Here is a 67,500-nt window from a genome sequence, read left to right as displayed (position 1 = left end):
TGTGTACAGTACAGTACAGTATACATACCTAATGTACACAAACATTCTTTTGTACAGTTGGTGTGTGTGTTAGTAAATCCCACTTAGCAATTACACACTAATCTGACACTCAGATGTTCTCTGTCTCTGCATCCTGCAGATGAGACCAAAGACTGTGTGTGTGTGTGTGTGTGTGTGTGTGTGTGTGTGTGTGTGTGTGTGTGTGTGTGTGTGTGTGTGTGTGTGTGTGTGTGTGTGTGTGTGTGTGTGTGTGTGCCTTTCTTGTGTGGGTGTGGGTGTGGGTGTATTTGGGAGTGAATCAGATATGTGTGTAAGGCTGTGGGGGTGTATGAGCATGCATGTGTGTAGGTGTATTTGTGTGTGTGTGTGTGTGTGTGTGTGTGTGTGTGTGTGTGTGTGTGTGTGTTTGCATGATTATTTGTGCTTGTGTGGGAGGGGTGGTTTCTATGCGGGCTCCAAACACAGTGCAGACCCACGGCCAGGCCTCATGCATCTTTAAAGATGAGAGGGAGGCTTCTCTTTCTCACGACAGAGCGGAGGAGAGAGAGAGAGAGAGAGGAGAGGAGGGAAAAAGAGAAAGCACAGTAAAAACTCCTCACCACCCACTCTTAACAGATCTCACCCCCCCCCTCTCTCTCTCTCTCGCTCGTTCTCTCCTCTCCTCTCATCTCTCTGTTTCTGTGTCTTCTCTCTTGCGCTTGTGCGGGTATTCCCCTAATCTCAGAGTCCTCCCCATCCACTGCGCTCTCTCTCTGTGAACATCATCGGCGTAATGATCTGCTTCCAGGCATCTGAAGGAGAAGCATCTGTCTCTCCTTCTGTTGACCTCCACACTCCCCCTTCATCCTAACTCCCGTTATCTACCCCTGATTGTAGACTCTTATCCTCCTTTGTAAGAAACACGAGCTGAGGTGCCACATGTAGTGGTGAGAGGGAGGGAAAGAAACGCACATCAAGAGGAAAGCGTGGTTGGGAAATTGATCAAAATACTGTAGCCAGACTGATAAGAAACACACACTTTTCTATCAGTGTTATGTTCTTGGAAGACAGCTTTAGACGATTTTACTTCCTCTGAAGGCTTGCGTGAGTGTGTGTGTGTGTGTGTGTGTGTGTGTGTGTGTGTGTTTTGAGGTTTGCAAGTATTAGGCCTGCTGGGTGTTGTGCGTGGGATGGCAGATGCAGCTGGTACCCGGATTGGCCAGCTTCTCCATCACTCACAGTATGAAATCGTGTCATTGGCCTCTTAAACCATTTGTCCTCCCCTTCATGCTGAGCTCAATCTGCTTTACACACACATATACACACACACACAAACACACACACACACACACACACACACACACACACACACACACACACACACACACACACACACACACACACACCACACATACACACACCTATCTCTGCTGAATTCTCTGTTCCATAATGCCTATGTTGTATGTGGGAAGTACACCACATCTATCAGTGTGGTTATATGACTATGTATTGTGCCTTTGTATTTTGCAGTTGATAGGTGCAGACAGTTAATATCCTGTGTGTGTGTGTGTGTGTGTGTGTGTGTGTGTGTGTGTGTGTGTGTGTGTCTGTGTGTCTGTGTGTGTGCGTGTGCGTGTGCGTGTGCGTGCGTGCATGTGTGTGTATGTGTCTGTGTGCGTGTACAACCCAACTTGTTCTTATAATGCAGCTGCAGGATGCTGTGAAAGGAGTGGATACAGGCTGCTATGGAAATGTTTTGCTCCAGCCTCTGTCAAGATGCCCTGGGTACCAGCCTGGGATTGCTCCCACCTTGACAAACCTCAATGCTGGGCACGTTTTCGTTTACAGAAACCCCACACTGGCTGCGGCTGAAGGACGTCCTCTGGAGTGACTGATCTGTGGGAAGATTCTTGGGAGTGCCAGCCTCGCAAAGAGGCAACTCTGATGTTTCAAAGCCTTCTGAGGGAGACACGTGGGCCAGGTGATGTATTATTCATGGGAGGGGATTGTGTTCAGACCCGGTATGTGTAGTGTGTGTGTGTGTCTGTGTGCGTGTACAACCCAACTTGTTCTTATAATGCAGCTGCAGGATGCTGTGAAAGGAGTGGATACAGGCTGCTATGGAAATGTTTTGCTCCAGCCTCTGTCAAGATGCCCTGGGTACCAGCCTGGGATTGCTCCCACCTTGACAAACCTCAATGCTGGGCACGTTTTCGTTTACAGAAACCCCACACTGGCTGCGGCTGAAGGACGTCCTCTGGAGTGACTGATCTGTGGGAAGATTCTTGGGAGTGCCAGCCTCGCAAAGAGGCAACTCTGATGTTTCAAAGCCTTCTGAGGGAGACACGTGGGCCAGGTGATGTATTATTCATGGGAGGGGGATTGTGTTCAGACCGGTGCGTGTGTAGTGTGTGTGTGTTAGAGAGAGAGAGAGAGAGAGAGAGAGAGAGAGAGAGAGAGAGAGAGAGAAAGAGAAAGACTGCGTGTTTGGTGCATGTGTGTATACAGTAAGTGGTCGAGACATTTTTGAAAAATCTCTCAAAGAGCTCAAATCATACATCTGTCAATATTCATAACAACAAATAAAACCCAGCAGAGGTGAACAAGCACGAGAAGCACAAAACACAGACAGACAGAGAGAGAGAGAGAGAGAGAGAGAGAGAGAGAGCGAGAGAGAGAGAGAGAGAGAGAAGTACAGTGAGCAAAACAGCAAAAGAGACAGTGGAGTGAGAGTAGAACACAGCAGTGGAGAGATGAAGAGAAGAGCAGGCTAATAGCAGGCAGCAGCCTCCACACTGAAAATCAATAGTGGGGATCTAACGTCTCTCCGTCCACAGAGGATGAGTCAGGCCTCCAGGAGAATCAATACCGTGTGTAAGTGATTGCCATAATGGGAAGACGGCTCCAGTGGCAGGCAGTGCCGTGGGTGGGCGGTTGAGTGTAAGTGTGTAAGTGTGTGCGTGTTCATCTGGATATGTGCGTGTGTTTGTGTGTATGTGTGCATATGTGTGTGTGTGCGTGTACGTGTATGTGTGCGTGTGTGTGTGCGTGTCCGTGTATGTTTGCTTGTATGTGTGTGTGTGTGTGTGTGTGTACATGTCTGTGTCTCTGTGTGTCTGAGTGTGTGTGTGGTGTGTGTGTGTGTGTGTGTACATGTCTGTGTCTCTGTGTGTCTGAGTGTGTGTGTGGTGTGTGTGTGTGTGTGTGTATATGTGTGTGTGTGTGTGTGTGTGTGTGTGTGTGTGTGTGTGTGTGTGTGTGTGTGTGTGTGTGTGTGTTTATAAATCAGTTGTGGCCTGGGCTTTTCACCTTCCCCTCCCTCAGTGTATGATAACAGTAATTTAATTGAACTGACGGGATTTGGAGAGAGCGGAGGAGGACAGACACTCTATGAGTGCATGAGTGTGTGTGTGTGTGTGTAAGCTACGTAATGGCTGGGTAGGGTGGGATATGATCTGGAATAATTTCTTTTCAGCAGAGAGTGACACCCACCCACCCCCACCCACAAACACACACAAAGATGTAGTTAAACATACAGTCATTCATTTCCCAGGCTCATGTGAATATGGATGAGCCATTTCACTCTGTTTCATGACAGCAAATGCTCACAGTGGAGTATAACACATGAATAATGTTTGACAACTCTATGTCTAATGTTCAGTGAAATGTGCCACGCTGAACATACTATTTGCCTCGGGGTGCATTCAATTTGGCAAACATTTTTTCTTTGTTAAGGGCCGTTCACACCGGGAACGGTAACTATAATGATAACTATAACCATAACAATAAAAGCGTCCACATTGACCAACAATAAGCAAAGTGTTACAGTAATGAATGTGATGGCTGAAATGTGATAGGTTCTGATCTGTGGCATACAAAAATGCGCTATATAAATAAAAATGACTTGACTTGACTGAGTGGCTATTCGTTTTTTATCGTTCTCAAAATCGCTCTGAAAGTGATCTCCAATGATATTGTTCTTCAAATTGTTATCTTTATAGTTTATGTGTGAACGTTGTCATTCATATACCAAGAACGATATTTTTTTTAAAGCATTTTTTTTAATAGTACATCAAAACCCAGTTTGGCAAGTTTACTATATGATTGCAACTGGTTTTTAGGAAAACAAGGCTCTAGGTGGGGGCATTGACCTGCAATGACAAATTAGAGAAACAAAAAAGAATCCTGAAGGTTGCTATGTGTAGCGGTTGTTATTAAATGAGCATTATTAGTGTGACAGACGGCTATAATTCTGGCATAAATAGATTTTGTGTGTGTAAATGTGTGTGCGTGTGTGTGTGTGTGTGTGTGTGTGTGTGTGTGTGTGTGAGAGAGAGAGAGAGAGAGAGAGAGAGAGAGAGAGAGAGATGTGAGGATGTGTGGGGAGGAAGGGGTGGTGGCACACACGCGCGGTCCCTGGCTTCTGAGCCTGGTGTGAACAAACACGCTTTGGCTCGCGGCACTTCTCAGTGGACCAACCCAGACCACAACAGCCCCTGACCACACCGGGCCAACCCAAAACACCTCACACGTGTTCTTACAGGCGTCTCTTTATCAGGCAAAACCATAACACACCAACACACGTCTTTTCCCATACTAGCACATGCCCGTTTCCCCCACCCAAACCAAAACACACCGGCATAGACACTCTCTCAGAGCCAACATATAATAACATACACTCCCAAAACCGGCGCTGTCACATTTTCTCATTTTCTGGATTTTACACAAATCCATGCCTAATTACTGAGCTCTTCTGAGAACTGACTGGGCAATGGTTTAGTGCATGTGCATGTGCATGTGCATGTGCTCTATGCTCTCTCTCTCTCTCTCTCTCTCTCTCTCTCTCTCTCTCTCTCTCTCTGTGTGTGTGTGTGTGTATGTATGTGTGTGTGTGTGTGTGTGTGTGTGTGTGTGTGTGTGTGTGTGTGTGTGTGTGTGTGTGTGTAAGAGTATATGTGTGTTTGTAAGTGTGTGTGCTTGTGAGCGCATGTGTGTGTGTGCGTGTGTATGTGTGTGTGTGTGTGTGTGTGTATGTGCGTGCGTGCATATATGTGTGTGGAGAGAGGGCGGGCTCAATGTGTACTCTCTCTTTCCTAGCCCTTGGATGGCAGAGTGCCATGCTGTGGAACTGAATGGCTGGTGTTCACAGGACGGCAGCATATGCTCAACTGTTGGACACACATATGGGCTGAAGAGAAGGAAAAAAGCACACACGTCACCCCTCTTAAAAAAAAAACAATACTATTCATTGTAAAATAAATAAACCAGTAGCCGTAGTGTTGTTTAAAATGAGGACATTTTACACTATAAATTGTGACAGTCCGCCAATGCATGGGTCATCCTTGCTGGTGATAGTTTGGAAAGATGAGAGAGAAGATTTCAGAGAAGATTTCTCTGGAGTGTGTACATTTCCATGTGCTTTTCTTATTAAAAAATACTTACTAGTATGAATAGGTTCAAGCACAGCATGTAGCGGATTACATTCCCTTTGGGAACCTGCAGTTAACCTTCTTTTAATTTTGGAGTATTAGGGGTCTATCGCCACACACACACACACACACACACACACACACACACACACACACACACACACAAAATACACACACACACTGCTTAAGGGTTGGGTGGAACAGCCACGTGTGTTTATGAGTTCAGTGAACCATGTACTCCACTCTGGAATGTGAAAAGCTTGTATCAGCACTTTACCGACAGGGAAAAAGGCCAAACAAAACACCCATCACCCCCCTACACATCCCCACCCCCCCAGGCTGCCCCAGTCGGCCAATCAGGACATTGTCCTGCCTGACAGGTCGTTCATCCACTGCCAACTCGGGGAGTGAAAGGCTTCATCAGCTGAATTACTAGAACTTATCTGTCCCAATCAATTAGGTCTTACAAGGAGAGGTGTGGACACACACACACACACACACACACACACACACACACACACACACACACACACACACACACACACACACACAAACAAACACATGCAAACATACACACTCTCACAAACACAAACACACCCACACATAGACACACATATTTAGACACAAACACACACCCACACACAAAAGTACAGGAGGGCACAAAATGGCAAACAAGAGCAAGCAGGCATGACCTATCTATACGCCGTAAACCATATTATGTTGTTCAGCCATAGGAAGCCAACTTATATTGTTCAGTCAGTCAATGGATATAATGATCCATTGCCAGAAGAAATATTGTTGGTAAAACTGTACATTTCAACTCATAGTGGATGAAATATGCTCCTAACTGCTGTAGTTTGTGTATAAAATACTGTGAATAATTTTTAAAATTGAGTTACAAATTTCATTCTCTATTTCATATGCATAGGCCATATGCCAGGGCCCACTTGAAAATTAGATAACAACCTCAATCTGTTCTTTCCCCTGATTAAGTAAAGGTCAAATTGTTTTAAAATAAATATGCACTTTTTAAAATGTGCTTGTATTCCAAAATCAAACTTACAGGTCTTAAGAGTGTGTCCATGAGAGGACCAGGCGGGGGTGATACATGCTACGTCACCGATTTTGATGAAACTTGGCCAGTTTGAAAGGTCCACCTAAAAACTCAAACTTTGAAACAACCCAGGGGGAGTTAGGCCCCCGTCCTTGTTTTAGGCCAAAAAACCTTGTTGACATCCCTCCTGCTGTCAGATTTAAACACAGCAATGTAACAATCTATGCCATCAAAGGTGCATCCAAGGTTAGTTTAAAACTGGAGTTACAAGGCGTAAGGTGTGACGGGTGTCAGTCCAGGACTGCACATGTCCACTATGTCACATGCTTTTTTGCGAATACCCAAAAAATAGCAATATTCAGACCTGAATATCTCCGATGAGCAACTCCTTTTTTCAAAACTCTTTCTGCACATGAAAGGGCAATCTGTGGACTTCATAAATCAAAAGAAAAATGCCCGGCCTTTTTGTTATTTTTTTCGTGGTAACCGCCTAATTAGTGTGATCCAGCCAGTGATTTCAAATACATATCTACTTCAATGATTGGTTGAAAAATAATGCTTAGGTCATTTATGGTGGACAAATGGAGATATATTATCATCAAGCATGTCTGCTGATCAAATCCAAGCTACATTTAATGTCCTGAGTGTAATATATTCCGTAAGGTAGCTCTAAATGACATCATGGGGTGACATACACCAGTATACCCGTAAGTCTAATTTTTACAAATGTGATATCTCCAACATATCTAAGGGCTAGAAACAGTCACATGGACTCAAATAATAACTTGTAAGATTTTGATAGTCAAAGGTCAAAGATCAAGGTCACCTTGTGACCTTATGTACATCCCATTGTGGTGAATAAACCTCTAAAAATCCCTGACATAATTTCAAATGTGATACATTCACACTGGCCCTTTCTGAAACCAATCCCTACCCACTCCCCTCAGTTAAGGTGTGCACTCAGGTGAGAATCACCCTTACAGATAAATCAAGTTCCCTATGTAAATGGGAAAATGTTGGAGTTCTTTTATCACTTTTGTGTGCTATAGGCTAGTTGGAACTGCTCACCTTAGTGAACTATGCTAAGCTATGCTAACAGTGAGTGCTTCAGACTGAGGTACTGCACACACACAGAGGAGAAGGGTATGTATCATCTTATCTAACTCTGGCAGAGACAGTAAGATAATTTCCCAAAGTGTTGGCGTGTTCTTTTAACACTTGGTTAGGAGTGCAAGTGGCTAGGGAGAGAGTGTAACTCACTTTAGAAAGGGCTTTTCACTCACAGATAACAAATTAATTTGAATTTGATGGTCAAAGGTCATAGTTCAAGGTCATTGTGACCTTACATTCTTGTGAGGAATGCCTATAGGAAGTTTTTTTTTCTTTCAAATTCGGCACACACGGTCACTTATACTCAAAGATGAACTGATTTGATTTGAGTGGTCAATGTTACGGTGACCTCTCAAAAAAACAGCATGGGTCTACTGTATTTTTACACCTTGAACACAATATCCTGGAAACACCTTGAGGGAGTTATTTCAAATTTAGCACAACTTAGGCCCTGTACATAGCCTAGAAATCTAGACGCACCCTAGCGGCGGCAAATTAATTTGCTCAGCCTGTACGTCTAGTATCGAACCATAGGAATTTCTATTGGCTTAACACCGTGGATGTTCTCCAATCACAGCTGTATTTCGTTAGAGAGTCTTAAAAGGCGGGCTTAACAGGATAACGACATCCTGCGACGGTGAACAACAAGGAAGGTGGCTATGGCTTAACGAAGAAGCGGTTGTTTGAATCGGCGTTGGCGTCAACTTTGGAGGAGTTGGACTTGTGCTTTTCTTTGAAAGTAGAGCAACACAATGCACTTAAGTCATTCCTTTCGAAGAAGGATGTATTTGCCGTTTTGCCGACGGATACGGATATGGTCGTAGCGCTGGCCTATTGCATGCCTAGGCAGTTTGACAGACAATTCTCTGCCCACCCCTTGGATTAAGCAGGTGAATGATTCGATTCCAGACATTTCAATGATATAGGATGGCCCGCCAGGCTACCCTGTACACACATACCCAGATATTTTATGTTTGGGTCTTTCGTCCACACGTAAACAGTGTTTTAGCCCACACAGATATTTTTTAAAAACCTTCTAAAGAGAATGCTGGTTTACTTGGATCTGTGGACATCCAAAATGGAGATTTTTACAAACAAGTATATAAGTATATACTGTATACTCTTTTGATCCTGTGAGGGAAATTTGGTCTCTGCATTGATCCCAATCCGCGAATTAGTGAAACATACACAGCACACAGTGAACACACAGTGAGGTGAAGCACACACTAATCCCGACACAGTGAGCTGCCTGCCACAGCGGCGCTCGGGGAGCAGTGAGGGGTTAGGTGCCTTGCTCAAGGGCACTTCAGCTGTGCCTACTGGTCGCAGTTCGAACCGGCAACCCTTCGGTTACAAGGTTGAAGCGCTAACCAGCTGCCCCCGTGGACAAGGACATGATGGTTACTTTGGGTATTGAGTGTTCGTATATATAGCAAGTCAGTCAGTGCTCTCCTGGCCTTTACTTGTTTTGTAGCCTACTGTACCTCAATGTCCATCCATCGTAAAAACATGTCTGTAGACCCTGCTTATTGGTACAAGTTGTTTTAAAGCAGAGACTCTGACATGGTATAACCACCTAGCTTCATGTTAGGGTCCCACAAGGAAACGTGTCTGAAACATTGAAAACATAATAATGTACATTACTTGTGAATCTGTTTCCATTGCATGCCATATGACCAGTGGTTAAAGTGGGATTTGGCAGGTGGGGGAACCCTAAAATCCAGTGTCGGCGCAACGGGGAAAAATGACTCACCGTTGGACAACATACTGAGTATCGTGGTGTAGCAATACTTTTTGGACAAGAATTGATAGCTTCTTGGTCACCTCTGTACACGCGAAAATTAACTCCCCATTTATTTTAACAATGTAATCGCGCTGTATCGTTGGTATGAAACAATATATTTATTATTGAATTATCCGAGGTGGCGGAACTGTTTCCTCCCACTTTAACTCCTGTCTGCTGCGTTGGGCTAATGGAACAGTGCTAATGGAGTAATACCAAGCTAGATTAACATCTTTCCATGTTAAAACCATTTATCACATGAAAAATAACAAGGTTATTATCATGTCATGATTACAATAATAACAATACTCTGTTTTTCCAGGATATCATGTTCAAGTTGTAAAAATATTTTTTAGTGAATAGTGAAATAGTTTTTTTTGTGAGGTCACAGTAATATTGACCTTTCACCACCCAAATATAATCAGCCACAAAACTTCTGTTAGACTTTTTTTGAGGACGGTCACTGAAAGGAGCTGTAACAAATATCGGAGGCTGCTGAAAAGGCAAGCCAATGGCTATGGCACTCAGATGCTTTTTGGGGTCATGTTGTAACCTGAATTGACTGAGACGCTGCTGCTGTGTTTCTGGAGTGGTAGTTGTTGGGCTTGCGTGTCGGCTGTGTATGTTGTTGATCAGGTCATAAGTGTCCACAGTAATGAAGAGGAATGACTGGAGAATTATTATGATATAATTATTTTTGGCCCTCCAAGTGATGTTTCTATCTTGAAAAATGCACTAGGACCTCTCTCTGCAAACTGCCACAGTGAAGTAAAGAATCTTGGGGTTTTCTTTGACTCCTCTTTAAATTTTAATAAGCAAATAAATAGTGTGGTCAAAGGCAGCTTTTTCCAGTTAAGAACCATTGCAAAACTGAAGCCCTTTTTGTCCTTCTCCGATCTTGAAACTCTTATACATGCTTTCATAACTTCTAGACTAGATTATTGTAATTCATTATATGCAGGCCTGACCCACTCCACTCTCAACAGACTTCAGCTAGTTCAAAATGCAGCAGCTAGATTATTAAGTGGCTCTAAGAAACGTGAGCATATAACTCCTGTGTTGGCTAAGCTGCACTGGTTACCTGTGGAGCACAGAGTTAAGTTTAAAATTGTACTTTTTGTCTTCAAAGCCCTCAGTGGTTTGGCACCTAGTTACATAGGTGACCTACTAATTCCTTACAGCACTCCAAGATCACTTAGGTCTTCATCTCAGAATCTTCTCTATATCCCCAAAACTAGTGTTAATTTCGTCAGACGAGACAAGAGGAAATATGTTCGTCAACAACCTTTTTTTTCATGACTAAGACGAGACGATGACGAGACGGCAGTAATGTCCTGAAACACTGACTAAGACTATCTTAAGATGCATTATTGTTGTGAAAAAAGGCGAGACTAAAATGTTTTGCATGAAATAAAAACTAAGATAAAATCTCTCTTCATTTTAGGTCTACAAAATGAGAAGACAGAATATCTAGCTGTTAAGTTTTCAAAATATTCGAATGAGTTCATGCGCTAACAGCTTTCCTGTAGACTAGTCTACGTGCTGTTGCTGTAACCCTGTGGCTGCAACACGAAACTACATGGAACAAGAACACTGGAGATTTCTGCTAGAGTTAGCAAGATAACTACCTAAGCTTTATGCCACAATGCTACATACCCAGAAGTTGAAGCTTCTCTCATACAAATTAACATCCCCAGAATGTCCATATGAAAATGTTCATCATGTAATGTCAACTATTTAACTAGTTAGACTGATGATGCAAAGTTTGCTAGCAAGTAAGCTAATATGGAAAGTTAAGCTAGCAAGTTAGCTATGGCTAAGATGGAGAGTCTGTTTGGGGAATGTGTTGTGTTTGAAGCCTATAATGCATCTAGCGGTGGAGTAAAACATTAATACTTTGGTCTCACGACAGTGTTTCTCAAACTTTTTTCAGTTTCAGGACCATTAACTAACCCTAGCTAAAAAAAAAAAAAGATTATACCTACTTCAACAGTAGCCTATAATTAGTCTACACTATAGGCCTACTCACTGAACCACCTTGCTTATTGTCTTTGCACTTTGCTTATTGTGTGTGTGGATTCATACTGTATGATTTAAACTGGCATATCTTACATAGACAGTGTTGTAGAACTGTTTTACTGTTTTAAGTTGGTTCAATATTGCAAGCAACTCATCTATATTATATTTTGCCCGTCATAGCTTGGGACCACCAGTGATTCCCGGACCACACTTTGAGAAACACTGGTCTACGAATATGACAGTGGTCCAGTCAAATCTTTACTGTCTATGGTCAAATCCCAGCCGAGCTATAACTGAAGCTCGACTTACCTGTGCATGTAAACATACTGACTGACAAAAATCAGAATGAGTAATTATAACAGGCGAGTAGCCCTGTGGACACACAATATTGTTGGACAATTGAGATGTGTGAAACACTATTTGACTCAAATGGTAATCAGAAATAATTTGTTATAAAAAGACTAAAATGTGTTGACTAAAACTGACTAAGACTAAGATACCTTTAGTTTTCTTTTGACTAAAAACTAGACTAAAATGGCCTAGACTTTTAGTTAGACTAAAACTTGACTAACAAAAATGATATTTGAATGACTAAATATGACAAAGACTAAAAAGGAGATTTCGTCACAAGATTAAGACTAGGACTAAATTAAAAATAGGTGACAAAATTAACACTACCCAAAACACGCCTTAAGACTAAGGGTGATAGAGCCTTCTCTGTTGTTGCCCCCCAACTCTGGAATAGCCTACCTGTACATATTAAGTCCTCTCCAACCATTGACTGCTTTAAGTCTAACTTAAAGACTTTCATTTTCTCCCAAGCTTTTAATCTACCTTAATACCCCCCCCCCCCCACACACACACACACACTCTTTATTCTTTATTTTATTTTTGACCAATTTGTGTATTATTTCAATTATTTATTTATTTTCCACCATGTTATATTGTTGTTGTACCATTGTCATTGTTTTATGTTTGTTTGTAAGCACTTTGGTTCAACTCAGTTGTTTTTAAATGAGCTATAGAAATAAAGTTGACTTGACTTGACTTGACTTGAGAATTTATGATATGGCTTGGTATGTTGCTGATCGGATCATAAATGGCCATAGCAACAAACAGGAATGACTGAAGAATTTGTGACATTAGTTGGTAGTTGGTATCTAAATATTTGTTGGTATTTGTTGGTGTCTGCATCAAAGGCTTGCGGTTTGACTGGGTATGTTAATGATCAGATAATAAACCACCACAGCAATGAAGAGGATTGACTGAAGAATGTGTAGGTATTTGTGGGTGCCCACATCAAGGGCTTACAGTTGGTCTGTTTATGTTGCTGATTGGATCAGAAACTGTGGGAGCAAAGAAGAGGAATGACCAAAGACTTTGGTGGTACTTCTTGGTGCCCTCATCAAGGGTTGGTGTTTTGTTTGTTGTATAGTTGCTGATGGGATTATAAATGGCCACAGCAAAAAAGATGATTAACTGAAGAATATGTTGGTATTTGTGGGTGCCCGTATCAAGGGATTGCAGTTTGCTCGGCCATAGCAAAAAAGACAAATTACCAAAAAATGTGTCGGTATTGGTTGGTAGACAACCTATCATGAGTGTGGAGGGAGCTGGGTCTGAGATGCCAGATACCACTGATGATCCTTCTGGAGGTCACCGATGAATGATGAAGACAAAAGTGCAAGTGAATATTTGTACCAAATTTGAAAAAAGAATGGAAGGTCCTTGACCTCAACCTTTGACCACCGATATAAATATTTGTTATCTGTGGGTCAAAGTGTTTAAATCTGACAGCTGGAGGGATGTCAACATTTTATGCAATTTTGAGCCTTTTTTTGAGTTTTTTTGGCCTAAAACAAGGACGGGGGCCTAACTCCCGTGGGTTGTTTCAAATTTTGAACTATTTTGCCTTTTTGAGTTTTTAGGTGGACCCTTCAAACTGTCCAAGTTTTATCAAAATCGGTGACGTAGCATGTATCACCCCCACCTGGTTCTCTCATGGACATGGACTCTTAAATCATTGAGGGGGATATATGGAGAAATAAGTTTTTGTCTTTTACAATTAAGATTAAGATTAACCGATTGCTTGGTTGCTATTGTTGAGATTATAGTTAGCTATAGATAGTTCGCTACTGACTCTTATCATCTAAAGAATATAAATTCATCTTCTTATCTCTCTGACTGCAGCATGTAGTACATGTCATTATGAGTAACCTGTGACGTGGTTGTAGACAAAAATGTTAAATGACTACATGACGCTGTTTGTGAGAAGAGCCTACTCAACTGAATCTGATATGGTTTTAAAAGACTGAGAGTTCTAAACAAATATTCTAGAGTGCCCTGCTCTAAAGGCCTGTTCATACAAAGAACGATAACTATAACGATAACTATAAAAAATGATCGTTCTCGTTAATATGAATGACGTAACACATAAATTATAACGATAACAACATGAAGAATGATATCGTTCAAAGCGATTTCGATACTGATAAAGAGCTAACAGCCAATCAGAACCCATCACATTTTAGCCATCACATTCATTAACACAAGGAGAGACTTTGCTTATCGTTGGTCAGTGTGGATGCTTTTATGGTTATGGTTATAGTTATCGTTGTGAATGGCCCTTAAGATCTTTGCTTCTAAATGTGTTGTCACAGTATGTGGTGTCACACTTCACTTAAAAATAGAGATAATTTGCATAAGAAGGTCAGGGACTAAGTGCAGTAAGTTCATGGTAGAAAGATCAGGATCATGAAATAACTGAATGAAGAATATAATCAAACTCCAGAGAGGCCTAGCCCTCTCAGTGTCCAGAGAACTAAATAAGATATAGCCTCTATAGCTTATTATATAAAATGTAGCCTCATATTTCAGTGTACATCACAGCCCAAGCATTCCTTTGCCCTCCCTCTGTCATACACTGATTACTAAACACCCAAAGGCCTGGAGTTATTAAACATTTGCATGTCCAGTGGTAAATGCTTTTGTATACTGTGAGGCTATAGCATAAGGAATAAGGATATGGGCAATTTTTGATCAGAAATAAAAGCATAGGATATGGGATGAATTTTTATTGACTTATTTGAGGGTTATATGCTGTGTGGTGGGGAGGCTAGAGTAGTGGTTGGGGTGGACTGGGGCAGTTGGGTGCAGGGTTGTAGCCGCGCTGTTGAGCTATCTCATTCCACAGCCCAGTGTGAGGGGAGAGTAAATACAGTGATCGGTTGCTCCCGCTGACCCCAGCCTCACGCATGTGACTGTCCGCCCTGCTGCTGTGGCTGCAAAACAGACCACACGACCTATTTACACACACACACACACACACACACACACACACACACACATGTGCCCTCCCCCTATGTACCCCTCCTTAATGTGTCTCTCCCACTCACATACTCATATTGTGTGTATTTCCCTCTGTTTTTAAGACGTCCCTGACATATATGACCCTTGAATGATAAGGGACCTTTCATTAGCTTTAAGAGTCCTTGACCAACTGTTGGTTCTCATTTACAATTTGTGTGTCGTGCAACACAGCCACATAGCCACATGATCAATGCTGCTAACCGAGCTAGTCAGCCTGAGGATTGTTGCAATGCCTTGTGGGTTGTGTGTGTGTGTGTGTGTGTGTGTGTGTGTGTGTGTGTGTGTGTGTGTGTGTGTGTGTGTGTGTGTGTGTGTGTGAGAGAGAGAGAGAGAGAGAGAGAGAGTGAGAGTGGGAAGGGGTCAGAGGGAAAGAAAGAAAGATCTTTTTGAAGACAGAGGAACAACTTTGCTGCCACTGAGCATACGCAATACGAAGGCATTCAACAGACAGAACGAAGTTACAGTATAAACAAAGATTGTCGGGTTCATTTTTAACACTCACAAGATGTGTGAGCTATCTTACATAACCCTTCCCCTAAATTTCCACTGAACAAAGAGACTGACACAGAGTACAGGCTGTTCCTGTGCTAGAGGTCATAGGCTCTGAAACAACAGCATGGCAGGAGGGAGAATGGGCAACCCTTTCAAGATGACCCGACATACAGAAATGGAAAGCACTGTAAAAGTGTGAAATAATGAACTCAGAGTAGTCCAGTGTATTGGGACTGAAATTACAAATGAGATGAAGTCCAGGTGTCTGATTATCAGAATCATCAGGGTGGTCTACAAGAGAGAGTGTGTGTGTGTGAGAGAGAGAGAAAAAGAGTGAGAGAGTGTGTGTGTGTGAGAGAGAGAGAGAGAGAGAGAGAGAGAGAGAGAGAGAGAGAGAGAGAGAGACTCACATGGCCAGAGTGCATGGTCACATGTGCTGTGCATGTGCTGGTGGGTCAGATCAGCCTTTCCCTTTTAGCCTTGACCCTAGTCACTGATTCAGGTGCAGCTCTCACTGGATCTTCTCTACAGCACAATCAGCATGAGTGCAAACACTCACACTGAACCTGGATCTGTAAAAGGGGTGCCTTCACAACTAACCAGCTGCACAGAAAAGAAACAGCATGAGAGAGAGAGACTGAGTAGGAAGGTGAGAGAGGAGGGGAGAGACAGACTTAGAGAGAGAGAGAGAGAGAGAGATAGAGGGAGTTTTAGAGAGAGAGAGAAAGACAGAGAGAGAGAGAGAGAGAGAGATTGGGGGAAAGGGCAGAGACATGGTCTGAAAATCAATCACTGTCTCGTTCCCTGTGAAGTGCATGCTGACTGTCCCAGCTGTTGTGGAAAATAATCAACGACATGGTGGTAAACAGCAGCTGTCTTTCTGTCTGGGTCTCCTCTCCTCTCTCTTCCACTGAGCCTCCGTCACTTGTGCATTGGACACTGCTGCAAAATCACAGTCTAGGCTAGAGGTCAGGGATTCGGTGAAGGTTTGCTCCACAAAAGTCAGATAGCTCATATCTCACATATCTTACATCGTACATGTGAAGGTTTGTGTGTGTGTGTGTGTGTGTGTGTGTGTGTGTGTGTGTGTGTGTGTGTGTGCGACTCTGTATGTGTATGTATGTGTGTGTGTGGTGTGTGAGAGAGAGTGTGTGAATGAGAATAGCCCATCAGCACTCTTGTCTGTGATGTGCATTAGGGCCCAGCTTAACCTGAATATCCCTGCTGTCTCCGTGGTGACAGTTACCAGGCAATGGCACAGTCCGTGCAATGAAAGGGAGACGTGCTGTGTAAGTGTGCGCTGAAGGTCACCTGTCAGCGGTCACCTGCCCTTCTCTAGTCTCACATATCTCGCCCACACACACACACACACACACACACACACACACACACACACACACACACACACACACACACACACACAGGTCATTATTACATAATATAATCCCCCATCCAATACTCCATGGGTGCAGTCATAGCAGCAACAACAATACAGACACACACACACACACACACACACACACACACACACACACACTCACACACACACACACACACACACATACAATCGGCACAGATTATTTGGAGAGAAAAGAATGGATGTGTGAGTGCTTTTAAAGTAATTACTGTAAAATAAATCCTCCCTCAGAGGTTAGTGTGTTGTATTTGACTACAGCTGATGCTGCGCACACACACACACACACACGCACACACGCGTATGCTCACAATGTGGAAAGACTTCTTTAACCCCCCCTGCACCAGGACTGCACATGAGGACTATATACGTGTCATGAGTGTGTGGCGTGTGAATGGGAGGTGCAGGAGGAGGGGTGAGAGAAAAAAAAAGAGAAAGAGAGAATGAAACACAGAGAGAGAGAGAGAGAGACAGAGAGAGAGAGAGAATATGACAGAGCTGTAACACACATTCCTGAGGGCAGCACTCGGTCTGTATGGAGCTCATTGTTCCTAATCCAGTCACGAGAATCACATGCAATGGCAGAGCTCTCTCTCCATCTCTCTTTCTCTCTCTCTCTATCTCTCTCTCTATCTTTTCCTCTCTCTCACACACACACACACACGCTCTGCTGATGAGCACTAATATGCTGTATTGTCCAGTTTCCTCTTTTTCTTTTACTGTCCTACAACCCATCCCTCCTCATCTCTCTCCCTCCCTCTCTCTCTCTCTCTCCCTCCCTCTCATTCTCTCTCATTCTCTCTCTTCCACTCTTTCTCTCTCCTCCCCCAGTGCCAGATGTGACCTATTGCATGGCCCATCTGTCTCACACATCTCAATGCACCAGCGCTGCCATCACTGTCATCATCCAGAATCTCGCCCTCCTAATGCCAACACATTCCCCCAAAAGATGCCCATTACAGGACCCTGACTGATGATCATTCAGGTTGTAGCGTGGACTCTGGTTTCATTCTCTCCTTGAAGCCATAATGCCGTGTCATCCTCAGCCGACATCTGTGTCAAGGTGCCCTCTTATCGCTGTGTTCTCACACACAGACATGCCAGGTCTGCTTTTCCACCTTTCCTTTTTACCCTCTTTCTCTGTCTCTTCTTCTTTTTCTCTGAGATTTTGTCTTTCAGTGGCTTTCTCTCCCTCTCTCTCTCTCTTTGTCCCTGCAGCAGTGTTCTCTGCACTGTGCCATCACTGCTGTTGCCATGGAGAGTGGTGTTTCAGTGTTCCACATGCTTGCACGACCTTGTGTAACACACACACACACACCTACACACACACACACACACACACGCATACACACTCTCACAAATATACATACAGTCACACACACATGCAAATACATAGTAACATACTTCACACATGTGCTCACACATATTCTCAAACAGACAGACACACAATTTGTATGTGCTACATACGGCGCATTGTGCCAGAAACTGTGATGGTGATGATTTCATTGTGACTCACATGAGAGAAGTGTTTGCACACAAATACACACACACACACACACACACTCTCTCAAACGTGCTCCTGTTGAGTATACCGTTCCATCATGTTGTCATGGTAATTACTGCTTTCTCGACCTCCTGCAGATTTGTAATGTATTGTTTATTCCCAGTGATGAGGGACAGTGCGAAGAATGCCAAATCACCACATGGGATTTGGTGTATGAATACTCACCATGCTTAAGCACAACCAGAGAGTACACACGAGAGTCACGAGAGAGACGGATGTGCCTGCAAATTACTCACACACACACACACATACACACACACACTCTCACAAAAATCACTTTGAGTTTGAATATGCATGTAAGGCTAAATTCAGCTCTTTGCCAGACATATTACACCAGCAGGCGACAACCTCAGCTCGGGACAAAATGGCCCTGTTGTTGGAGATGACGGTGCAATTTCTCTGCTCTGCTGGCTCCCCGGAGGCAGACATGAGAAACTGAGTCTCTGAGAGCCTCACCTCTGCCCTCACACGCACCAGCAGGCTCAGCTGCAGTAGTGGCCAGATCTTATCGCTACGGTAAAACTACACTACCCACCGTGAAGCGTGAATTCACCAGGGAGCTTTTGGGAGAGTTGCCGCACAGCGTCCTGTCGGAAACAGCAAAGTTGAGTTTAAGAAAGGGGCAGCGGGTGCAGGCCGGCCCTTTCTCATTTAATGTCTGCTTGCAGAATGCTTTCCTGACAGGACCAGCAGTATAACCAGCCAAATCTAAGAGATTATCATCCAACTGTTAACTAGGCCACTATCCTGTAGGCATCATGGGTAATTCTTAAGAGGCAAGCTGACCAGAGCTGTGTGTTACAGGCATAGCTCTCTCCCAGATACTCACCACTATGGCTATAGTGTTAGATTTGAACACTTTTAGAAGCAATATCAAACAAACTGGAATGACTAACACCTTGTGTTACACACTTGTGTGAAAATACATGCACACGGCATACGTTAACACTTACACTTTGTCGTGTTAGAAAAGAAGGTGGGGGTGTCATCACGCAGAGTTGCCTGTGGGGATGATCTGTTCTGGGTTGGGGTGTGTTAATGTGCCCCCGGGCTATGTGGGAACAGTGGGATAGTGGGTGTCGGTGACTCTCCGATGGCACTTGCTTGATGTCGTGATTCAGCGAAGCCGTTTTGAAGGACATTGCTGAGAGGGAGTGGGTGTGTAGCCATGAGCATTCTCTCTCTCTCTCTCTCTCTACATTGCTCTTCTACTCTTCCACACCAAAGTGCTTCCTCTTAATCTATGACATTTAAATAGCTTCACGAGGGTACCAGGTGAAGTGTATAAGTGTGTGTTTGGACAAATAATATGTATGTGGGCTCTCGTGTGTTCATCTGTCTAGTAACATCTGTCTGTACTCCTGAATAATATACTTGAGCTTCTACACTTTCCATTCGACTGAATCTGTCAGTCTGAGGCAGTGAATATGAGCTAAATGACAGCTCTGTCAGTTTGACTTAATCTACATATTGAGATAAAACAATATCTACTTGTGTGTGAGAAATTGTGTTATGGTTTGTCTCTTGCCAGGTCAAACCTATTGACAGGGATCACACATTATTTTTGACTGGCTAAGCTAAATTTCCCAGATCTAGAACCATGAATGAGAAAGAGAGGGAGAGAGTGTGTCCTGATAGTGCTCACTGTAATTACCCTTTGTGCGACAGGATGAACAGAAACGTAAAGACTTCCATATGTGGGGATTATCATCAGATCATGCTGGGAGCCCTTTCATGTTGCTACGGGCTATGGCCACCCCAGCTCTAATAACTGAATGCTTTCAGAATGCTTTGGTATTAAAAAGTGATCTGGCATATTTAAAGTAGTTCAGTATTTAACACTGGCATTTGCTTTAAAATGACAATATGATGGCTTTCTTTTGTATTTTTATGTGAAAGTGTTTCATGGTCTTCATGTATGTGACTTCGCTTTTGAGTCAGGCACTTTCCAGATTCAATCTATTGAATCCAAATGAAGAAAGCCAGCAGAGCACCATCAATAGGAAAGGTTCTTTGGAGGGCAGAATTAGTGATGATCAAAGAATATGCTAAATGGTTTCTCATGGATTTTCTCTCAGATATTGATCATGACAGAGGCCAGAACAGGTTGAATACATGGGTATCCGAGCACACATACACGCATGTCCAGTATTTGATGGCTCCCCTGTTCTGTTTTCTCTCTCCCCTTGGGCTTGGGGGGTTCTGACCCAAAAGATTTAAGCAGCAGGTGCCGGTGCAGGTGCCTCACCTTAGTCAAGCCAACCAACCATTAATCGGACTGGATGTGGACTCTGTGATCCAAAAAGTCAATAAACATAACAGGCCTCAGGGGCAGCCATGAAAAATCAATGAATTCGCCAAAAGATCCACTGAGCTCCCGTTAAATGAAAAGGTCACCCCTGGAGCTAAAAAACGCACACCATTATTATTAGCGAAATAAATAACAAAACGTGCGTCTCCACACAACAATTTTTTGGTAGTTAAATAAAACCAAGGGCTCTTTTTGTAAATATTGAGTTTGTTTCGGCAGTGTCAGTGGGGGCTGCAAAACAAATGCTGCTGAATTTTGAAGTGCCCGCGTCGACCACAGTTGACTCACAAAGGCCGCAGCGCGTATGAAGATGTTATTTTTTTTTACTCTCCACATGATGCAGCATGACAGCAGACAGAGACGTCATGCGCGAACAAAGCCACTCCAGTGCTGGCAGGAATAAAAGGGTTACTCTGTGCCTCAGGGAAATCCTGTGCCGCGCGCTGCTCCCAGATTCGGTTGGGGAGGCCAAGTTTGAGACATCACACTGGCCCACTGAGAAACATCTGGAGTTTCTTATCTAATTAAGGCTTGTTGTCAGTGAGTGCGCTTTGAAAACGACTCAGGCTGTGTATTTGAATGTCAAAACAGCACAGCTTCCCCCTGCACAATGGAAATGTTTTATCCTTTTTACAACAACTGACAATCTAATAAACACTCACTCTGTTTTTTTTATGCAGACATGAATATGTGGATACAAACAGTGACAGAAATGAGTTGAAAAATGCCAGTGACACAGTGGCTCAATCTGTCTATATTATGGCTAACTGCTAGTCCCATACAAAAATACCCAGACAGCCTCTGTGTGTGTGTAAAACTCTGATGCTATGTCCTCCAGATGAAGAGAGATGGCTCCACACCTAGATTGTTGTGAGGGGCTTTACATTATTGATGAGGCCACATTCAGCGCATGTCTGCTGGGCTCCGGGAGGGTGCAGGTCCCCCTGATTCAGCAGTCTGCTCTCCAGCACCAGCCGCTTTCAGCCCAGTCAGCTCTACAAAGGAGAGACAGAGGGAGGGAGAGGGCTGAAACATAGACAGAGAGGGGTAATCATGGTCGCTTATATCTTTTGCGGTTTAGGGTCCACCTTAGCAAAGGATCATTGATATCCAGAACTGCAACAAGCTTCATTAACATCCCTGCCTGCCCACTACCCACCATTCACACACACACACACACACACACACACACACACACACACACACACACACACACACACACACACACACACACACATTCACACCCTTTTCCACCCACCCCACCACACACACACACAACCAGATGCTCCTCTATAATTTATTCCTTACAGTACCCAAAGGACTAATGAAAGCACGGACGCCTCTTCAACGTCCCGATCTGCATTCCTCTCTATAAACTGTGCGATGGGCCCTCGGCCTGGGTGACTTTGGCTTAATTAGTATTTCATCCCCAGGGAAGAACCAGAGCAAACACAGGGAGAACAAGGTGTAAAACCCCACGGCCTGCTGAGGAAGGAATCACAGCAGTCAGGCCTGAATTACACACCCCTTTAAAAAAATATAACACTAGATAACACAAGATGAGTGGTAAATAATGGCCGTCGGCCATAATATACCAAATCAAAAACAAGAAGAAAAGAAAAGAAAATGGAGCAATCTGTTCCGGTGCTGGTGAAGGAGGATTTTGGTCATTTAGATTTCATGGTCGGCATTTTTCAATGCGCCTTTTTGGTGTGTGTGTGTGTGTGTGTGTGACTGCTGAGATCCGCCATCTTTGCTGTTCTGCCAGTGCATTTATGCTGACAGTATCAGTGTGGTGGTTGCTAACAGAGACAGGCCTCGTTGCATGCATCAACCTTGGGTGCTTTGTCTCACTGAGTGTAAAGCTTAAATATTTCATGGCACACAACAGGACTGTGTTACTCAACACAATGTGGCTTTGTTACATACTATTTCTTCACTCTCTAGGAGAAATGGCACCATAATTATGCCTTAGGAGGGGCTGATTAATTTTTTAATGGATTCAATGTTTTATTCATAGTCTTTCCAACTCTATGCTGTGAGGAAAGAATGGGAACTGCAAGGGCAAATGCCCCACAAATACATGCATTCTCTAAAAAATCCAGCATATTCACAAAGTGTGTGTGTGTCCATGTACATCTGTGTGTAGCCAATGTGTGCGTGTGCATGTGTGTGTCAATGTGCACACATATTTTAGGTCTCTGAGAGATAGAAAGAATAAGAAAAGAAGAAGAGAAAGGATATATCATGTTTCCCGTTGACTTTCTTTTCTTGGCCAACACCGCGCTCTCCCGATTCTTCTCTTGTTTCTTTGTGGGTGCGTAATCCAGGGAACTCATAAAAAATAACAAATGGTCGCACTCCAAAACTCTTTTCTTGCTTTTAATCCATTTTAGCACAGGGGTTAATTGACAAACGTTTCGGCCTGATGGCCTTCGTCAGTGTATTACCGTTGACTTTCTCCCATACCTCAAGGTCAATGATCACATTATTCCTATGGCCATGTTTGCTGACGTGGAAAGTAAATTGGACAACTGAGGTTGAAGAACAGTCAATGAAAACATTAATTGGCAACATGCAAGCAATTGATTGCAATGAATTGCTCTAACATGTCTTCTAGGCTGTGAATTAATGGGTAAATGTGGCGCTTTTAAGAAATAGCATACAGTATAATTTGGAAAGTGACTGTTCTAATAATGTAGTGTTACTTCAGTACAGAAATTGGGTGGCCTAATAATGTCATATATAATTCTAATAATACGATATTAATGTAATTGAGTTGTTTATTGTTGTGTACATCTCTAACACACACACACACACACATGCATGCATATACCTGTTTCATCACAAACTTCTGTAAAATAATTCTGATCATTCTGTAAAATGTGCAACAGTATACAGCCATGACCACTGGCTGACAGACAGATTTTCAGATACACTATCACATTAGCCACTGATGATGATTGTTTTAGAGGATGTGATAGCAACAGCATTGAACCTCTATTAGAGTGTAAGATTAGCTGCTGCTGGTTGGATTAATGATATCAGTGTCTGTGTGCCCAGCTGTTCCCTAAAACAACCCCCAACCCCTGCCCCCACCCTTGCCCACCCATCCCCTTTCTGACTCCCCAATTTGCAGCCATCAGGCTAATGAGATTGATTCCTTGCACTCACTCTACATGGACAGAGAAGAGCAAGCAGGTGCCACTTATCAGCCAGATGACCCTTTTTTTTATTAGTTCATTTTGTTTTTTTCCAGCCTTAATTCTAATGCTCAAGAAGAGACACAGAAGCTAGGCTACATCAGTGACATCAAGGCATGAAATATAGCCTACAACCTTTGAATCAAGAAATGTCCTTATGGACCAGTAGAATCAGCTGGCCTTTCATGACACAAACTGTTAAACACCAAAAAAAAATGGTGGTGACAGTAGCCTAAGAATAAGATTATGCAATGAAAAAAAGAACAATTTCCATCTAATAAGCTACCTGCTATGCTTTTAGCTGTAACAGTGCTTAAAATGATCACACTCGATATGTCCTTTCGTGGTCTACCTGCTAGTGAATGTTGATGCATTTGATTATAGCCCCAGTAGGCTACACGAAATATTCAGGCCAATTCTCTTATCCTGAGCATCAGACCTCATCAGGCGGATATATCTGCAAAAAGGGGGTGGTGTTAGGATGACCTTAGAGGGCGTTTGCATCTAAATGAGCAAAAAATGAGGTAGGCTGCCCATGTACAGACCAATCAAACGCCACAACACCAACTGGCATGGGACGGGTTAACTTTTTCAACCATTCGAGGGAGGGTTTACGTAAAGGAGGCAGGACTGTAACCGGAAGTATCTCGAGACTGCTCTCCCTGTCATTTCGATACGGTAGATTTCTGTGAAGAGAAGGACGGCAGAGGCGAAGGAACACAGCTCTGTCAGCTGGTAAAAAGAAAAGAAGCTGCAGTGTTATACTAAAACGATGAAACCATCGGATAAGCCTACTCCAAGGAACTAGTTTCTTGTCTAGTTTTATTTTTTTATTGAATTAAATGACGTAGCTAATGTTCTTCTGATCAAATTTATGATTAGCGACTGCCAGTGAAAGAGGGCTGTGTCATTGAGAAGGCAGGACACGTCAGGAGAGAGAAAACGCTGGGAAGCTAACGTTACAAATTCTATTAACATTACAGCTAACTCATCTTACACAGCTAGGTCGCTAGCTACTAAAACCATAAAAGCATATCATCCATATCGGCCTCGTCGTATATAAGTGTGGTCAAGCTGGAACAGATATCGTCAACCAACGCTTGGATCAAGGGTAACGTTAGCCCTTAAAAGGTGAAAAGTGATTTTATTTTTTCCTGGTCACTGTATCCTCTTTTAATATGTAACGTTAACATAAGCCATCTCTTTGACTGCATTTTATGAATTGTTGTGGAAATATATGAAAAAACCTATATGTAGTTCGCTCGAATAATGAAAAGACTGACTAAACGTCGTCGTCTTTCTGCATTTAAAGGGTGACTAGCTGACGTTACATGGTAATGTTAACGTTAGCTAGCTAATGTTAGCTTGCTAACTAGCCAGCTAGCAAGCCTTTGCCGAAAAAAAGGAAGGCATTTTTTGAAGGGAGGATGTCGCATTATTCTGCTTTGGGTTTGATCGCTAAAACCATAGAGTGTGGGAGGGACGTGCATGGTTGTATTGCTTTATAAAAGGTTACCAAAATCAGGGTCTGCTGGGTAGGTAGGTAGCCGGTCAGTCGCCACTGTCGGATATGGTTGCCGGGGGTTGCCTATATTAGCTTTGCCAGCTAGAACTAGCCAGGCGTATTCTGTGGGAACGTCACGAGGCTATAATTAGAGAGCTAACGAACGAGTCAGAATGTAATCGAGTCAGCTACCAGTTGTGAAGACGAACCAACTGTCTTTGTTTCTGACTACACGTAACTAATTATGTTCACGCTTAAAGGGTCTGCAAACCTATTCCATTATGACAGAAGTCGCCACATCATTGCTATAGCCACAGCTATTTAGATAAGTTACAGATAATGTGGTTTGATTGAGACGCTGAAATGAACATCAAATGACATTGTTTTTTTCTCCAGTCTAGGACCTAAAGGCGACGGGATCGAATATTGCGTGGGGGATAAGAGAACTGCACCAGATAAATGGGGGATTACGGGTTTGGAGTCCTAGTGCAAAACAACACTGGTAACAAGTCTGCTTTCCCAGTAAGAATACACCCACATCTCCAGCCTCCTCATCACCACCAAAACACCTCTCCAAGCCCTGCCACCTTCACGAGCAGTAACACTGCAGGGAATGGCAACAGTAGTGGGTCCCCCTGGCTGTTCCCCGCCACCAATGCCCACAGCAGCATGCAAGATGAAATTCTTGGATCTGAGAAGACCAAAGTGCAGCAACAGGAAATTCAAGAAACACAAGAGAAACAGCAACAGCAGCAGTCGCAGTTGTCCCCAGCCCCTCAAGAAAGCGGGATCATATCAGAAATGGACAAGGCTCGATCTGAGGAGGGCAAGGGTGAAGGTAGCCCCTCGGACGTTAGCAATGGCAAGGAGAAGCTGCGTCTCGAATCTCCTGTGCTGACGGCCTTTGACTACCAAGAGGCCCCAGGACTGGGCACGGCTGCCCAGTCCAGTTCTTCCTCCTCCTCCCTGACCAGCTTCAACAACTGGTCTGCTGCTATTCCCCAGACCCCAGCTTCCACCATCATCAACGAGGACATCAGCTTCTTCAACCCGGCTGCCTCAGCCAACAGTGGGCCGCTGCTGTTCCAGAACTTCTCACACCACGTGAGCCCGGGCTTCGGGGGCAACTTCTCGCCCCAGATCGGCCCCATCTCGCAGCACCACCCCCCGCACCCCCACTTCCAGCACCCGCATAGCCAGGCGCACCCCCAGCAGCACCGCCGCTCCCCGGCCAGTCCGCACCCGCCGCCGCCCTTCCCCCACCGGAGCGCGGCGGCCGCCTTCAGCCAGCTGCCGCATCTGTCTAACAACCTGAGCAAGCCCCCGTCTCCATGGGGCAGCTACCAGAGCCCCTCACCCTCGCCCTCCTCCACGTCCTGGAGTCCCGGCGGGGGTTACGGGGGCTGGGGGGGCTCCCAGAGCCGGGACTACCGCAGGGGCCTGAACGGCGGTATGCCTCCCCTCAACTCCATCTCACCTCTGAAGAAGACGTTTCCCAACAACCACGTCGTGCCCTCGCAGAAGTACTCCCGCGCCAGCCCTGGCTTCAATCCAAAGTCCTGGATCGACGAGAGCGTAAGCCGGAGTGAGAACATCTTCCCCTTTCAGGTGAGAGGCCTTAAGCCTGCCCTCCCATCCTTCTCTTCACTCTTACACCCTCCTTGTCTTTGCCCAAGTAGGAGTATGTACTACAGGGAACAGCATGTTATTTCGGTTGACACACGTCGACTGCAATGTTGATTTTGCTAAATCTAATTTGCTTGTCAGTGCCTGTCTGGCTGTGGTGTGATGATGATGAAATCATGTGTACTGCAAGCAGGGAGCACAAGAGGAGGGTGGGGGTGGTAACGCTGGGAACACCATTGGCCCCACTAACGGAGCTTTCGCACTCATAAAAATGTAAGAAAGAATCAAGTGCCCCATCTTACGGCAGGCCCCAGATGCTTTTACAGTGTGTTCCACGGGGAAGAGAGAGAGGTAGAGAGAGATGGGCAGTGAGAGGGAGAGAGATGGATAAGCATTTCTGGGAAGGAAAAAATTGGGGGAATACATTCGCTGGAGCCATATAGCTGGCCTAATTTTTTTATTTTTTTTGTTTCATTCATAATTTCGCAAGTGGGTGGTTAAGGATGATGCGGTATTGCGTCTGTCACATCTTCCTATTCATTAAGCTGGCGGTATTGTCTGGAGAGGCAAAATGCCCGTGTGCTTATTTTATTGATCACGCATGGCGAGCGTGACAGCAGTGCGGGGGAGGGGGTTGGGCTGTTCATGGAACCCCGGTTGAGGAAAAAACGTGAGCGAGCGCTGCCAGAGGATCTGATGTTCACACAGCTTCCTGCCGGGCACCTACATCATTAGCTTGTTCTGTATGGTATAGCGAGCTTCTGCCTTGTGTGATCTAGCCTGGCGCATCACGTGCATCCAACTGAGGCTGCCGTTTGTTTTGCATAGGGCTGGCTTTTTAGCACTTGCCCGCATTGCTGTTTCTTATTCTGGCTTCTGTCGCTGCTGCTGCTGCTGCTTTTTATGTAAGATTGAGTGAACACAGTTGAAGTGTTGTGTATGGGGTGTACAAGGTAGATCACGTCATGGGATAAGTGGAAATTTGTTATTCACAGCAGTGTCAAGTCTGTTGGCTGAATTAGTGTTTTGACTGTGTGTGTTATGATCTGCTACAAGGTCTTGGTAGAACAAACATTTTTCAAAAAGAAAAGCCAGTCCTGCTGTTTCCAATTTAATCAGGCTGTTTGTGTGATGATCTTGGGTAGCCTGAAGTAACCATCTAAAGCTGCTTCTCATTTGGAAAGCTGTCACTGGGTTTTTCTGAACAGCAATGTTTTTATTTATTTAATGTGGGGGACAGTGAGTGATTTTTTCTGAAGACCTAGCTTGGCTTTACGTATGATAAGGAGACCAGCTGTAACTAGAGGTCAGTTGTTCCATTCTGTCAAAGCAAACATGGCCTAATGGTTAACAACAGGTGAGGCTCAATATGGCTGTAGTTTGACCTTTCTGTTTTAGGCATTGGTCCTATTTTTCTTTTAGTAATAATGATGGTGATTCCAGGCAGTTTCCAGGACGTATGTTCCTGGTAAGTGGGCACATAGGAAGGCATCTGACTTTAATTCATCTTGTTGTGAACACACAATTGGCATTTGGTGTGAGTAGCTGAATGTCAGTGAAGATTAGGCCCACAGTAGTGTACAGGCCAGCTGGTTGCAGTAGCTTGTGTGTCTTGTTGGATATAATGTGAGCAAAGAATGGTGGTGCTACTGGAGCTTTCCCGAGACCAGAGTGGAGTCACGACCAAGAATATCTGAACTTATGTGTGAAAAAAACTGCTGTCTCTGATTAAGTCTGTTGGCAAGATGGCCTACTCGCTCACGTGCGCACTCGGGCATACACAAGTATGACGCACACAACCTACACATTCATTTTCTTTCATACACACACACACACACACTGAGCTGCCAGCACAGAGCCTCATTTAAGAGAGCCTATATAACAAACAGGGTAGAATTTAGAGCTGGTGGAATGGTCTTGTGATTGAGCGTCGAGGCTGAGTAAGCCCTTGATTAGGACCGAAGCAGATATTAAAGGCTCTTCTCTCTCCAGGCTTGCTGCCTCTCCTCTCCTGTCTCTGTTTATGTATTTAGCATGAGAAAAGCAGCTATTGTGCTGCCTACATGTACCCAGGGTCACCATTACATGCCATGGTTAAGCGTCTCCACCAAAAGGGCTAGTAGGCCTACTCTAGCTTTTAAAGAGACCTGTAAATCCATACGCACAGCCACACACAGCCACACACACAAACACAGCCACACACATAGCCTAAACACACAGTATGTCTTGTTTTTGCCATGGTTGCATGCTGCACCTTGTTAAACAAAGTGTTGTATTGTGTTGAGCTGCATCATCTTTCTTGCTTTTTGCTCTGCACTGGACTAGAGAAATCTGCTGGAGTTTGTTCCTCTGGGTATATCCCATAGGTAGGCTTTATTCTGGCAAGCTTTGCGGGCAACCTAACGGCCGCCTAAACAATTTTGCTTTCTTGCCGTCTTTTTTTCCCTGAGGAAATATCTCCGAACAAGGCAAAACTGGTCATCTTTCCATGTAGTTCAAAAGCTCTGAAGCTGTCAAGTGAGATTTGATCAACACAAACATTACACCCACCACACAAACTGAATTGGGAGAGTACGGACAGGCGTCCCAGGTCTTTCACTCTAAAGCCTGGGCATCCTCTTAGCAGGGCGCAAGCGGCTAAAGCTCTCCCTGACTGAGTGTGTGTGAGTGTGCGCGTGTGGGAGCAAGGCCCAGCGGGGGCATCCGCCCAAGAGCCTGTTTCCCATCAGTTTTCCCTCGGCCACCTCTGGAGGTGCGTGCAGGGCACTAGAATACAAAAACGTCAGCCATTTATGGTCTGATGCAAGTCCCGTGCAAACGTGTTTTGGTGGACGCTTCGGCGTTTCCTCTCTTTGCTGGGGCTTGAAGGGTCAACTCATTGCCATCCTGTCTCCACCCTTGTTCTGTTTATTGCAGATTTCGAGAGTTGTTTGACAGAACATGTTCATGTTAGCAGGGCCTTCAGTGTGTGTGTGTGCACACGTGCACATGCATAGAGTGTGCCTCTGTGACTGCTTGCAGTGTTCTCTAGGCTGGGACTGTTTTTGTTTTTTTTGGTGGCAAATAGCTCTTGTATTCCCCCCTGGTTCCTTGCTGGGTATGACTGTAAAGACTAGATCAGCCAGTTCTCAGTGGTACTGTCCCGGTAACAAATTTGAAAAATAATAATGGCCGAAGCCACCAGAAGACTAGGTGAAGCTCAAAGGCATCATGTTTGCTTGTAATGGTCTTGGTGCTATAAGTATGATGGGCTCTCTTCCTCATACCTGGCAAGCAAATGCACAGTGAGCACAATGCTAACACAGCAGGTTTGCAATAGATCCTTGGCCCCAGCCAGAACCGAGACCTATCCATACCAATCATCCATTTGTCACCCTGAACTGCCTGTGCTTCTGTAGTTCTTCGCTTCCTTCACAGCCAACAAATCATGCGGCTCTGTTTAGCGCTCGCGTGGCATGTTTGAAAGAATAAGTATGCACTTGGAGAGAACGCATAATTTTGCATATATAAGCGTGTTAAAAGTGGCTAAATTGGCCAGTCTTTCAAGCTTGGGTTCACTAGGACTTTCCACCATGGACTTTATCGAAAGGGGTGTTAAACATGCGAGAGGAACACGCTTGGTAGGTCACGCATTTAGCTAAATGTGACGGCAGTTAGGGCTAAAAACTGCCTCCGGCTAGCCTGGCGAGCCAAACCCACATTAAAATGTAGGGTCTGGGCACTCACCGTTCGCAGTGCTCAGTCCTAGGGGCGGGATAATCAGTTGTCTTTCAAATTCCCTCTGGACGCAATAGGATATTTGTTTTCAGGTAGCAGGGAATTCAAGCCAAACCGTTGCAACTCTGCCATCAATCATTATGTTAAGCCCACCAAACGACTCTATACACGATTTCAAAGGCCTGATTAAGTTTCGATTTCTGGAGCTCACAAGCCAACGGGTTGCTAGACTAGCCCTGGCAGCAAAAATGTAATTTGCTGCCGCTAGGGGCGCGTCTAGATTTCTAGGCTAGCCTCCGGCTACTGTCTTACTAAACAGCATTGTTTTAGTGAGCCATTAAATACTTACCAAGTGGAAACGCCAAGTAATCACATTTTATGCTGCCATAAAGCCATAAAGGTAAATTCTCAAAGCAAGCAGAGCCACCCTCCAATTTATTTTACCCTCATCCTGTTGATTCAAGGATGTTTTTTTATCCTGATGGTTATTGAACTTGTTCAGTCAATTGTGATGAGTCCAGGCCAGTCTTGAGAGATGAGTTTGAAGTCCAGTCGGTTTCTTCCTTGGAAGCATCTGAGTCACAGCTCTTGGCAGGTGTCTTGATCATTCCCAGAGGAGCTTGACCTCCAAAAGCCCTGGCTAAGATAGAAAGCACCCACAAATAAACTATCAGCCTTGATGATTTGGCCTACTCAAGCCAACTAGCCTTGCCAGTCTGTCATGATGTCACTGCAACAGGAATCGTGACTGACTCAAGCCATTAGCTGTGGTTAGAAGCTCCGCAATTAGCCGTGCATAAATAGCCTGGAATCGGCGAGGGTCAAACTGACGCTGTCGGCCTTTACAAGCCTCGCTGTCTGCCCCACTGTCTCTCGGCAACCTCCCGCAGCTCGCTCTGACACACGGGAGGGCATGTAACAATATGACAATAGAGGTTAAAACGCAAACAATGAAAGGGCTAAGTAATGCGGGCCAGGCGCCGGGGCTGCTTAGATGATAATGAACAGCAGATAAGCAGCGGTGACCCGTGGGCTGTTTCATGGGGCTAAATGACTGTATTAGTGAAGGCGATCTGTGAATGTCGTGAAAGGACTCCCACCCCCACACCTCTTCAACCTCCTACTCGCCTGTGTGTTCATAGGCTTAGCAGCAGGGCAGGGAGTGATTTTGATGTGGAAAGGCTTTGAAATACCTTCACCGGCAATAATGTCAGAGACACACACACACACACACACACAAGTTGCAACATCAGATATTAAGCCCACCACCCCCACGCTCACCCTTTTTCATTAGTTTAGCGGTGACATTTCAGATTAATGTTGTTTGAAACACCCTTCACGTGCTGCTCTACATCACCCTCGTCACAGCCCTTCAGCACGGGTCTTTCTCAGAAAATGCACTGTCAAATAAATAAATAAAAGTCTTAAATAATCCACCAGTTTAAGGCAGCTGAGTTGGGCTGTGTTATTGCAAACTACAAGGTCATCTCAACCAAGAAAGGGGAGGGAAAAAACTTGCTTGGTGGACAGAGGTCTGGCTTCATCTGGAGTTGCCGGTTAAGCAGCTACTAATTATAGCCTCACCTTGCAAAGAACAGAAATGTAAAAATAGATGTCTGGACGATCCTGTATCGGGAGTCGCCCTTTTGAGAACTTCCTGTCCGTCCCCATGGGCTTGATATGTAGTTTCACCTGTGGAGTAAATTCACCTTTTATAAAATTATAAAAAGGTAAGAAATGATTTGCTTTTGCAGTTGCCTGCAAACCTGATGAAATGCTTTGGACCAATATCTCAGCTTGGCATTTACAACCTACAAATGTGTCTGTAGTGTCAGGCTATTTGTTGGTCCCTCTTAACAACTCAACTGGCTTTAACCATTTTAGTCAATTGTTTTTTTCCTCCCAAGTAATTCGGTTTCATGGCTACACAGTTAACATAATTAGATTTGCATTCATTCATTTCAGCAAAGGCTTTTATCTAAAGTGGCACAGCACTGATATATATATTTCCCTGTTCTTATTCTATGGCAGGCGGGGGGCAGCAGGGCAGCAGGGCAGCAGGGCAGCAGGGCAGCAGCAGCACAGGGTAGAGTGAGCTGTAGAATATGTGAGAGTGAGAGAGTGTGTTAGAGGAGGAGGAATAGGAATAAAGGGGTGATATGAGGAGAGTGAGAGCGAGCGAGGGGTAAAAATAGAATGTGTGAGCATATGCGAGTGATGGGAGTGGGGCAGATTGACCTCCACTTGTAGTGGAGATGATTTGGTCTGTGGTCTGTGCCGTTTTTAAGCACTCGTACGGCACACTGTACATTGCTGCCGCCTTAAGCCGTAGGGGGATGAAGAGATCCATGCACATGCCGGTCTGTGACGGTGGGGAAGGCCGATCAGATGGTTAATCGCCATGTCTGCCAATCCAGTCAGTCGCCTAGCAACGGGAGCTACGCCCATGGAGAGGCCGCGGAGGCTGGCACGCGTTGGGTGAAGCTCGGCATGTGTTGCATTGTCATGTGTTGCTATTGTTGGCTGGGGAATACAACAGTGATGTGCTCATTCAAAGAATTTGGTGTAAACATTTGATCTCAGCCATATGTGGGAAAGGAATGATTATGACAGTTATATTTTTCCGGACAAAGACATTAATACAACATGTTTGTTATGGTTAAAGCTTTGTTTGTGATCCATACTGTAATTTTCTGTTAGTGTGCCATAGGGCCTGGGCAGTTCATTGAAAATGTTCAGGCCTTATCTAGCCTTCTAAGTTAACCAGATGTCATTCATGTCAGGCTGTTGATTATGTCAAGTTGTATACATAGGCCTTATAATAACAAGTATTATGTCAGATGTCATGAACAGATTGTTTTGTCCTAGAAGTATTACAGAAAGTGATCATTTAAAATTTGACAAAACAAGATACATTATTGTGGATTTATCATCACCAAGATATATCTGTGAATTAATTGTGATATTTATTTAAGGTCTTATCACATTGCCCTATTGTGGATAATAGTAGGAACTCCAGAGACCGTTAAAGGTTTTAACTCTAGTAAGCTGCCAGCTCTCTGCTGCGCCGTTAGTATAGCGTCACGCACCAGCTCCTGTTGTGGAGTGAGGAGCCTGGTGCAGCGTGTACTAATGGTGTGCAGCTTTAATCTTGCAGTGGGAATTGTGTTGCATTAGCCTGGCGAGATCTGTACCGTTTCATAGCAACTGCTCCAAGCCGACAGAATCACCCCGGTTCCGTCTCCCACTGGTTCCTAATGCTGTACGCTGTGATTGCGAAGGAGGACATGGTGATGGTGAAATGCAGTGTGAATGTAGCCCACTGAAATATTCAAACCATTAGGTGAGCATTTCACAAAAAGATTTGGGCAATGGTTTTTAGGCATACGTGGGCCGTCATTCTACAAGTAGGCTATATAGACCTAGGCTATCTTATGACTAGTCTATGGGTTGTACGTTGAGATCTCCTCTCCACACCTGAGCTCTCCTATTTCGCTGGTGTTTTAGTGTTGAAGGGGTAGGGTGTGAATGGAAGGCTTAAAGTGACCATGAATGATCTGTAGGGATCGTGGCCCCTACAGTCACGCTGAGTTGGATGTTCTCTGACATTGTGTGCTGGCTGTGATGGTGTGTCGCTTCTGCCCAGGCAGGTTAAACTGGCAACGAAAAGCGTCAAGGGAAAATGTCAAGTGACTTTCTATTCGTGTGGCGTCAACAACACATTGTGTTGCGTCCACATGACGTCAGGCTTTTCTTGTTTAATGGCAGCCCTCGTGTGTGTGTGTGTGTGTGTGTGTGTGTGAAAAAAGTCCAGTGTTGTGTGATAAATGTGTTATCAGACTGCCACGTTGAACTGGAGCTTAAAGCCAGAGTTGAGGGCTTTCAGCTTTTAGTTACTAGCGTCAGCTGTTTCTGTTCGCCTGTGGAGTTTAAAGTACACGTCAATCATTTGCCTGTTCTGAACTTCAGCCCTGCAGTGCAAATTTCATTAAATATAATTAGAACGTTAATGTAAAGTATGTATTTTTCAAGTTTCGAGTAATGTTCCCTAAAGGTTTAGACGACAGGGACGGCTATTTTGAGAATTAGTTTGAGTTCATAATTTTAAGTTGGTTTTATCACCATAGCACTTGGATTAAAACTGTCACACTCTCACACTGTTAGTACACTTTACATTCTGAAGGGTTTTTAGACTACAGATGTAACCCTTGTGTTTTGAAGGACCACTGTTGTACTTGACAAGAGACCCCTATATTAATCAATTCCTGTCCTTCACCTTCTCTCTCTCTCTCTCTCTCTCTCTCTCTCTCTCTCTCTCTCTCTCTCTCTCTCTCTCTCTCTCTCTCTCTCTCTCTCTCTCTCTCTCTCTCTCCCCCCTCTTGTCATCCATCCCTCTCACTCACACAGGAGCGCACTCGTTCATTTGATGGCTTCAACATGCATTCGCTGGAGAGCTCCCTCATCGACATCATGAGGGCTGAACAGGACACCCTTAAAGGTGAGGGCCGATTGGCATGAGAGGGCCGCACTGGACACTGCACTGCACTGCCCTGCAGAGAGGGAGCATTATGTATTCAATACACAATGGAAAAACAACAGCAACCAAAACCACCATAATGTAGCCTTAGGCTGAGAGGACAAGAGGGAGGTAACTCTGTGAAGTGTGAATACTCTTATAATGAATAGGTTTATGCATGATTAACACCCGTGAGTGATGTTTTGAGGTCTTTTTAGGTTGAAACATCACTGATTTGTTGGGTATAACAGCTTCAGATAAAGATGTTGTGTCTGCATAGAGCATTGCTTCGTCCTTTCTCCACTGCTCTCCCTGACCACTGGCACTGGCAAGGTCTCATATCAGATGTCACTTTGTGACTTCCATTTTGTTTTGATTTCACACACACACACACACACACACACAAACCAGGAGATATTGCTTCTGGTTCTGTCTCCTTTACAGTATTTTAGGTTCTGATATTGTCTTTTGCTCTTTTTGTGTCTACTTCTGCTTTATGTGTCCCCACCCCATCCTCTCTGTTTCCCTTCCTGGCTCTTGCCTCTGGTCACCTGTTTTAAACGTTCCTGGAGAGTGCCGCCGCTGTCCCTCGTGTGTTCTGTTCCTGGGTTTGGAGCGTGGTAGGCCAGCAGCTAAGAGGCTTCATGGGTAGACTAGAGCAGCTCCAGCTACCCTCACCTACAAAAGTCAGCCGTGCAGCTGAGGCATAGCTCCAGGCTGGAGCTTCCACAGGGCCCTGTCTCGCCATGGCAGGCCCAGAGACGAGCTCCTCTGCTCGGTGTGAGGGGCAGTGGTAGTCCCCCCACCCTCCACTTTACTCTTCCCCTTTCTATCCCCCTCTACATTTTGTGCAGTTTGCCACGCTGCAGGGTTGGTGGCATAGTTTCATAGCGATGAGGTTGATAATGAAGATGGATGAAGTGCTTAGCCTCTCTGGTGTGGTTTTCAGGCCAAATTGGGCCAAAGACTGGGAGATGCTTGGCAGAGAGGGATTCCACCAAAGATCATAAAGCCTGTCTCCTATTTGCATGCGACATTTGTAGAATCATCTAAAGGGACCAATTCACTGCCTCTATTGTGCCATTTTCAAAGGTGCTGTTTTGAAAAGCAGATGAGGTTTCATTTTGACAGGGTGTGCTTGTGTTTGTAGGAGGGAAACTCGCCCCCTTCCATCTGATCTCCATATCCAGAGCAAACAAGCAGCAGTTCTGCAAGTTACTCACCAGATAAACTGCAGGCCCAATGGAACTGGAGCCCAATGCAGTGGAGCAGCTCAAACAGGGAGTGCGCTTGTCAAAACATTTCAGCCCGCTCCACTTCAATTTTCTGAAGAGCAGCCTGACATTTATTTAGTCAATATAATTCTCATGCAACATTTTTATAGGCTGCCATGTTGCGACCAGACACCAGCTGCACACAGAGGTTTACCAGATGAAAATTACGGAGCGCAGCAGAGTTCACTTGCAATGTCCACCTCCTGCTTTGATTGAAAAAAATAAAAAATGTAAGATCAGAGCCAGGCGTTGCCTTTGAAGAAGCACCTGAACATAATATAGGCCTGCCTGGTTCATAGGGTTGCCATTGGAATGCAGGCGGCTCTACCAAAGTCCTTATAGGCAAGCCTTGTCGCTCGGCAGCCATCTTGGCAATGACTCCAGCAGGCATCTATTTTGGGCAAACAGGATTAGGCTGTGTAAATGAATAGGAAGACTCATGAATAGAATGGACAAAAAGTCCCTAAAACAACATTGCTGATATCATGGTTTAAATTGCACGTCAATTGCTTAAACCTTTCAATAATCACTAGGCATAAATGCTATGTGGAAATACATGAAATGCTGAGGTAAGGCAAAATGTCAAATAGTCTGATCGGCTCTTTGTAATGCATGGCAGCTTATCCATAAACAGATCGGCCATCTTTGTTACAAACACTTTTCAGTGATTTGTCTCCTCCCTTATAATGTGTTGTGCTGCAGGAACTTAGTCCCTGTTTTAGTTTCTTTTTGTCCACCTGGTCGTTTAGGCTAAAACTTTAATAACATGACATTGCTCCATGCTTATGATACCACTGCATTATGCTCATAGATCAAGTATGCACACAGAGTGAGAAGTCATTAAAACTTAACACATGAGTATAAATGATGGATCCTACAGTTTATTCCCTTTAGGTCATATGGAATCTCATAATTGCATTGTCTGATCGCCTGAGGTCCCCTATGTTTCTGCTGATTTGCTGTCTTCCGTCAGTTATTGCTTTTCTCATTGGTAGCTTACTGCAGTACGCAAATACAGGCAACAGCACTAAGAACAAGATGTGCAACAGCAGATCTCTGCATCCTCTTAAAGAGCAAGCAAAAGGAAAAATAAAATATCGGTTCCATAAAAGTTTGCTTTGAGTGCTGTCCAGCATTGTTCCTCTGCCTGAAAAGGTCTCTGTGTGTTCTCCATGGTGTGTTGGCACGGGTACAGCTTTGGCCAGTCCGCTGGTCTGCCCTCTGATTGGAACTGGGAAAGGAGTGGAAGAGAGCGAGAGGGAGAGGGTTACAGTAACCCTGTGCTATTTGCCCTAGCCACAATGGCTTTACTATGGGCTTATTTCTCCCCTCTGTGTGTCCCCCTCCAACCCCCTTCTGCTGCAGGGCCACAGCATGGCGCAGTGGCGGTGGGGGAGGGGAGGTGAAGCAGCACTCTACCGGACCCAGGCCTCCGACTTTGGCCTGGTTGAGTGGAGTTAGCTTAGAGTCTGTTAATGGTGTTTTTGTACACAGGTGTTGGAACACACACACACACACACACACACAGGCCCACACACACACATCCATATGCTATATTTCATGTTGGTAAAGCTGGTAATGATTTATTCTCTCCTTTCCTTAAGGCCGGCTTGGATTCACACACCCTGCTGGAGACAGTCCTTTGCCCATAAATGGTACGTAAATAGATTTTATTACCATTCAGTGCCGACGGCTCAACTCCGTACAAAAAAGGATGGATGCATAGAAAGAGGCATGGATGGAGGGAGGGAGGGAGGGATGGAGGTTGGATGGATGGATGGAGAGAGGCAGGTTGTATATGTTGACTTAGTCAGCGAGATTAGTACTTTGTTTGCACACAGGGAACAGGCCTGGGTGGTGTGCAGTACGTCTGCTTCCCTGTGTTCTTCATTGTTTTCTGTCTGATTCTCTCTTTCTCTTTTTTTTCTCTCTTTCTCTTTCTCTCTCTCTCTGAGTGACACAGCCACAGTATGCCTGTGCAGTATTTGCATCTTGGCCAGAGGAGGCGTAATAAGCACCCTGAGACTCCTCCGCAGTCTCCATTAAATGACAGAGTGGAGCTCTGGACGTAGCCGGGGGGGCGGGGGCAGACTGGGCGTCACTTAGGTCATGGTGCGTGTCAGGGTGGTTTGCGGGGTGTTGACCTAAGTGTGTTTAAGAGGAGCTTGGTCTTTGCAAGTGAGGCCTATATTGGGATAAGCCACCCAGTGTATTATTGTGTTCAATTTAATGGGGGGCTCTTTAAATCTCTTTTAGCAGTTTCTGTGTTCATCAGTGTTTTAGGGATGCAGGATAGCAGATTGTAGTTAACTAAAACTGATAGAGATGCTTTATTTAATGTAGAATTCTGGATTTTCCACCTGCAGGTCTTTCCTCCCACATTCCTGACCTGTGTGTTATTTGAAGGGCTCGCTGTTGTTTTTGGTCAAACAAATGAATGTTGCAATTGCATTGGTCAATACAAAATCCTCAATACAAAATGGATTCACAGTGAGATTCACAGCGCATCTCTCTAAATTGAAGATATTTGATTGAGCCTGTGTATTGATGAACAGTTTAGCAGTGCCCCATTTTGTGAGTGGGCTCTTAGATATTTGTTTGAGCCTGTTTATTGATGAACAGTTTAGCAGTGCCCCATTTTGTGAGTGAGCTCAGAGATTTTATGGGATGACAGATATTTGTTCTGATATTTCACTTCAACCGATTCTTCGAGTAGACAATAGCCCTTCAGTCAATTCCAATCTTAGAGCCAGCAGAATTTACTCCAAATTGAATTGCTATTAGGCCTCAAAAGAGATGGGATTAAATAAAAGTTTGGATTAAATTGAAGATTATTGAAGATTATTGTTCAGCGCATGTTTTCTGCAGGATTTGACAGATTATCTCTAAAGGGGGCAATAGCTTGATGTTGCCTGCTCAGATAATGACCTGAAGGTTTTATGGGACATTGGGGGGATTTTTGTACATTCATGTTTGTCCACTCATGGGTCATCTGTCTTATTTTACAAGCAGCAAGGAATTATGGGAGGAGACGAGGTAAAGGAAATAATTTTAAAACCTTTGAAACTTGAGCTTCACAACCATTTCTCTTTTGATTACTACTGAACAAATAAGAATGACTGAATGTTCTGCCCTCTGAGGCAGCCTGCATGATGTGATTTTGGTGGAAATCATCTGAAAAGGAACTGTGCATGCAGCTGTGGGGTGATATTAATCAGTCTGTCGTGTGTGTATGTGATTTGGTGTTTCTGTGCATTTGTATGCGTGTGTGGGACATCGGCCGGTGTTGTGTTCTTGCTATGAATATCTAATGAAGGGCAAAGGTAACCCATGTCTGGTGACTGAACACACACACACACAGAGACAGACACACACACACTGAGACAGACACACACACTTCTCATGTTGCGGCAATGGAACAGTATTGTCACGCAATTGGATCGGGCCGGCATGCATTTCTAGTGCCTGCTAACTGCTGTAATCATATGGAAATCAGACCTTGCTCTCGTAGGTTCGGATCAGATGCCCATCTAACTGTTCCGCGTGTGTGTGTGTGTGTGTGTGTGTGTGTGTGTGTGTGTGTGTGTGCTCCACGTTCTCCTGCCCCACTCCACCTGACGGACGTCCATCTCTGGTTTTGCTCCGCAGGCCACTCGTCCCTGTTCCCTATGGAGGACGGCTTTGGGGAAGATGAGCGTGGGGAGCAGAGCCTGCCCGGCCTGGGTTCCCCCCACTGCTTCCCCCACCAGAACGGGGAGCGCGTGGAGCGCTACTCGCGCAAGGTGTTCGTGGGCGGCCTGCCCCCGGACATAGATGAAGGTGAGACTGCTTTTTATAACCAAACCCAAAGCTCTCCTCAGTTTCTCTCTCTCTCTCTCTCTCTCTCTCTCTCTCTCTCTCTCTCTCTCTCTCTCTCTCTCTCTCTCTCTCTCTCTCTCTCTGTTTCTCTCTCTCTCTCTCTCTCTGTTTCTCTCTCTCTCTCTCTCTCTCTGTTTCTCTCTCTCTCTGTTTCTCTCTCTCTCTCTCTCTCTCTCTCTCTCTCTGTTTCTCTCTCTCTCTCTCTTTCTCTCTGTCTCCCTCTCATATATGGCTCTTTGGTTATCTACAACGATGCCATAGATACACAGCCATTCATGCATCCCTTATTCACACACATGCTCACTGTCTCTCCTCAAAAACAAACAAGCGCACAGACAACACAGTAAATGTTGTCTCTGATCACAAAATGCATACTATGGCCCTTAAAGGCTCAACGTCCAGGTGTTCCCAGATGTGTCAGTGACTAAAGTTCACAGAGGCTCCATTCAAAAAAACAAATTGACGCTGGCTATAACCCAGTCGTCGTCGTCGTCCTCCTCAGCGGCCCTGGCCCTGGCCCGGTAGGAATCCTCCTTAATGGATTTTTGGACCTTTTTAAAGGAACTTCCATTCAGTCCATCTGTTTTGGATTGGGAAGTTTTCCATTCCTGTCCGAGCCAGCATGAAGCAGGGCACGTCCTCCTGTGCAGCATGTGGCCCCGCACTGTTTATCTCCAGCAGTGGATGTAGTTTAGACTGTCAGGTGTGCTGGAGTGTTCGCTCCTTTCCTCCATGACTATCTTTTTTAGCGTTTTTTCCCCAGTGTGAACTTGCATGGCATCCACACTAGGGCTGTCACTTTACGTTCGAAAATCGATTGCGCAATCGATTGGACCAAACACCACAAGTTTCGAAAACTAAAATAGGGAATCGATTTTAACCAAATATGTACACTATTAATTTTAAACAAATAAAAACGATAGATGTAACACAATTCACAAATAAGAATATAACAATATAAAAGAATTCCGAAGTGTGAAAGCTAAAAAGAAAATTCCCAACAATTTTACGCACTGGAAACAGCTGTTTCAATCAGCTGCTGTGCTGCTCGTGTTTTGCCAAAAAATGGAGGACAATGCAATCAACCTGTGTGACATGTAGAGAGACGATTGAGGCCTAATAACTTGAGGAGTTCAATGTGGAAGTACTTTGGAATTTTGGTATATCAAACTATGGAGAAGAACAAAGCGGTAGGCTACGCAAACTGTGCAATCGAGTTCTACGTAGGTGAAATTTGTTTGACATTTCTAATCGTAAACACAGACACAGCTACGTTGAAGCCTGCAGTCATGTTTGTCACTGATGTAATGGCATTCCGCGGCTTATTGTTTTTCGAGAATGTTGCACTCCTGTTTGTCATTGTGCACGAAACTTCAGGCCTATAAAATATTCAGAAATATTGCTGGCTTGTGTCTACAAGCGCCCTCTTTACGTTCGTCCTAATGCCTGCTAGTTGTTTGTGGATTGGCCTATATTTGGCGTTGAAAATGGAAACGTCTTTAGACATAAAAAATCGATTTTACAATTGATTCAATGAACACTTATGTCTCAAAAATCAAACAGGATTTTTTCACAAAAGTGACAGCCCTAATCCACACTCACTCTGTATTGATTTAAACAGCCATATCTGTTACACCTGTCTTTATATCTCATGCTAATCAAACTTTTTTTTTTTTTTTTTTTTTTTTTTTTTTTTTTTTTTTTTTTTTTTTTTTTTTTTTTTTTTTCTTTGCCATTCTCTCCCATTTCTCTCCTCACTCTTTGTCCTTTCTTTCTTTCTTTCTTTCTTTCTTTCTCTCTCTCGCTCTCTCTTTCTTTCTCTCTCCCACTCACTTCATCTGTCCTGTCTTCCAGATGAGATCACAGCAAGTTTCCGTCGCTTTGGACACCTCTTTGTGGACTGGCCTCATAAGGCCGAGAGCAAGTCCTACTTTCCTCCCAAAGGTGAGTGTCTCATCAGAGGAAGATGAGGGGGCTCACAGTTTAAGATGCCAATTACCTCTTGATGGTCCACTTCTTTGCCACTTGAACAGCATTGAGTTGGGTGGCAATTGTGTTTAGAAGGCCTTCACTTGAAATGTCAACATTTTACTTCTTTCTAGAAGGATTTTCATTCATTGTATTCACTTATGCTTCTTTCTCTTTCTTTCTTTCTTTCTTTCTTTCTTTCTTTCTTTCTTTCTTTCTTTCTTTCTTTCTTTCTTTCTTTCTTTCTTTCTTTCTTTCTTTCTCTCTCTCTCTCTCTCTCTCTCTCTCTCTCTCTCTCTCTCTCTCTCTCTCTCTCTCTCTCTCTCTCTCTCTCTCTCTCTCTCTCTCTCTCTCTCTCTCTCTCTCTCTCTCTCTCTCTCTCTCTCTGTGCGTGCAGGTTATGCCTTCCTGCTATTCCAGGATGAGAGCTCTGTACAGGCCCTGATTGACGCCTGCATTGAAGAGGATGGAAAACTTTACCTCTGCGTGTCCAGCCCCACCATTAAAGACAAACCAGTGAGTCTTTCTTTCTGTGTTTCCCTTTCACTCTCTGACACTCTCATACGTACACACACGCGCGTATGCACACGCGCACACACACACAGACTTTTCCTCCATGTTCTCTATCTTGTATGAATTTTCACATTGTGTGTCTCTACTAATTCTTTACACATTCTTACACACCCAGCATACCAATGGCCTCTTATGATGCACTATGCAGAGGCGTTAGTTTTGTGTTGCTGTGGGTGAAGCTGTGTTTGTGTTTGTGTGAATCAGGTTCAGATCCGGCCCTGGAACCTGAATGACAGTGACTTCGTCATGGACGGCTCTCAGCCTCTGGATCCCCGCAAAACCATCTTTGTTGGCGGAGTGCCCCGCCCTCTTCGTGCAGGTAACTTGACACCAGCCGACTCGTGTAGAAATGGAGACTGTGTGCAATGACATGTATGGGTATACTGGCCTATCAGGAGGAGCTCTCTGTTTTGCCTCTAGGAATTGTGGCCAGATTTTGAAAATATACATTTTGGGGAAAACACACACAAATGATAACATGTATATTTGGAATGTTAGTCTCCTTAATTATGACCAAAACATTGTTCTCTCTCTGTCTCTCTCTCTCTCTCTGTGCAGTGGAGTTGGCTATGATCATGGACAGGCTGTATGGCGGCGTGTGCTATGCGGGAATTGACACTGACCCCGAGCTGAAGTACCCCAAAGGAGCAGGGCGGGTCGCCTTCTCTAATCAGCAGAGCTACATAGCGGCTATCAGCGCTCGCTTTGTGCAGCTGCAGCATGGGGAGATCGATAAACGGGTGAGCTGGGGGCCCTTTCACACAAAACACACACAAACACGCCCAGTGCACCCCCTTTAACACACACTGTATACACATCATTCACAGACAACATAAAGCATGCATGAGAACCTTGCACACACCCAGCATAAGCCCTTAGCAGATACATGTGGGTGTCTCAATGTTGTTGCCTTTGCAACACCCAGTGTTTGGGTGGCCTGGATCCCTCCCTGATACAAACAGTTGCTTGCTCATTCATCCTGTCCAATTTGACATGCAATTCTGGTTCTCTGAAAGGTTAAGATAACATTTAGAGAACATGGGAGGCTTAGGAGCTTTAAAAGTCTTGGGCTCTCCAACAGCTTTGTGTGGCTCTGCATTCAAATACTCACTCATTTAAATATTCAACTATTCAAATACCCCACTATTCAAAGTCACATTCAAATATTCCAATATCACCAAAATAAGCAAAGGCTTTATTGTTCTGGTATATCAAGTTTTTCAAAGCATTATGTTTTTAGTTGTCTTTGTTTGATTGTACACACGGGTAGCAACTAAACTTTGTTTTCATTCATGTTTGCAGAACCTCTTGTTAGGGCCTCTGTTTTGTGTGTGTGTGTATGACCACCTGTGCTCAGCTTATCTCTGTGGGAACCTACTGCAAAAGGGCCTTTCTCAAGGTTTGCTTCCCCTTCATTCAAAGAGTCAGTTATTGTCTCCCAACGGGGAACGACCTGAGTCAAGCCAGTTAAGTAATGTCATATTGGAACCGGGAGCTGGCAGACCTACCCGCTTGGCTTAGGAGATTACTACCTGTCCAAAGCATTAGAGCTCTATAAACATGAGTCATAGTTTTTCCCACATGCTTGATAGGTTGACATCATTTAAGGCCTTCTGGTTTGAGGGCTTCAGATTGTATCTGTGTGTCTGAAAATGTGTTTGTTTTGTGTACTTCAAACTGAATGACATTCTGTCTATCTCTCTCTCTCTCTCTCTCTCTCTCTGTGTGTGTACGCGCGCGTGTGTGTGTGCGCGTGTGTGTGTGTGCGCGTGTGTGTGTGTGTGCGCGTGTGTGTGTGTGTGTGTGTGTGTCCACGTGTCCACAGGTGGAAGTGAAGCCATACGTGCTGGATGACCAGCTCTGTGACGAGTGCCAGGGCACGCGCTGCGGAGGCAAGTTTGCGCCCTTCTTCTGCGCCAACGTCACCTGCCTCCAGTACTACTGCGAGTACTGCTGGGCCGCCATCCACTCACGCGCCGGCCGAGAGTTCCACAAGCCTCTGGTCAAGGAGGGCGGAGACCGGCCACGCCACATCTCCTTCCGCTGGAACTAGAAGGAGAAGAGAGTGAGGGAGGGAGAAAAGGTGTGAGAGGGGTGAAGAGGAAGAGAGAGAGAGAGAAAGAAAAAGAGAGAGAAAGAAAGAAAGAAGGGGGTAGGCAAAGGAGTCGCAGAAACATTGTATAAATAAATGCACTTTTCTGTTGCTGGTTCCTTTAGTTTAATTTAAAGATTTTAATTTGTAACTTTAATATATATTTTAAAAGTCAAACCTTTTGAAAAGAGGAAAACAATGGATTTTTATTAAGAATTGAAAGAAAGATGTATGTACACAAAAAACAACTCATTTCTCTATTTTTTCCATTAGAATTTATTTTTCTGGTTTTAGTGCAAATTGAGTTGTGAATTTTATTGTTGTTGTTGTTGTTGTTGTTATTATTATTATTATTATTGTTATTATTATTATTATTATTATTATTATAAATCCTCCCTAAAGTTTGATATTCTTAACCAATTGGCTCGACCCACTATGTGTGAAAAATCCATTTAGATTCGCAGTGTCTCTGCACCATCATGGCTGTGTGAAAGGTGCACTTAGTTCTTTACCTTTGAGTGGAGATATGACGTTAGATCCTCAGATTTAAACCAAAGCGCAATCACTTTTGGTTTCTGTAGAAAAGGAAAGCAAAGAAAAGAAAAAAAAATAGACGAAAATTTAGATTTCTGACTTCAGATTTTACAGATTCTCTAGATTCTCTAGAAGATCAAACGACCTGAACATTCGCTCATTGAAAGGCCGCGCTGATTTTGTTCTCTGTGTGATTTATTCCCCCCCCCCCCCAGCAGGTGTTTTTGGGGTGCGCTTTGACCTCCATTTTTGACATGCAAAAACTAATACCTCAAACCTAGCTGCTAATGTTATGAGTAACGTGTAGAGCCCCAGTCGGTCTCTTACTCCTCTCTCTGTCCCCCTCACACGCTACCACCACCGCCAAGGGAAAGGACATCGGCAAAGGCACTTTGATTTCCCAAAACACTGCTTTGTCAGTTTCCCCATGATTTTTTTTTTAAAAAAAAATGTTTTTTTTTTTTTTAATTTTGTTTCCTCTTTTCTGTCTTGTTTTAAACCCTGCTGGATTTGGAGAAGCTCAAGTGAAGAGAGGAGCAGGGTGATGCTTTTTGGGGAATGTACAGTTTAGCCATGCAGTGATATTGGGATACTTAGAGACCCACTCATATATTTATATATAAATACCAGGTGTACATATACCAGGTATACCATACCATATATATATATATATATATATATATATATATATATATATACTTCTTCTTGACATGAGGGAACAGTTTGTCCATGTTTATTTCATAAGACTTTTTTTTTTGTTTTCTTTCATTTTAAACCCTGAAGCGCAACTATACTACCCAGTCCCCTCCATATGTGATGCAAGTCTCAATCTAAGCAAAGACCCAAACCGAGAGCAGAGAAAAGGACAAGTTACAGTGACCGAGAGGAGACCGACAGCACACCGGAGAGAACGGTGTGTGTTTGTGTGTGTGTGTGTGTTTGGGAGAGGGAGGCAGTGTGGAGACTAACACTTTGCTGAAGTAGCTCCCTTCTGGGGATTTAGTCTCTGTCTATTTGCCAGTCTCTCCCCCTCTCTCTCTTTGTTAAGCAGAGCTACAAAGACCAGACCCCAACCAAAGAGAGCAGTCAAAAAGCCAGGGACACTTTGCATTGTTTTTCTTCCTTTCTATCATTATCATCCATCTGTCCTTTCCTCCTTGCGTGTACTCTGTCTTTCGTCAAGTCTTTCATTCTGTCCCCTAATTTCCCCTAAAACAATTGCTAAAAATTGTGCGAGATCCCACTTTTTTGGTATCCCTCTCTGCGTGAGAACCTAAAGGAGTCCAGAGAAACCAAAGATTGGCCTTGAATTGATAAATGGTGCAAGTCAAAATCCATGGCAACACTAGTGAAAACAACCAAACCGACCCTGCAGCCTGGCTCACGGGCCTTTCTACCGCCCCCCCCCCCCCCTCTTTCCAAAGGTCAAAATGGAGAGATGAGTTGCTTAAGTAGTCTTGTGTTGAGGAGTTTGCAATAGGTGTCTGATATTGAACAGGTTTTTATTTTTTTCAAGTTGGTTTATTTTTTTTTTGGTTGCAGTAGTATTTAGAAATTACAACATAACGATACAACAAACAGGATATATAATTGGCATAGAATCGACAGGCTTACTTTATCTGAATCTGCTAGCTTGTAAATGTCAGGGAGTTAATGCTGAACTATAACTTGATACACTAGTGAGAAACTTATCCTCGTGTTGGCTGGGTGGTGCTTCTCTGCGCTTATTCAAAGTCATCACTATAGCTCGGGGGTGAGGGGTGAACACTTTTAGAAGTTTAAAACACTTTTTGAAGAATTTGCTGTTGATGAGATGATGAAAAGATTATTTTATACATGGCCTGCTGATTTTTGGTACAGTGTTTTCTAGCTAAATTATTTTGTCATGCACATAGAAACATTTATTATGCACTACTTTTCTAAATATTTCTTTTTTCCAACAGTCATTTTAGGCACATTTTTCACAAATGGGAAAACTCCTTTTTGCAATACCTCAATTTTTCACATTGTGAAAGGTAGCTTTTATACTTTTGTTACTGAGAGAACTGCGTATATGGAAATTTTCATTTTAAAGAAAAAAAGTTAAGTGATTTTAATATATATCATTTTAAATTATGCTTTTTATACATTTCAGTGCTGCGGAAACTATAAAACAAAGTGTGCACTTGTGTTAATGCGACTTCTGCAGAGGAGGGATCAAAGTGTATAGCTTAAGGTCTTGGATCTTGTACACTAGTTGAACAGGGAAAAAAGTATAATAAATTGGGGAAAACATAGCAGATAAAACAGCATGGCGTGAACACATCGTCTTTTAGAAATTGAATGTCATTGTTTTGGGTAAAAATGGCTAACCTAGGTGGTAAAAATGGTAACTTAATTTTTTTTTCTTGCGTTTCCATAGCTGGAATCTAACTATTATAAGGAGAATGCAAAATTGATTCATGTTAAAGCTGACTCTCGTATCAAAAGAATGGATGTTTGGTGTTTAGATATTTTAACAGTTGAAAATATATATTCTTGAACTGCCAACTAGCTCCTATTGTAATCCTTAGCATGCATGGAAGAAAAAAAAAAAGATAAACAAGTACAATTAACTATTGAAATTAATTGTTGTGGTTGTGCACCAGATGTTTAAAGTTTAATTTGTTAAGGACACCCACTCCCTTTCATATGTCAATCTATACATCCTGCCCCCCCTCCTTTCAGGCCTCTGCAGAATCCTCAAAAAAAAAAAAGTAGCAGTGTTGTAACATCAAAAAAGAAATACACTGTTAAAGACCTTAGACTCATCCCTACTATCTGTTTTTAAGTACGTAAATACATTTCTTTCTTTTTTTTATTTCTTCATTTTTCTTTGTCTTTGCGGAAGGGGAACTTTAAGACTTGAATGTGGTAGATGTTGCAAGTTAACTTCGAGTTGTTATGTGCAATACTTTTTTTTTTTTTTTTTTTTTTTTTTTCCAGATAAAGACTCTTTGCAATGTAATTCTTTAATGCCATTTTTAATTGCAAACATTTAAAAAAAAAAAAGGATGTTAATGTTTTTCAGTCATTTTCTACTGTTATTGTAATCCTTTACATGCTGGTGTTTGTAAAAAGAAAAAAAAATACAAGACTATTTGTACTAATATAAATAATTGAAGTTATTTTTAAAACATTAAAGGTTTTGTGCTCATTTGCTTATATTGATTATTTCAAGCTACTGTGATTGCATTGTAATTATTAGGTCAATAATGTATTTAGCTGTTTATTGGTATATTTTTAATTGGAATGTATAATTAATTTTTATAATTTTGATCAGATTTTTGTTATATTTTTGAGGTGAAGCTTTTAATATGTTAAAGTGTCTAGTTTTTACTAATTGCTATATTGTGCTCTACAATATATGGTTCACATTTTCTGAAGGAGAATAAATATTTAAATATTTGTCTGTTAATGATGTTACTTAATGGCAAAATTTCAATAGTTTTTGTGTATGAGAAGGTTGTTGTATTTATTAATAGCATTTTTTACTTAAGATATCACCTTAATTTTTATTGTCATTTCACTTTATAAGTTCCTATTTTTGTATTTTTCTTTCTAATTAAGTTATGTAATAAAAATGTCCATATTCTAGGAGTTGGTCTGTAGAAGTGCTAGTGTAACAAAAAGAAAAATCTAATGTTATTTAATTGTTTGCAGCCAACTATTTATAACAATATGCATAATTTTTAAATATTTGTAATGTGAAATGTTGAATGAATAAAACCTAACTGTGATGAGATGACCGTGTGGCCAGCCTGGTTCAATATGCCCATCTTCACTGTGACACCTCACTGTTGAGGCCACACACAGGATTATGGGGAACATACTGTACAGTGTACACACACACACACACCTACACACACACCAGTTTCCCAAGAGCTCCCTCTGCAGGCTATGTTCAGTACTGAGGAACTGATATGTGTAATAATTTTGTGACTTACTAAATGTATTGACTCTATATATATATTAATTATACATGAGTGGTTATGAGTCAATACATTTAGTGAATGTCACAAAATTATTACACACTCTGCAATTGATCCAGAACTACATTTAACACTTGCAATTTGCCTTTGGAAATCAATGAAGTACTCTACATAATGGCCACATTAGGGGCATATTTACTGCTGTGTACTAAGAACCTTTTTCATTTCTGTATTTCTGCACTTTTTTTTTTTAATATCCCAGCATAAACCAATCCCAGATGAGTACATGAATTCAGGTCACAATTACCCCTCTCTCATCTTAATGAGGTCACAGCGATGATGAACTGGCTGAGTGGTTTTGGGCGCTCGCTTCCTAGAGTCTCTTTTTTTCCCCCAACATGACAAAAGCTCTCCAATATCAACCCTTTAGAAAGCCTAACCATTTCTGTGAACCGTTATACACTGGCTACCAAACAAATGGAAATAGTAAGTAATATGTCTCAACAATTAACTTGTTCACTTTAATCAGTATTACCACCATCCAGCAGCATGATGTTCCCTCAGCTGCACCAGTGCGTTTTTCATTTTTTTACCAACCCAAACATTTTTGAACATGTAATACTGTAAAGAGATTCTGCCAGCCCTGAGACCTGAATGACTGAGTAGAGCTAGTATGTTGTATTAGGTCAGATTTTGTTAGATTTGTCATTGTGTCCTATTCTTTGTGCACTCTAAAAGTTTCCATCATGTTAGCACCGGAACAAATTCCTCATGTAGCCTACTTGCTGTTAATTCTTTCTTTTTTACACGTGTCTCACTCTGGACTAATGCCTTCTGCTGTTGCTGGGTGGCACCACAGGAAGACCAGCGAATAACAGAGGTGTGTGTGTGTGTGTGAGCTCAGATGCAAAAAAGCTCCCAGTGACCTCATGCGTTTTTCTCTGTCTACCAAAACAAAGTTTTCTACTGAGCCCATCCAGTCTGCCGCCCAGACAGCCATCGGCAGGGACAACAGGAAACACATCACAGTTCTGTACACTGAGTGAACCGATGAGCTCCCCTTAAAACAACTGACATCCAGCACATCTACAGTACTTACCTCCCACCAACTCAAATTAAATCATTACCTTCCATAGCAGAAACTGACTGTGCCTTCACATACTTTGACAAAATCATCACTGTCAAAATTATGACTAAAATTAAAAAAAAAAAAAAAAAAGCTAATGAAATTATACTTTGCAAAAATGTTTTAGATTTGGATGCCACACTTAGGAATTGTCACGAAAAAAAGAAACATTTTCAAATCTGCAATGAAAAAGGATTACAAAGTACTGTCATGCAAAAAAAAAAGCCTCCAAGAAATGCAAGTTGAAGTGTTTTATTTCATCATACCATGTGCAGTTCTGAGATAACAGATAGCAAATTCTGTTGCTTTTCATTCCAGGTAAGAAGTTCTTCTTTTGTCACATTTATGTCAGTCAGCACACACTTCAGTCAGCACAAACACACTGAGAGGAGTGTGTGTGTGTTCTACTGTTTTGATTTGCCTGGATTTAGGACCAGACTGGACACTTAAATGGAGAAGATTTTGTGCACAAACTCAAAACAATCATGAAACACATCAAAGTGAAGCTCTATAGGGTGCTTGACACACACAGCTGACAGACTGTTTTCAGTGGGCTGGCCTACTAACCCTCGATTGCAGGGCAAAGTGTATTTCCAGAGTTGCACCATAGTCTCCTGCAGTGCTGTGTCTGATATGTTGACACACTGTAATTAGACATCCAGCTCCTCAGCAGACGCTGTGGGAGTAAGTGGCTCCCTGCGCCAAGTCGAGACGCTGGTAAACTTGCCCTGGTGAAACAGAAAAGCTTTGCTGCCCTCAGAGAGTTTACCTTTGACCTTTGGCAGGTTAAACAGCTGTTGAAAGGCCCTTTTTAGAAAAAAAGTTATGTCCCAGGGGAGGTGGTCCCCTGAACGCCCCAAATGACCCTTGACCTCAGTCTCACCCCATGTTAAACCCCAGAAAGATGGTTTAACAAAAATGGCCTGGGTGTGTGGATGCACCCTTAAACTGTTTAGATAGCTTGCGTACAAATATTGAGCGGAAGTTTATACTGGTTGTGAGGTGTCTGAAAAAATTGTTCCACAATAGCAAATAAGACGGCTGGAAATCATACATTGCGCCTATATATTTGATTTTAATAATCAACGAACACCACTAACTTGGTGAGTTGCACAGTTTTGAAAACGAACGTTAAGGGTTGTTGTAGGATATGTTCGTGCATGCCTGTTGCAGCCACTGTCTGAAGCAGTTAAGGCGATTCAAAACGAGTCAGAAAAGTCGAGACAGGACCAGTCGTCAAAATGTCGGTGTCCACCACTCTAGTTCATCCAAAAACAAACCAGAAAAGGGACTCAAAGTGCTAAATACCGGAATTTTCCTTTAACTTTATACAACAATATATAAAGGCACAATTATTCATCTTAGAGGTCTGAATATAATATAATATAATATAATATAATATACATTTTACGTGGAGCTGTTTTGCCCGTTCTATATAGGCTATACAGTCTATGGTTTTAGCAACCATTATCTTCTAGCCATTGGATTAGTGGACCTTTCTGGTTTTGTCCAAAATGCTAAAGGTGGAGTCTTTTACTTTGTTTAAGAATGATTCATTTTATTCAGGGAGCTGTCTAAGTGGAGCATAACTAGAAAAAAAGTAACTGGACTATCTATTTTTATCGGTATTTGCTACAACTCTTTAAAGTTGTGTATAATGCTCAGCACATTGTCAAAACACGTTACTATCAAAATTAAATACCATCAAGTAGGTAGGAAATCAGCCATGCTGCTGCACCTTTTGAATCTATTAATTAGTGATTTCTTTCATTTAATCACAAATAACCTTGATTTTTGACACATCTCTCTCCCATCTATCTATGCCTATGACCCATTTATTCTAAAGGCCCATTATTGACCACTTGTTGTTAACTTTGTAATAAAGTTTATACGTTTTACATTGAAGTTTGTAAAAGTATGATGACTGCTAATGCAATTAAAGATTTTGAAGAATTTTTTTTGTATAATCGATTTTTTTTTTCATAATCAAGCTTTGTTTTTCAACCGGAAAATATATAGGCTACGGCCGGTGGTCCACGTGAAATCCATAGTGCCAAAATCCTATAGCTATAGGTCTAAGACACTTCTTGATGCCTGACACTAGATGGCAAACTAGAGGTAGTACTGCATGGAGAGCTATTAAGCTGCACAGTGACCGAAGTTTATTCGAGGTCTGGGTAAAACAAGCGGAGAGTTTCCGTTAGTTTCCCCCTAGTGGCGTCGTTGTGAAGCCTGGGGTTACAAGACAGCATTTCGATTTGAGCGCTGTTCGGGGATCGGAGGGCCGTCAGTTGTTGCGGTACTCGAGCAGCTGTGCACCTTGCCCGCATCAGCACCGCGCGCTCTCCTTCTGAAAGCCGAGTGCTTATCTACCCGGCTTTGTGTGCCACTCCTCATCTATCCTACCAAAACCCGTGTAATAGCCTACGTTTGGTACGGATTCACGACATTGTAGTTCACCTCAAAGGAATCCGTTCGCAGGTGAGTTGTCTTCAAAAACGCATTTGAATGTTTTAGACGATGCTGAAACAGTTGGAGCATCTGTGCTCTATTTTGTTGTTTGCTTGTTTGTGAACTGCGTGACGCCCACCAAACTATGGCGTTTGAAGAGTGAATCGTGTTTATAATCTATACATAATAAGCATATAGTTGGAAATGTACAGACTGATATTGTTTGTTAGGCTATATGTAGGCTATATTTTGAAAGCAGAACGGGACGTTTGCTAACCGCAAAATGAATACTTCATGTCTGGAGGGTATATGAACAGTTATGACGGCTTGCCATGCAGTGCTTGCCTTTAAAAAATCGCTGAGCATAAATAACATCAAAAAAGATTATCGTTGTCTTTTCAAAGACGTCACTGGTGTCTGGGCTGGTGATAAACAGCCTGTTTTGGTTAATGACTGTTTCCCCTCTGTTCCCAATTTCACATTAGATTTATATCGCCTTTATAGGTTCGCAAAAGGGATATACTTCATTTAGTAAAATGGTAAAACTGGGGAGTAATCTTCAAGACAAAGGAGCCAAAGCGGCTAGCGTAGAGGATGGTTTCCAGAACGTGCCCCTCATCACGCCTTTGGATGTCTGCAATCTCCAGTACCAAGCCCCAGACAAGGTAAGGTACCTTTGCCTTTCCCTGCTGTTTACTAACAACCCTGCCTTATATAACCCAGTTAGTCACAGCAATTAGTCCCCAAATTATTATTCTTCAGATACCCTAGAATGAGATTATTTAAGTATAAGTATAAGTATACTATACTATATATAAGAGATTATTTTGTTATTTGGATGTCCCCAGTATCAACATGTATGGTCATCCAATAACACAAGAAAACAATCTTCAGACAGAAGGTGTTTTCTTGGTCATTTGTTTTGAGGATTGAAAATACATGTTTGTGTGATCATTTTTCTGGAGGAGATGAAGCTGATAGCTTTGGGACATGAATGTCTTGTCTGGTATGTCTCTGTAATAAATATTATTGTTATTTGCAGTATGTTTGAAATAGAGCTTCAGTCCTTGTTTCTGCTGACAGAGCCACATTCAAGCTGTGACTCCTCACTAGACTTGCATGTCAATCATCTCAGTCACACACACACACACACACACATTAACACACCCATGCACACGCACGCACACACACACACACTAACACACACACACACACACACACACATACACACACAAACACACTCACATACACACACACATTAACACATACACGCACACACACATTAACACACCCATGCACACGCACGCACACACACACACACTAACACACACACACACACACATACACACACAAACACACTCACATACACACACACATTAACACACACACGCACACTAACACACACATGCACACACACACACACACACACACACACACACACACTCAAGCACGCAGACACACAACCTCCCATCACTCTTCCATTATGTTGCTTAGATGGATATCTTCACCCACCCCCCCTTTGTCTTGTTGTCATATTTTACAGGGGGTAGGCTGGCGTCCTGCCTTCTCCCTGTTATTGGATAGTCCTTGGGGAGGCTGAGTCTTTATTGACCTGCATAACAAACAGAGAGGGTGTGGGGAGTGGGCGGGGAGGTGGGAGAGAGAGGAAAGGAGGGATTGGCTCACTTCAGAAAGCAGACTGAGGCTGATTGGTTGAAGCTGCATGGAGATGCTGAATATTGGTGATGAACCTTCTGTTATAAATCAGTGTCTACACTATTCATCTGGTGAGTCAAAAAACACAGCATTTGATCTGTCAGCCTTGATCAGATTCAGCTGGGAATTGGCATGATTTTGGTCTGCTATGATTTGATTTGGTCTTTATGCGGGTGTGTCACTCAGTGATGGACCTATGGCCCAGTGTTTAGATGGTCTTGTGGATGAATACAGAGTGCATGTTGTCCACACTGTCCTTTTATAGTTAGATGACCCTGAAAAAACACCCTTGGTTTAACAAAAATTGAGGACAAACATGGTGAGCAGATCTGTATTATTCTTGGACTATTCTCAATGATACTGCTTCTTTGTGACCACGCACAAACATAGACAAATATAAGCTACCAACCAAGCCTAACAAATCATTGATGGCGACATGTCAAATGTATGAGGAAGATGAAATCCACTTCTGTTTAGATGATGTCTACATGGGATGTTAAGCACAAAAACTCATCACAGAAAAGTGGGCTTGGCTACCTCCTGTGTGGGAGATGGAGGGAGCTTGGGGGTGTGGGCAGTGGTTGGTAGATGGAGGTTGGGTAGTGTGAAATAGCATAGAGATTTGGAGCAATTCTCCCTGCTTGTAATGTATTTGACTTGAACATCGAGGAGGGAGTCGATGCTGTAGACAAGACTGATGTCATAAAGCTGAAGTAGATGATCAAGGACCACCAGCATTCACAAAATGATGTGGAGCAGTATGGCTTCCTTTATGGTGTCTGTTTTTTTTTAACCTCAATATCATCTTGGCGAAGAAAAAAGTGAAGCAAGCTACCAAGAGAGAACCACTGACCTCTGAAATGGACTGTGAACTTATCATTTGCTGCTGGTCAGGACATGAAAACATCCTGGCACCACCCTCGATCTTCCATCTGTAGAGTACTTCATGTCTGTCTGTGTGATGATGATGTGGAGACCCTCCCTGCCTCTGACCGGGAGCCAGGCCCCGAGCTCAGGCCAGGGGACAGGACAGCGGCCAGGCCAAGCCAGACCAGGGCAATCTGTTGGCAGCCGCCGCCTGGTGAGGGATTGGGGAGGAATTAGCGCTGATCCCATCTGGAGTAGCGCGGAGTGGGTGGGTGGGTGGGCTGGGGCGGCAGCAGCGGGGGCCTCCCGCACACTGGCGGGGCTGTGGCTGGTTGTTGCCGATGCTGCTGGTGTTTGTCTGCGCAGGAGGCTTTCTGCTGAGAGATTCCGTGCAAATCAAAGCTGCAGCGTTTTGGCCCGTGTCGGTACAGCACGGGAACAACAACAGCTCACCTCCGCTCAACTCAACAGCAGCAGCAGGTTGTTGTTGTTGTTGTTTTGTAAGCCTACTGGTGTTGCCGCTATTCTCTTTGATTTCACACAAGCTTGGAGACAGTCCACAGATGAATCCTGAATGACTATCCATAAAAAGATACACATCACAGGGGGTGTCTTTCTAGTAGAACCGTTTTTCTATGCAACATATTTCCACCACAGGGAATGCATTGTGAAGCAGAGCTCTTAGTTTGCTTTATCGTTTGCTCCACCTTTCTTGACCCTGTTGCCCGTGTTCCCATTTCCACCTCTCCTTCATTCGGACAGGCTTTAGGTGTCCATCACTTTAGGCCTACACTAAAATCACCGCCCTGGTCTTATATAGTGCACCATTTCCCAATTAAGTTCTTTGCCATTCTTTATCCCCTTGTCATATTTATGGGACAAGCATCATCGGTCTGATGGATCCAATCTGTCAGCGCCCCCAACCCACCCAGCCTTGCCAAGTGGTGTAGATTATTAACCCTGCATGCCCCAACTCTAACAGCTGCAACCAAGTGGGGAAGGTGGAGTTGGAGGGGATGGAGGGTGATGCAAGTGATGACTGGGTGATGGAATGGGGCAGGAGAGGTATGGAGGCAGCCGGCCTGTGACAGCAATCTGGAGAGAGAGAGAGAGAGAGAGGGAGAGAGAGAGGGAGAGAGAGAGAGAGAGGGGGCGAGGAGCAAAAGAGGAAAAGAGAGGGAGTGATTGGACAGACAGTCGGTGGAGGCGTAATTGTGGAGTGTGTGGCGAGTGGTGGTGTGGGCTGGTGTGGCAGAAAGGGTCATTAGGGGACATTAATTTCCCCGCCGATGGCGAACAGCTGCACAAGCCAGTAATCACGGCGAAAAGCCTCCCCTGATCTGCCCCCTTTTTTTTTCTGGAGAGCTGCGTCAAAGCTCATAAACGAACCGATAAAAGTGACAGTTAATGTCTAATTAAATGAGTTGGACGTGGGACTCCTAAGGCCAAGGAAGGCAAAATCAGTGGGGTTCTTTCAGAGAGAACTGGAGTTGCATACGATTGAGGCGTACGACAAGAGACATTTTCTTGACAGGATGTGGTGGTGATGAGGGTAATGCATGTTGTGTGAACTAAAGTGTAAAGTCAGTAGACTAGTAGAAGTCTTTGAATTGTTAATGTCATCCTTTGGTTAACTAATTTGTATGCAACTGGGAAGCTGAAATGTAATGAGGAATTTGTGCGAATGGAATATTTATGTAAGGCCTCAAGGAACAGACACAAAATAAATATTTTTGTCCATGTCCGTTCAAGTGTTAACAAGAGGAGCGTCTGCAGAAAAACAAGCAATCAAAGCTTCACACCCTAGTTGTTGAGGATTTTCCATATTCAGCGCACTGCAATGTCAATGTTAGTTGCGATTCAGTCTCTCACTTGTCTCTCTTTTTCAGTGCCATAACTGCTTGTTTACGTCAGCCTCTACTACGTTAGTCTTAAAGTGTAGTTAGAGTTCTGCCCTTCAGCCATCGTTGTGTTTTGTCTCAGATGTTCCCTGGCGATGTTCTCTGGTGCATCGTTGTGTTTAATCTGAGATGTTTCCTGACGATATTCTCTGGTGCATTGTTGTGTTTTGTCTGAGATGTTTGCTGACGATGTTCTCTGGTGCTGCTGCTGCTGCTGTGTGTAGGTGGTGGTGAAGACCAGGGCCGAGTACCAGGCGGAGCAGAAGAAGGCCAAACTCAAGGTGCCAAAGGTGGAGGAGTTCACCATCAGCATCACCGATGGAGTTTCCGAGAGACTCAAGGTACAGTGGGCTTTCTGTCCATAATAAAGGGCTTTCTTTCTTTCTCTCTCTCTTACCTTCTTTCTCTCTGGAGAAATACAGGAACACACACACACACACACACACACACACACATTCACAAGTATGAAGACTCAATTATCAAGACTTGATGCGAACATATTAATTTCAAAGAACTCTGGTCCCCATTTGATGCAAGTTGTCCTTGGGTACAATTGAGATGTACATAGAATTAGGTGTCATGTCAGGTAGGCATATTAATGAGTAAAAGTAGTAGTAGTAGTTCTATCTTTCATGAACTGCTTAAGCAAATGCTGCTTAGGAGGCTTACAGTATTATGAAGTAAGATCAGAATGTGAAAAAAGGCAAAGATATTCTTATGCTGTCTTTCAAGCCAAGGACACCTTTGAAACCAGACTTGTTCAACACATTTTATGTCACATAGGGAGACAGGAAACTTTGTCTGGCATAAAGCTGTCATGATAGCAGACACTAACACACAGTGTGACAAAAGCAGGTTTGTCTCAAGACAACACAAAGACTGCCAAATCACCTGCAATGCTGCATGTGTGTGTCATAATTACCAAAGTTGAGATGGCAGCAGTGAAATCTTGCAATATTCTGTGGTTCATTGTTTTTATAAATACACAACCATTTGCAGAAAAAAAACCCACTTATCCTCATCACATTATATCTTTTTCCTCAGACTGTGTTTATCGCTGGTAATCTCACCAATCATCACATTTTTCACATCCACATCTACTACAAATCTGCAGTGCTACTTACTGGCAGGTTACACCAGGCACATAACTAATAAGTCTTCTAAAATGATTTTTACGCTCTGCTAACGAAACGCTTCAGTTGCACACCTGGTAACCTCACATCATCGCAACATTTATTTTCATATACACATCTTCTATACACCTGCACATCTTACCCTCTGCAGCGCTCCTTACTCCTCAACCCTTGAATTATTCTGGCCTGCAGCCCGTCTACAGACCCGTGGGTAGCCATCGCATCTGAGCCATTTAGCGCACACAGAGGAACAGGGGAATGAGGTGTTATGGAGAGGAGGCAGCTGAGCTCTAATGCTCCCAAAGGGCCAACAGGGGGGTTGTGCTTCTGAAGCTAACTAATGTTAAGAGATGGGAGTGCCCAGGAGAGGAGAGGAGGAATTGAGGGAGATGGGGTGAGGAGAGGAGAGGAGAGGAGGAATTGAGGGAGATGGGGTGAGGAGAGGAGAGGAGAAATTGAGGGAGATGGGGTGAGGAGAGGAGAGGAGGAATTGAGGGAGATGGGGTGAGGAGAGGAGAGGAGGAATTGAGGGAGATGGGGTAAGGAGAGGAGAGGAGGAATTGAGGGAGATGGGGTGAGGAGAGGTTAAGAGAGGAATGTAGACGTGAGGAGAGAAGCAGAACAAAAGAACGAGTGTTTGCAAGTGTTTGTGGAAGTTTGACCCGTGGAATAAAGGTAATTTAAAGAGCGGGCCAAGGAGAGCGTCATTATGAATTCAGGAGAAGGAGAAGGAGAGAAGCACTGAAGCCTGTCTGTTGAGGGGGAGTAGCGCTTCATCAGCGTTGCAGTTTGCAGGTGTCCAGTGAAGCTTCAGTGATCACATTTTGTGTTTGCTTTTGAAATAGAAAATAGCACGTCCACTGTACGCTGAGAAGTGGGTAAGACATAGGCAAGGCCTCACCTAACGCAAGCACTGAACCGTTACATGTAGTCTGGGAAATATTCCATTGAGCACAATCTCCTGCTGTCATGTCAGGAAAAACCTATTTGGGTTTTTGGAACCCATGTTGATGTCTGCTGTATGGAGGATAAAGCTCCATTTTCAGCACCACAGATAGAAGATGGTTGAAGACTGACTGTATTGCTGTTGAAATACTGTATACTGCATGGAAATGGATCTGGGGAAATGGAAATGGATGAAAGCTGTCTAAAGTGACAAGGCCCCTTTAGAGTGTCTCTGAAAAGGCAATGGAAGAAGATCTGCTTCAGCAAGGTAGTGAATAGAGAATTGGGCAATTCCACGGAAAATGGACTTTTTGTATCATCTATAACGCCAGTGAAATGCCTTGGCATTTGTATGATGTGAATGATAACATTCATTTTTTGTGCATTTTTTCTCATGTACATTCTTCAGCCAAAAATAGCAAATGCTCAAATTTCATGTAATCATTCACATCATACCATACCATCACATTTAATTGGCGTTATGGATGTTACAAAAAATGTAATTTTCCATGGAATTGCCCAATCAATGTATGATACTGATTCAGTGGTACCTTTTACATTTTGGTTAAATGCAATATAGCGTAAAATATGACTTTCTTTCTCATCCACTATTATGGATTCCTGCTTTCCAGCTAATTCATTCTTGGTGTATTGTATTCAGGAGCCAACTCTGGTTCAGTGCAATGTTAAGAGTTCAGAGTTAAGTGCTCAGGCTCTTGAGATCAGATGCGGGTCTGATGCAGGGCTATTAGACAGCGTTAGGGAGATGCTGCGCTGCTCGTTGGCAGGGCTGATGTGAATGGACAAGGCCCTGGCGGTGTGCTGATCGCCTGAATGGACGAGGGCCTGCCTCTGCGCTGGAGATAGCGTTGACGGATGGCGCCCGCACCCTGGGCCCACTCTCCCGCGATTGGTCCCAGGTGTGTGCCCATACAATTCCCTGCAGCGATTACATCTGCAAATGAAAGCGCCGTTCCCTCCTCTCTACCGCCCCTCCCCTCCCACTTCCCCTTTTTCAGACAAATCAGACAAAACAATGGAAGCTGAGCAACAGAGGTCTCTCTGGTGTGTGATGCCTCAGAGCAGAACTTATTAGCATAGCTTGTTAAAGTTTAAAAAAGGAAATTACAAAGATGACTTAATTAAGGGGGCGGAGAATGGAGAAGGAGGAAGAAGAGGGGGGAGGAAGAGGGGGAGGTGAGGGGAAAATGGGTTGGCTTGGGTGTCTGTTTGTAAAGCTAATTGCTAACACTGAACGGCTGCAAGAGGCTTGCTGTATGGAAGCTGTCAGAGTAAAAGTATTGTTTCATTGTACCCAGTCAAGCCTGATATTGTGGTATACAGTACAGATGTCTCAACTCTAACAAATCTTCAGTTTAGATATATTTTAATTTACTCTAAGCTGTACACTAAAAAGGACAGGAATCTTTTCAAATCTAAAGTAGAAATGCTAACATATTTGAATATGCCAACCATATTCCCACCTGCTGTTAATAACTGCAAGCATTATGCATTAAAATACTACTATCGAACATCTACATAAACAAATTACTGAATACAGTACACAATGTTTCCATTGCCCTACAGTATTCTATTCAATGTTGGTATTTTTTCCCAGAAAATATACAGACTTTTATTAGCTTGCACTACCTGTGCATGACTGTCCAGACCTATCAGAGAGTATGAAAGCCCAGGGGTTTGTATGTATTTGCATTCTGGGGAGATGAGCCAAATCCTCCAACAATTATATTTTTGCCCTACCAACAAGACCAGAGATGAAAGCAAAGAGAGGGTGTGCAAGCAAACTCTGATGCGAGAGATTTCAGCTGGCAGAATAGAAAAAGACTGTGTGTGTGTGTGTATTCTGTGGCAGATGCCAGGGGGTATTGGTCAGAAGCTGAGATCCTGACATACCGACATCCTGACATACCGCCTACACAGCAAGCGCTATTGTTTAGTCTACCATTTTGTAGCCACCTGAGGGAGACTGAAGAGTCAGAGATACGTGGGCGGAGAGAGTGGAAAAAAGAGTGTGTGTGTGTGTGTGTGTGCGTGTGTGTGTGTGTGTGTGTGTATGTGTGTGTGTGTGTGTGTGTGTGTGTGTGTGTGTGTGTGTGTGTGTGTGTGTGTGTGTGTGTGTATGTGTGTGTGTGTGTGTGTGTGTATGTGTGTGTGTGTGTGTATGTGTGTGTGTGTGTGTGTGTGTGTATGTGTGTGTGTGTGTGTGTGTGTGTGTGTGTATGTGTGTGTGTGTGTGTGTGTGTGTGTGTGTGTGTGTGTGTGTGTGTGTGTGTGTGTGTGTGTGTGTGTGTGTGTGTGTGTATGTGTGTGTGTGTGTGTGTGTGTGTGTGTGTGTGTGTGTGTGTGTGTGTGTGTGTGTGTGTGTGTGTGTGTGTGTGTGTGTGTGTGTGTGTATGTGTGTGTGTGTGTGTGTGTGTGTGTATGTGTGTGTGTGTGTGTGTGTGTGTGTGTGTGTGTGTGTGTGTGTATGTGTGTGTGTGTGTGTGTGTGTGTGTGTGTGTGTGTGTGTGTGTGTGTGTGTGTGTGTGTATGTATGTGTGTGTGTGTGTGTGTGTGTGTGTGTGTGTGTGTGTGTGTGTGTGTGTGTGTATGTGTGTGTGTGTGTGTGTGTGTGTGTGTGTGTGTGTGTGTGTGTGTGTGTGTGTGTGTGTGTGTGTGTGTGTGTGTGTGTGTGTGTGTGTGTGTGTGTGTGTCTGTCTGTCTGTCTGTCTGTATGTATTAGAATGAGCTGACAGTCTGCACTTGAATAGACTTCTACACTACAGCAGTCGCTGTTTCTTCACATGTCTGTCTGTGAGATCTGCTCCAGTAGTTCAGCAGTCCAGGAGTCTTCCAAGGACCTCAGCCAGTCCCCTTGCAGGATGGCCGCATGTGCACAATTAAGCCCTCTGGACTCTGATGCTCATGCCTGGTCTTAACTTGTGGTTATTAAGTGAAGCCGGCTCTGTGGACACTAGCCAGCCGTGTGTGTGTGTGTGTGTGTGTGTGTATGTGTGTGTGTGTGTGTGTGTGTGTGTGTGTGTGTGTGTGTGTGTGTGTGTGTGTGTGTGTGGATAGATAGATAGATAGATAGATAGATAGATAGATAGATAGATAGATACTTTATTGATCCCCAAGGGGAAATTCAAGGTCTCTGTGTGTGTGCGCGTGTGTGTGTGTTAGGGGTGGGGTGGCATCCTGATCTAGCCGGCCTGGCTATGAGCTTTTTTTTACTTATGAATGCTGTTTGTTGTTTTGCCATTTACTCTATGCTTTGGCAAATCCGCCTATTGTCACTGTACATGTCAGCAGTTAGCAGAGCCTTCAATTTAAGTCTACATATTACCCCACAGACTTTTACTTACATTTCCTCAGCGTCATGCTGATTGAATCTGACAGAATTGAATTACTTCCTGAGCCTTGGTGTGAAATTTGATCCCATTTTGTTTACACAAACAGTCTTTGTTTTTACTCTGCCTGTCAGATCATAAAGTGTCAAACACAAGTACAAAGGCATCTCCACTTACACAAATTACATTTTGCTGCTAATATATATTTAATAAAGGAGCCATGCCTTTCGTTTCTCCGATCGGCTTTTCTGTTCTCCATATTCACTGAGCATGACTGCAGTATATGTATGCAAAGATGAGTCTGGCCCTTGGCTTGCACTTGTCTGAGCTCTGTAGTCTTGTCGTGGTGCCAGCGTGAACCCTCCGCTTGGAATCAGACAAAATAGAGTAATCATTGGGGTGTGTGGGTCCCGTTGGCTCCATGCTGTTGTCATTTGTCATGTTAAAGGGGACACGGCATCGGAGGCCCTGGAGGGGAAGGCGCGAGGCTTTTGTGCACCGCGACTTCCTTGAAGATTGATGAGTCCAGATGGCTTTTACTCTGTTCGGAGTCTGATTAATTTCACTGCTTTCTTTTGTGAAGGAATAAAAATCCATCTCAGCCATCTTGCGTCTTTTCTTTTTTGTGTTCTATCCCCTCCTCCTCCTCCTTGTCATCTACTTGAGCTGGCAAAGAAAGCAGGCAAGAAATGTCAAGGTGTGTCACTAAAATTTCACGTTTAAAATGTATTCCATTTTTGATCTATTTCAAGAGAGAGAGAAAGAAAATCAGAAAATAGTTTGAAAGGATGAATGAATTCTCCCCAAGTGTTGATTCAAGGTAATTGATTTTGTTCAGGCACTTTGATTGCAAATGCCAGGCGTCCATCACACCACCCCCCATCTTCTAGTCTCATCTTTGCCCCCTGGCAATTCCTCACCCTCTCCTAGACCCTGTCCAAACTAGGCAAAGCCAGGTAAATATAAACACACATAATTATTTCTCTGTTTAGCCAGAGACTTTCTAATGTGGAGACACAGCACTCAAAAAATACTCCATAGAAATGCATGGGGCTAGTTTGTCACGCCAATATGGCCGTTGTCTACACATATCCCACCCCTTCCTCGGCAAAACGTCGACATGTGAATACATTGAGCCAATCATATGGTGTGTTGTGAAGACATCGTGCCAATCATGTGTTGTGATCTCGCCGCTGGAGCAAGATTGGTGTCGTGAAGCCTTGCGCACGCGCATTTCTGCCGAAATGGATGCCCGACGAGTGCCTAAAAAGCGTTGTCAAATGGCCGCCGAGTGGAGAGACTTGCCTAAAAGGACTTTGGTTTAGCTCCTTCATCCAAATTGAAACGCTGTATGCCGACACTGAAAGTGATATTTTTCGGAGATAAATTTGAACACTCCGGGTTCATGTTGTAGTGTGGTACAGGAAATGGAGAGAGAAAAAAGAAGAGCTTCAGATATGATGATGTGTGGCTTCCATGACACTGATAAAAGTTAATGTTCCAGACAAACCACCAACAACAAACACTTTAATGGTCCTTCATAAAAGTGTTTTATAGTGTTCTAGTCTGGACGCAAAACTTTTGAAAAACATTACGAAAGCGATAATGTGTACTGAGATCATTTTCACCTCAAATATGCATATTTCTATTTAACTGGCTTAATGTGGACATGACCCTAGTGTTTCCTGTATGGCGTAATGTGAGGAGAGCCCAGGGACCAATTACTGTTCACAGTATTGCTGCCAGCTCTCCTCGTGGGTTACTGATGTCGCTAAGGTCACTGTCTCTGTGGAGGCTGTCCTCTCGTTGGGCAGGGAGGACTCAGCGACACCCTGTGGCTTACACTGTGTGTGTGTGTGTGTGTGTGTGTGTGTGTGTGTGTGTGTGTGTGTGTGTATGTGTGTATGTGTGTAGATGTTTGTACAGTTGTGCAAATGTGTAGGTATATGTGTTTGTGTGTGTGTGTGTGTGTGTGTGTGTGTGTGTGTGTGTGTGTGTGTGTGTGTGTGTGTGTGTAAGTACTTGTTTGTATATGTATGTTTGTATGTACATCTCAGGGGTACACAACCTCAAGAGCCAAGACAATAAAACTGACTGTAAAGAGACTAACATTGATCACAGAGAGGGGTTAATACGCAAACAAAGATACAGAGTGTGTGTGTGTGTGTGTGTGTGTGTGTGTGTGTGTGTGTGCCTGTGTTATGTTTATGTTTATGTTTATGTTTATGTGTGTGTGTGTGTGGTATATATTAATGAGGGTGACTTTGTGATATTAACGGGAGTTTTGCCTGTTTAGCTGTTGGGGAGAGATATACCCTACCACACACGCACACACACGCACACACACGCACACACACTCACACGCACACATAACCACACTCTCCTCACTTTTCCCCTACAACTTCATATCCAGCCACCCAGCCACTCATTAGCAAACCAAATGTGGCTGTTTTGCATACCCTCTGAGCCTCGTTAGTGGAGTATCTCAGGGAACAGGTAGCATAGCAGCTTGGGCCTCTTCTCTCCCCACATAATCCACCACAGCGCTAACAACAAACCTCACTGGAAGCCATGAACATCTGAGCAGGGAGGAGGATGAAAGTGAGAAAATAAAAGCAGAGTGGCTTGTTGTGGCTTTTAAGTCTCTTGCCCCATCCAGAATGCACACACACACACACACACCACACACCACACACACACACACACACACACACACACACACACACACACACACACACACACACACACACACACACACACCACACACACACCACACACACACCACACACACACACACACACACCACACACACACACACACACACACACACACACACACACACACACACACACACACACACACACACACACACACACACACACACACACACACACACACACACACACACACACACACACACACACACACACACACACACACACACACACACACACACACACCACACACACACACCACACACACACACCACACACACACACACACACACACATTGCACTCTCTGCCAGTCTTTTAAGTGTAATGAGCCTTAGGGGAGCCCAGATTTTTATCTCATAAAAGAAAAGTTTAGAAGGAGCAACCAAGGACTTTGAATGTTCGTTGTGAGAGTGTTTTCTTTCTTTTTCATGCTGGCTCTCCTGAGAGAGCTGGCCTGATTGAACGCCATTAACATAATTATAAACGAACCTGCGTGTGCGGTGAGAGGACGAATCCTCTTCATGCTCTAACCTGGAGTTCTAATGATTTTTTATTTTATTTGTTCTGAGCCTGGGATAGCTCTGCTCAGGCAATGCTATGGATTTGTGCTTTATTGATGCTAAAATAAAATGGCAGACAGCTGTGGTTTTCAGTGGGGGTACAATAATACTGTCTACACAGAATAAACTACGGGTTCACATTTCCTCTTATGTGAGATACCATGAGAGCCTTTGGCCTTTTACTGATGGCTGTGTGTTTTGGTGTGTTCACTGGTGTCTGTGTAAGCATACTGTACTGTATGTGCTTTTGGTGTCTGTGTAAGCATACTGTATGTGCATTTGGTGTCTGTGTAAGCATACTGTACTGTATGTGCACTGGTGTCTGTGTAAGCATACTGTATGTGCATTTGTGCAGAGAGGAGATGGAGGGAAGATAGGTGTTGCTCAGCGGCTGTTGACTTGATAGGGTGGAACACCCACAGGAGAGGTGTGTGTGTGTGTGTGTGTGTGGGTGTGGGTGTGTGTGTGTGTGTGTGTGTGTGTGTGTGTGTGTGTGCGTGCGTGCGTGCGTGCGTGCAGATTCCCAGGGTAATGTTATTGTATGCGTCATATTGCTTCTCCCTAACCACAGGACCTCAGTGATATTTTACCTCTCTCTCTCACTGTCTCTCTTTCTCTCTCCCACATCTCTCACTGTCTTGCCCTTGCAATCATCTTTCTACTCTTCCCATCTCCCCCATCTCTGCCTCTCCCTTACATTTGCAGTCAAGTCACTATGCCCCTGCTCTTACCTATTCAGCTCGCACAGCGCAGAACAAATACATTTTTTTCCTCTCAATACCATCAGACCCCAACTCAATATCTGTCAGCTCAAGCAGATCATTTGCCAGCGACTAAACCTACTGCATCAGCCTCATGATTAACTGAACAGATAAATGCATCGCTTGCTCCCAAGCTCCGGAGCTCAATCAGCGCTCATGTCTCATGATCCTGGATCCTGTGTGCATCTTGGAGGCCCATTGATTCAGTTATTGACTCAACTGCACACCTGGGGCTCAGGCTGGAACTGTTTTCAGCTGTGTGGGTGCCAGAGAAGTTGTCTTGCCACACGGGTCTTACACACACACACACACACACACATACATACACACTTGCACACATACACATACACATACACATACACATACACATACACATACACACATGCACACACGCACACTTACACATACACACACACACACACACACACACACTGAGACACATGCAGGCACAATCCCATTTGTATGCACACACACTCACATGCATACACTCAGACGTCTCTCTCTCGCTCTCTCTCTCTCTCTCTCAGATACAATCACACACACACACACACACACACACACACACACACACACACACACTCTTTGACATATACGGCACAGATGACTTCTTGGAAAGGGGTCTTGCTGTGCCTGTGG

At 43.7% G+C, this 67,500-nt stretch overlaps 2 protein-coding genes across 7 annotated transcripts in view; both read left to right on the top strand.

Moving 5' to 3' along the window:
• Positions 1–24,398: 24,398 nt before the first annotated feature.
• On the top strand, positions 24,399–46,812 carry cpeb4b (cytoplasmic polyadenylation element binding protein 4b). Of its 5 annotated transcripts, XM_048230317.1 has the most exons (12): positions 24,399–24,858; positions 25,628–26,839; positions 34,982–35,072; positions 37,969–38,019; positions 39,377–39,400; positions 40,013–40,183; positions 42,077–42,166; positions 42,588–42,706; positions 42,968–43,082; positions 43,322–43,503; positions 44,589–44,846; positions 46,173–46,812. In XM_048230317.1, the coding sequence occupies exons 2-11, from the start codon at positions 25,691–25,693 to the stop codon at positions 44,814–44,816; spliced, it is 2,220 nt and encodes a 739-aa protein (XP_048086274.1). In that variant the 5' UTR covers positions 24,399–24,858; positions 25,628–25,690; the 3' UTR covers positions 44,817–44,846; positions 46,173–46,812. The 5 variants fall into 5 exon arrangements, with proteins under 5 accessions (XP_048086274.1, XP_048086284.1, XP_048086264.1 ...); XM_048230327.1 differs by having other exon boundaries at positions 25,633–26,839; positions 44,589–46,812; XM_048230307.1 differs by having other exon boundaries at positions 44,589–46,812.
• Positions 46,813–52,653: 5,841 nt separating this feature from the next.
• The window catches only part of nsg2 (neuronal vesicle trafficking associated 2), a 21,668-nt gene continuing 6,821 nt past the window's right edge, over positions 52,654–67,500 (top strand). The window contains exons 1-3 of one of the 2 annotated variants that reach the window (XM_048266643.1): positions 52,654–52,946; positions 53,402–53,581; positions 57,625–57,741. In XM_048266643.1, the coding sequence (XP_048122600.1) occupies positions 53,453–53,581; positions 57,625–57,741 (246 nt within the window). In that variant the 5' untranslated portion in view covers positions 52,654–52,946; positions 53,402–53,452. The remainder of the gene's footprint in view (positions 52,947–53,401; positions 53,582–57,624; positions 57,742–67,500) is intronic. The other variant, XM_048266635.1, reaches the window with a different exon arrangement.

The sequence above is a fragment of the Alosa alosa genome, chromosome 2, assembly GCF_017589495.1.
Source record: "Alosa alosa isolate M-15738 ecotype Scorff River chromosome 2, AALO_Geno_1.1, whole genome shotgun sequence".
NCBI lineage: Eukaryota > Metazoa > Chordata > Actinopteri > Clupeiformes > Clupeidae > Alosa > Alosa alosa.
This window is presented reverse-complemented; position numbering and strand designations above follow the sequence as displayed.

Coding starts and splice junctions, on each gene's coding strand:
- cpeb4b (XM_048230327.1), top strand. CDS start 25,691: ATGGGGGATTACGGGTTTGGAGTCCTAGTGCAAAACAACACTGGTAAC. Junction 42,707..42,967: donor CCACCATTAAAGACAAACCA/GTGAGTCTTTCT, acceptor TGTGTGAATCAG/GTTCAGATCCGGCCCTGGAA. Junction 43,504..44,588: donor ATGGGGAGATCGATAAACGG/GTGAGCTGGGGG, acceptor ACGTGTCCACAG/GTGGAAGTGAAGCCATACGT.